This window comes from Chanos chanos, chromosome 7 (assembly GCF_902362185.1).
Source record: "Chanos chanos chromosome 7, fChaCha1.1, whole genome shotgun sequence".
NCBI classification, from domain to species: Eukaryota; Metazoa; Chordata; class Actinopteri; order Gonorynchiformes; family Chanidae; genus Chanos; species Chanos chanos.
Genome location: NC_044501.1, coordinates 33,997,007 through 34,067,846, shown reverse-complemented (window position 1 = coordinate 34,067,846; position 70,840 = coordinate 33,997,007). Strand labels below are relative to the sequence as shown.

The 70,840-nt window shown below is 44.4% G+C and overlaps 4 protein-coding genes across 7 annotated transcripts in view; 1 reads left to right on the top strand and 3 right to left on the bottom strand.

Moving 5' to 3' along the window:
• naa40 (N-alpha-acetyltransferase 40, NatD catalytic subunit) overlaps positions 1–3,688 on the bottom strand; it is a 4,441-nt gene extending 753 nt beyond the window's left edge. The window contains exons 1-6 of the mRNA XM_030780667.1: positions 3,335–3,688; positions 1,981–2,076; positions 1,467–1,519; positions 695–790; positions 394–552; positions 1–71 (exon numbers count right to left, since the gene is read on the bottom strand). The exon at positions 1–71 is cut by the window's left edge and continues 13 nt beyond it. Of these exons, the coding sequence (XP_030636527.1) occupies positions 1–71; positions 394–552; positions 695–790; positions 1,467–1,519; positions 1,981–2,076; positions 3,335–3,340 (481 nt within the window). The 5' untranslated portion in view covers positions 3,341–3,688. The remainder of the gene's footprint in view (positions 72–393; positions 553–694; positions 791–1,466; positions 1,520–1,980; positions 2,077–3,334) is intronic.
• Positions 3,689–9,245: 5,557 nt separating this feature from the next.
• Positions 9,246–15,923, top strand: rcor2 (REST corepressor 2). Its single transcript, XM_030780603.1, has 12 exons — positions 9,246–9,354; positions 9,772–9,828; positions 10,884–10,961; positions 11,176–11,228; positions 12,106–12,267; positions 12,760–12,884; positions 13,122–13,188; positions 13,824–14,099; positions 14,244–14,321; positions 14,663–14,720; positions 15,167–15,387; positions 15,567–15,923. The coding sequence occupies exons 1-12, from the start codon at positions 9,246–9,248 to the stop codon at positions 15,921–15,923; spliced, it is 1,641 nt and encodes a 546-aa protein (XP_030636463.1).
• Positions 15,924–20,722: 4,799 nt separating this feature from the next.
• On the bottom strand, positions 20,723–56,608 carry mark2b (MAP/microtubule affinity-regulating kinase 2b). Of its 4 annotated transcripts, XM_030779467.1 has the most exons (19): positions 55,558–56,608; positions 44,273–44,446; positions 43,322–43,375; positions 42,830–42,878; positions 41,090–41,155; positions 40,713–40,783; positions 40,269–40,325; positions 37,925–38,161; positions 37,383–37,502; positions 36,846–36,948; positions 36,655–36,767; positions 36,383–36,512; positions 35,770–35,894; positions 35,428–35,516; positions 32,918–33,064; positions 28,273–28,533; positions 25,722–25,748; positions 23,073–23,111; positions 20,723–21,473 (listed from the first exon to the last, which is right to left on the bottom strand). In XM_030779467.1, exons 1-19 carry the CDS (start codon positions 55,606–55,608, stop codon positions 21,008–21,010), a joined length of 2,379 nt encoding a protein of 792 aa, XP_030635327.1. In that variant the 5' UTR covers positions 55,609–56,608; the 3' UTR covers positions 20,723–21,007. The 4 variants fall into 4 exon arrangements, with proteins under 4 accessions (XP_030635327.1, XP_030635328.1, XP_030635329.1 ...); XM_030779468.1 differs by lacking the exon at positions 25,722–25,748; XM_030779469.1 differs by lacking the exon at positions 25,722–25,748 and having other exon boundaries at positions 23,073–23,108.
• Positions 56,609–57,449: 841 nt separating this feature from the next.
• krcp (kelch repeat-containing protein) lies at positions 57,450–62,131 on the bottom strand. The gene is made up of 13 exons (XM_030779218.1): positions 62,070–62,131; positions 61,423–61,578; positions 61,247–61,328; positions 61,099–61,152; positions 60,715–60,976; positions 60,410–60,541; positions 59,986–60,173; positions 59,569–59,765; positions 59,274–59,365; positions 58,769–58,823; positions 58,218–58,315; positions 57,820–57,914; positions 57,450–57,599 (listed from the first exon to the last, which is right to left on the bottom strand). The coding sequence occupies exons 1-13, from the start codon at positions 62,129–62,131 to the stop codon at positions 57,450–57,452; spliced, it is 1,623 nt and encodes a 540-aa protein (XP_030635078.1).
• Positions 62,132–70,840: the final 8,709 nt, after the last annotated feature.

Below are 70,840 nucleotides of genomic sequence, written 5' to 3'. Positions count from 1 at the left end.
GCTGCAGGATTTGGATAAGGAATTTCCCGAGCCCTTTCCTCCGAAATTTACTCTCCAACTGGACTTCGTAACTGAGGACGCAACATAACAAAATAATACCTCCAAACACCAAACCACAAAAACCAATGTCATCTCGGTACTGGTCGTAACTCTTAAAATGACTGGGCAAATCATAAACAAAACAAAGAGCTAGCGCGTTCGCCAAGACCTGTTTCCACGTTAAGATCATACAAACTGAGGCAGCATTGCACTGCAAAGACCAGAAGATTCTAGATCTTTCTGTAACTGTGGTTCAGACAGTTCAAAATTCACTTACAGGTCAAAAGGTCAGAAGAAAGAAAAGGAAAAAAAAAAAAAAAAAAAAAAAAAAAAAGGAAAAGTTATCAAGCTCACCAGTATAAGACCTCGTCTCCGCACTCCACGTCAAATCGGAAATGACAGAACGCCACGGGGGTGGAGTCGGCGTCCCGGGCCACGAGGTACCACGCCCTCTCGTCCTGCATCTCCTCCTTTTTCTCCCTGTCCTTCCAGCCCCACTCGCTCTGTTCGTATCTACGGAGAGGAAACGCGTTGGGGGGGGTGGGGGGTGGGGGCGTCCGTGAATATGAGCCGCGTGCTCAGGACAACAGTTTGAGTCACTATTTGCACCCTTGTATTTTTTTTTTTGGGTCCACTCTGTACTTTCAATACCTACAAGGTCTGCATGTTGGTCCTGGTCAGTTCGTAAGCCCACTCCACTGTGTCCGGGCTGAGAGTAGATACCCGTTTACACTCGATTTGTAGGTTCAACCTAGAATCGGATAAAAAAAAAAAAAAAAAGAACAAGACAGGAATGGCATTCACTCCATGAAGTGCAGACAAAACGGCTTCATTTATACAGGGGTACTCAGACCGAAAATACAAAAAAAAAAAAACAAATCGACCCAACCAAAACAGTTCAGCTAAATCTCATTCAATTAAAAACAAGCCAATGATGTACATAGCTAAACAGAATCTGCAGACACACCGTCTTCATGAAACGCGGTCAGTCTGCCTTCATAGGTTCTCTGTCTCGTTTCAAAGAGGAGACAAGTCTTAAAAACTAAATATATTTTAAGCAGAACTTCTCACATACTGTAACGGTTTATTGCTTTTGTGTACATGCCTTCGTGGAACAGATTTTTAATTGGAATGACAGGGCTCACTAGCATTTGGATTCTTTGTACCAAGTCACGAGAGCTTTTGTTTACAAGGTGCGACTGAATAGGACTCTAAGCAGACTCTAAGCAGGCTTAGACTCTAAACTAGGAGGACCTCACATACTCTTGACTACGACGGCTTTACGAAAACAGCTCGACGTGTTCTTACAGGCATGAAAGAAAAGAGGAAATGACTGTTCTGATGCATCTCAAAAGAACTTTAAGTTATCTCTAAAGTGACACTGGTCCAGTTTTGCCCTTCGAGTAGAAAACAAAAACTCTTCTTACCCATTTCTGTCATATTTGGTGAACACGGGGAATGTAGACAGTGGATCGTCAAGCTGAGGAAGAACCATCAAAAGGCAAATGACATTACAATGCTTTCTCCAGGGCGTAGCACAGTACAGTATAGCATATAGTCTACTCCTACCCAGCCCAGATGGGCTAAGTTGTTGAGAACATGTGTTGAATCAGAAGTTTCTTTTTGAGGCTGATGTTTACATAAATTTGCATGTAAAGTCACACTCCATTTAAAATCCCACGAGATAGGTATTAGGAGCCCATTTGCTTACGTTCATATTCTGTCACACTGGTCTACGACGACTTCCCTCTGCAGAGAAGTCCCTTTTCTGTAGGATCCTGGAGGTTTCTACAGCTATCGTAATTGACTTGGTGTCTTGCTGAGTTGCTCCAAATGCTAGCGACACATTCAACTCCTGAGGCTAAGCTACGCAAATTTTACTCTCTGCCTCACTCTGTGAAGAGATTAGAGACAGAGAAAATCAACCATCAGCTGTCTAACCTTATTGGCTGCGTCCACCTTGGCACACACAGCATCCATGGCTGCCCTTTCCTCCAGCCTTCTCTGTTTCTTCTCCTTCGCTCTGTTTGATTTTCTCTGCAGGGAACAGAAACAGATGGTCACACATCAAGTATGACAATCTACAAAGTCAAAACGACGCTACAGTATAACTGGAGTTCAACAAGTGTTACTCTCCCGTTGCAGAAATGCACGATGAAATTTCCTGGGTTTTTTTTTTTCCTGACGTCACGCAGCTGTGTGTTTATTATTATTATTTTGATATGCTTTCATGCACTTGGAAACTTGCATGTGTGACCTCGTTTTTGTCGCCTAAAATCAATAAAGAACTGAGTGGGAACACCACCGCCACAAAGGACAGCAATGCTTAAGTGTGATACAGACGACAAAGATTAAGACTTGGTGTCAACCTTCGCGGTGTCCCTTAGAGGGTGGATGAGTCTGGGATAGAGGGCATGGTGTTATTTTAGGGTCTAAGCGGTGGACGAGATTATCGCTGAAAAATACTCTAAACACGAACAAAAACCGTTATTGTTCAACTAGCTACTCTGAAATGTTGCTCGAGGTCGCGAGCAGGAAGCACTGATACCCAAGAACTGCTGAAGCACGTGGAAGTAATGAAGGAAATAACGGGCGACTTGGTTAGCTAACTTTGGCCTCGTATAATTTACTTGAAAATAAAACAACCGTAATAGGTAACATAGGGGTTACTAACGGGGACGTTTGTGGTGTCAAATTAAACCAGATTCCCCATGCAGATGTGATCTGCTTTCTTAGTGCATAGCTGTGGCGATAAAAGAACGCATCGAAACAGACAAGTTTTGTCATTACATCTCCATCGCAGTTTGGTACCTTTGATTTAATTTCGAATGCAGCATTACTCAAGTTAACTCACAGCGTCTCCTACTGTAATGTATTCACTTAATTGTAGTGCATTAAGACTCTAAAAGAGTGAATATCTTGCCTGTTCTTTAACAGCTACGTAATATATCTATTAAAACGTGAAAAGGGTAGACTGACAAACGCCAATCACAACTAAAACTGTGTAGAAGGGGAAAAAAAATAATTGCGACTACACGCATGACTTAAGATTCGATGGGGAAAAAGCGAAATGGACGCACTCTCAAGTAAAATATGTGTTTGTTAGCAAGCTACTTAGCATACATGCTACTTTCCTCCTCTTTCACCTCCCTTCGAAATTCATGAGCTCCATCACACCGACTTACTTTGAAGGAATCATGATTTGGTGCATATGCTCTTTGTTCACACTGCTGCATGCATTCATCAGAAGTCAATGCTAGTTACATCAAACAGACGGACACACATACAGACTCACCCCCATATTTCCAGTTTTTAAACGGTCACCTTGAGGTTACTAATAGGTTAGATATCTTAGGAAGTTGGCTTGCCGGAGATGGATCTTTGATAGCCAGATAGCTAGTGAAAGGGACTTGTTGTGCACTGATTAATATGCTAGCTAGCTAACTTAGCAAACAAGCTAAGCCAGTTAGCGACCAATCTCATAAAACTATCGTCAGCTATCGTGACTGAAACTGGTCAAAACACAATAAACTGTCGAATTCAAATATCCAGTTTGCTACAGTTTAGCGCGATTAAATCGTTTTTTTTCCCGCCAGATTGGCGCCAAGCCGTAGGACGAAAATTACGTCTCTGGGCTCTGCTCCCTCTTTCCTTTCTCTCTCTCTCCCCTATCTTGTTCCTTTCCTCCCTCCCTCTCACTCACATTCAAATCTACCCTGCCTGGTTCACAACATCACGGATGGATACCGTTTCAACCGAGACTTAGGGAAATGACGACACGTACATGAGGTCAAGCAACCTGCCAGCGCTTCCTCTTATTTCAATTTTATACGATCTACAAATGCTTCAGAGAATTCCTCAAATGCATCTTGAGAATTCATTTTGACTCACTGACTGATTCAGTTAGTGACAAGTAGTCCGTCAGGTCATGGGCATTTTACGTAATAAATTCTTCTTCATTCCACACTCCACATAGTGTGTTTCGAAGTTTTCAGTGTTACATACACATTTGAGCTCAAACCGCTTTCTGCATGTTTACTATCATAATGTGAGCCACCCGAAGAACATTTTTATTAGTGGGGGTTTTATTAGTGTAAGGCACACTGGAGTTAGCAGGGGAGCAACTTTCTTAAACCTGATAACTGATGCACCACCTGAAGTACCCAAGTCATCATCCTTGGCCCTCCACATTTTTAGCTAAACCTGTCTGACAACTGCATGAATGACTCATACTTGAATGTATGCTCCGCTTTGCATATGGTTGAATCATAGAGACGTTTCCCTTTTTACACGCCATATGGATGGATTTATGCCCGTTATTTGGAATAAAGGTTGAGATGTGTCACAGATTTGTAGCAATTATCATTTGTTCAAACTACAAAGAGTTTTAATAAATTCTTAGAGGGAAATTCTTGATGACACCGAATGTGAACACTTAAACAACAGTGAGTTACCGGTGGTTACTGTCTGTTCAATGCTGGTGAAAATATTCATTGTATTAGGATGAGTTTTGAGAGTTACTGTGATTTGCCTTCCAGATGCCTCGACTGCCATTCAATCGATTAACATGCAGTGAATTCATACTCTAAGCTTTCCTCGCATTCTTCATTTTGCACCACTTGCATTGTTGGGGTTAGAATGTAATTGATATCCCTGTTCCACGCAGTCCCTTGTAGTAGAGTCTGCAAATTCCACTTGTGAGAACTAGGACGCAACGATGCACTTTACCGAACTAATACAAAAATCTTTTGGATTATTTGTGTCTGCGGATGACTGCACCAGAGTATGCGGTAAATGGATCTTTATGGACTTATACCGTTATCCTGAAACCATAGATCATGTGCTCCATACTCCATGTGCATCCTCTTTACTAGTCGTACCGCTTTTGTCCACTAGATGGAAACCGTTTCACGTGAACAAGGGCATAAACTTCTGTAAGTGAGGGACCAGCGCCATAAAATAATCATTCTGTCAGAATGTTTAACGGTTACAAGTGATGAGACTGGCGATTTTTCTTGAAATTATCTGCAATTTAATCATGGGTTAAAGTGAGGCGATATCCAGTGCTTTTGAACCTTCTTGTGCCGAGACTTAATGCTGAATTGTATCAATATAGTATGAGATACGTGCTTTGTCATTTATTTGAGCGGCCTACATACAATTTGGCCCCCAACAGCCAACCCTCTCCCTCTTCTTCCCTTGTCCGCAGATGACCCGTCAGCAAGCCCCGCCCCGAACCTTTTGTCTTCGGGTAATCTGTCTCGCGACGGGGAAAGATGGCATTTTGGGAGGAGACATGGTAGGTGGGTCATGGAGTTCACCGCTGTTTGAACACCCAGTTTCCGCTGCACTACAACTTAAACATTATTATCCTCATCCGCATGTATATCTGTGGACATAATCCACGTTTCACACACGGGTGTATAGTAACCATCGCAGTCTCACAGTTGAGGTGACGTCCATTTACTCTGAAGTCGCAGTTAATTAGTAAAAAGAAACCCCCGTATGTCGTCACTGCCCGATAAGACAAAGGAGAATGTGAGTCAATTTTTTAGCTCTCTCCAGCTCACTTCTTGTCATCCATGGCCATCTCTGTTTATGCTTGTGGATATGTATAGGTATATATGGACGGCTTTCCACTTTCTCCTACTGCTGTGAAATTAGAACGAGTCTTTCTAACGCTTCCAGGCCTGGAGTGACAGAGGCAACTCACTGGCAAAGCCATAAACATAGTCTTGACTCGACAGGGGGAGGCATGGAGGAGATTGGGAGGAGGAGAGACAGCAGAGAGAGAGAGAAAGAGGGAGGGGGAGGGGAAGAAAGAAGAACTCGTAGGTGATGGAGATGGTGGAACTCTGGGGAAGGAGAAAGAGAGAGAGACTCTCTCTCTTCCCCCCTCTCTCTCTCTCTCTCTCTCTCTCTCTCTGTCTGTCTGTCTGTCTGTCTCTCTCTCTCTCTCTCTCTCTCTGTGTGCACGCACACAAGAGAAAGAGACAGCAGCCCACAGTATGGAGAGAGGAGACAGCTGAACAAGGCAAGGCAGAGCTACAGCAGTGAGAATCAAGATGATGATACAACTGAGGGCAGGCAAGAGGTTGTCAGAGGAGCATTATGTGTTTGTGTGTGTGTGTGTGTGTGTGTCTGTGTGTGTCTGTCTGTGTGTGTGTGTTGCGGGGCTGGAGGGGGGGGGGGGGGGGGGGGGTGCTGAGGCAGGGTAGATGGAGAAAGAGAGATAGGGAAAAGATGGATGGGAGGAGTCCTATGCCACAAGTGCTGGTATGTCATGCTGAAAGTGTGCATGTTTGTCTTGGATTAAATAAGGATGCAAGGCCATGAACACAATAATAATTATTATAATAATAATAACAATGTTTAAAATGTTCACAGATCTGTCCATCATTCGGGACTTCCTGTCCTGTTTCAGATCCAAATCCAGTATATTTTTAAAAAAGAGACATCAGGTATCAGGTCACTGTGTATTTTCACACACGTATGAACATACGCTGTCACTTTGAGAGTACGAGGCTTGTACCCTATAGTTTCATAGAAATGTAGTTCTTTCAACGATTTCGTCCTCTTCCTTGGCATAAATATTATACATGAAATGTATTTTAAGCGTCGTTTAAAGTCCGTTTTATAATTATGGACATTAATTGACAATATAATAGCAAGTTCTGCCTTTTTTCCCCTTCGTACTTGCGTGTATACGAGTAAGTCTGGGCGACCTCAGCACAGTAATGCACAGCTTGCGAATCCCTCCGCGTGCACACTAGAAGGTAGCTCTACGATAACCGAGCTGATCAGGTGAAACCAGTCAAATGTTGCCTACTGAAAATCAGTGATGTTTGAGTTAGTGAAAAACAGACCGTTTATAGTCATTTGAAAGGATTTTATGATTCTTATGTTGATTTCTGGACTCCATCAGGAGAGGACCCCGTTCAGTATTGCATTTGATGTCACGATAATATATCCAATATAACAAGTAAATACACATTTTTGCCGTTATTAAAATTGTTTAAAATAGACATAAATGGATATAAGCGACATAACAATAAGCAATAAATGCCGGTATAACGGACTATTTTTTTCATATCGAAGTTAGTTGGGGAGAGGCAACCAGGCAAGCCAGGCGGAAGCTGCTAAAGCCTGCAGAGAGTAATCTGGTTCCCCCGGCACATACACATTGAGGGTCCCTATACAGGCGATACCGCTGAAAGGGAATGGGAAACGCGTGAATTGTAAGTGATACTGTAACACAGAACTTAAATGATAAGAATCACACCTTTATAGTTTTCATGTTTCGATGAGACTAACCTATCGCGTAATAAGTTCTAAGTGGAAAGAGACCTCTGACTGCAAGATAGCCAGGTGGTTGAACTGCTATCCCGACTGGCAACTATACGACGCAAATGTTCAACGCCAGCTAAACCAACAACTGGAAAAGGAGGACGCAAGCGTGGCTTAATCACAAAAGGATTCTGAATTGACTGACTACCAGCCTTGTGAAAAGTGAGACTAAAGAAAAGAAAGGTGAATAATTTCATCTTCGAAGTTCTATTTGTTTATTCGTTCGTTCATTCATTCATTCATTATGATGCTCCCGTCTAGAGCCACGCTTGTTCGAGTGTCCCCAAATTTGATAGTTTTTTTGAATGAACAAGGGAAGATATGAATACAGGTCGAAGTGATGCGAGTTCTAAGTCGAGTTGAAACGCTTAAAAAGGAGAACGATGAAACAAAGTCTGATTTTTTTTGAGTATAGTTAGGCGGTTTCAATACAAAACGGGATGGATGAAGAGTGTTGATTGATATGAGCTTAATTTAAAGGTCAATATCAAGGCAGGGTTATCGGCTTCAATACAAAGCTATCGAGTGTGACGTCGACAACGAAGTGAGAGGCTAGTAGCCTCTTCTCTCAATTGTCAATTTCACTGTTATCGTCCTTTATTTAGCTACCTACGATAACCTCGATATATATTCCGTGTAATAATGATGAATATTTATGGAAAAATAGTCAAGAGATATAACGACCGGAAATAACCTTTAGAGAAAGTTTTCCGAGATATCGAATGCGTCCCATAAAGAAGCGTTCAACTGTTTGACATGTTTTACGTTAAGATTACTTAGAATGTATGGAATAAGAAAGCCACTGAAGTCTTGAAAGTTAGTAGGCTTTTCGTAGCAGCAACACAGTTCTGATATTAGTCCCATCTTCGTTAGACAAATATCTTCCATGTGTATACATGGGCAGACTCATGACAATGGACTAACCATAGTGAAAGGGACGTTGGTTTAACTAGGGAAATTGATGAAGTATTGTTTACTTGGGTCAAAACTGTTGACTATTTTGATTAATCTTGTTTCATATAAGCTCTTATTTGTTTGCATGAAAGTAAAAGTGAGCGTTGTTTTTCATAACTATTAAAACAAGGCACCGTTACTTTGTGTGGCTGAACTGCGAACGGGAGACAAAGGCTGGTCATTGTGAAACAACGAGAGAAGACCATCACGTTAAGTAGTGATTGTCTCTGTACCAAATCAACAAAAACGCGTACAACTGAGCGACTAAGTCAGACTAGACCCACTTCGTCTTCGTAAAGATTTAGCGAACTCGGGGTCTTTTGCAGAACCAAGTGTGCTTAGCGTTGACTGAAGCGAAATGTTCATGAAGTGTGGTAGGCGCAACAGTGTGGACAATGTTACGTCGCCTATCGCTCAAACGTAGTGTAGGCAGCAAGCCGTTGATATGCTGTAACCGGCTATCACAGCACTTTAACACTAGTTGAGAGAGAGAGAAAGGGTTAAGTCTGAAAACCGGCTCACATCAACTGAACAAGTCTTCGCCTGTCTGTTTTTGTACCCCATGAAAAACAACTGTTTGCTTATTCATGTTGTACTGAAATGGCGGGTTCCTGTCATATTGACGGTAAATATTCCTTTCGTCACTTCGATATTGAGGAGCATTGGTACTTTTCTATCTAGGATTATACGTTTGCTTGTCTGTGTCCTCATTTTTTTTGGGGGGGGGTGATGGTTTGTTGTTTACCAATAAAATCTGGTGGAATAGCTGTACGCATAGAACAAGGTTTTTTTTTTTTTAATGAAGTCTGCTGTTGCTTATGTGAATTAGGGGTCTTTGAACTTTTTGGCTGGTTTGATTTTCTCCCCTGCACTCATGAATTTCTCCAATAGCTATGCCATCAGTGATGGAGCGCTCAGGGTCCGGGGTTCTCTCCAGAAGCAGGGCCAAGACTGTTACCAACGGCAACAGCCAGCACTCAGAGGAGGAGAGCAGTGATGAAGAACACACACATGGTTTGTCCTAGTCCACACACACACACACACACACACATACACACACAGAGAGCGCCCTAAAAAAATAAAAATATAGACATCGTTCAAAAGTACTTCAGGAATAGCAGACTGTTCTTCCATCCAGCCGCTGCATCATGTACATCCTCCCATTTGTGCATTTAATACACTCCTCCAGTCTCTAGACACCCACTCCTTTTGGTTTATCTGTCTGTAGTAGGATTCCCTGCACTCTCCACCGCCCACTTCTCTCCCTCTGCCCTCTGTGAAGATGTATTACCGGTCCCTGTCTCCCACTCTCCCTGACTGTTCTGCTCTCTCTCTCTCTCTCTCTCTCTCTCTCTCTCTCTCGCGCTCTCTCTCTCTCCCTCTCTCTCGCGCTCTCTCTCTCTCTCTCTCACTCTCTCTCTCCCTCCACAGAGAGTATGATCCGTGTTGGTGGAGATTACCAGGCTCAGATCCCAGAGTTCAAACCCGGTAAGGTGGTGCTTTGTGTGTGTCTGTGTGTGTGTGTGTATGAGACAATGAAACTCGGTAAGGTGGTGCTGTGTGTGTTGTTTTTGTGTGTGTGTGAGTGTGTGTGTGGGATGGTGAAACCCAGTAAGGTTGTGCTGTTTGTTGTCTGTGTGTGTGTGTGTCAGACGGTGTAACCCGGTGAGGTGGTGCGCTATGTGTGTCGTTTGTGTGTTTGTATAAGGTGGTGCTATGTGTTTGTGTGTGTGTGTAAGGTGGTGCTATGTGTGTGTGTGTGTGAGTGTAAGGTGGTGCTATGTGTGTGTGTGTTTGTGTGTGTGTGTAAGGTGGTGCTATGTGTGTGTGTGTGTGAGTGTAAGGTGGTGCTGTGTGTGTGTAAGGTGGTGCTGTGTGTGTGTAAGGTGGTGCTATGTGTGTGTGTGTGTGTGTGTGTGTGAGTGTAAGGTGGTGCTGTGTGTGTGTGTAAGGTGGTGCTATGTGTGTTTGTGTGTGTGTGTAAGGTGGTGCTATGTGTGTGTGTGTGTGTGTGTGTAAGGTGGTGCTATGTGTGTGTGTGTTTGTGTGTGTGTGTAAGGTGGTGCTATGTGTGTGTGTGTGTGAGTGTAAGGTGGTGCTGTGTGTGTGTAAGGTGGTGCTGTGTGTGTGTAAGGTGGTGCTGTGTGTGTGTGTAAGGTGGTGCTATGTGTGGTGTGTGTGTGTGTAAGGTGGTGCTATGTGTGGTGTGTGTGTGTGTGTGAGGTGGTGCTATGTGTGGTGTGTGTGTGTGTGTGTGTGTGTGAGAGAGAGAGAGAGGCGGTGAAACACACATCACAAAACTGCTTGATAGGGGGTAGAGGTGTGGGTGTGTATGTGTATGAATGAGAGAGAGAAAATTAGTTACTTGTGTGTGTTCAATGAAGATAAAAAAGGTAAAAAAATCACCAGAAACAAAAGTATGCCTGAAAGACTTGTGTTTGAGAGAGAGAGAGAGAGAGAGAGGTAGATTGTGCGGAAGGCTGAAGTGAATGGAGCAGGAGGAAAGATCTCTTGACAACAGTTTGTGTGCTCTGTTTTAACAGACAGTTTGGCCTACACTGAGAAAGACCAGCGGAGTATGCTGGTCTGGACTCCCAGCAGTCAAGTGTCTGATGCCATGTGTAAGAAACCAATCAAATCTCTCTGTTAAAATCGTTTTATTTGAAACTTCCAGAAACAGTGAATACACTCTCAGCACTGCCTGGTTGTCAACAACTGCGTCGCAAGACAATATTACTTAACCATAATCCAAATGACCTACTTCAGTTTGGTTTGATTCATTATGTTTCCCCGCCTTCTCTCTTTCCTCCTCATCTTTCTTTTCATTTCATTTAGTGGATGAATATATCCTGATGGCCAAAGAGAAGCACGGTTACAACATGGAGCAGGTGCGCACTGTCAACAAATACAGCGAATGCAGATCAAATCTGTAGCCACCACACACACTGTTTACACACCAACTGAAAGTGAAGTGAACTAATAAATAATGAAAGAAAAAAAAAAAAAAAAGACTGTAAAAATCTTCATCTTATGTGATGGGACTTGATAGGAAGTGTGTGAACTGAGCATCTAAAGTTCTTAAACCTCCCATTTGAACCAGACACGTACACTTAAGGCGCAGATGAACAGAAACCAATTGATCCTCATATACACGCCCCGATCCTGAATTTGAAACTCAGGTAGACTTAACCATCTTCGACCCTCTCTGTGAGGATTTGAACCGCACCCTCATTTACTCTGATCAAGATTCCAAACTGAGAAGCACTGACAGGCCGTGAATGGCTCTGGACATTAGTTAGCGGTCTTAGGTCGACTTTAATGAAAAAACACTCGCCGCTTTTTCTGCCACTGCAACCATGTTATCTTAAAACAGCTCTATCACTAGGGATTTTCCACATCCCACAGGTTGCGATAGCTGGGCTTCCAAGCGATAACGGGGGTTTGACGCATTCCAAAGGCCGCAATTGGTCGAGTTTCAAGATTGTAAAAAAAAAAAAAAAAAATGCTGGAAACGCTCAGAGCGTACGGGGGCCGGGGTTTTGGCCGGTTCGCGTCTTCGGCTCTTTGCTCCGCTCGTTTGAAGCCGCACGCGTTTCGACGACGGAACCTCGAGGCCCCGCCACCACGGCCGGCGGGGAAAAAAGCAGCGGAACCGCCGTCCGCAGAGACGTTTTTAGGAGAGAGCAGAATTGTGAGGGAAGAAAAGATAGGGATGACTAAAACCTGTTCTGTAAGACCTTTTTCTCTGGCTTCGTTTCCTCTCAGGCTCTTGGCATGCTACTGTGGCACAAACACGACGTGGAGAAGTCTCTCGCGGACTTGGCCAACTTCACGCCGTTCCCAGATGAATGGACAGTGGAGGACAAAGTGTTGTTTGAGCAAGCCTTCAGCTTTCATGGGAAGAGCTTCCACCGCATTCAGCAGATGGTGAGAGAAAGAGAGAGAGAGAGCGTGAGAGAGAGCGTGAGGATGGTGGTCTTACGTAATCGTCATCTGCTCCGTTCTCCGGAGCCGCTACACGCACCAGAACTGCATCTCCGCGCCCAGGCCGCGTGTCTTGCGCAGAGCCTGGCGTAAAGTTATGCGGTCTAGTACAGGTCCATATTAGCCCTCCAAAGATGTGGTCACACATAGTATCCTTATGGAGAGTCATATAGTCCAGTGTAGTGTACAGCAGTATAGAGTTAATGTGGCTGAGTAGTTTGTTCCATACAGAGACTTCTATGGTTAGTGTGTGTTTGTGTGTGTGTGTGAGAGTCATCACCTAAACAGTACAGCTATAGTGTATTGTCACTATGCTCTGAATGAGTCTATAGCACACTTATGGCTATTCAGTGCGCCTTGTGTTTGTGTGTGTGTGTGTGTGTTTTTTTTTAAGCACACTCACATCGTCTTGTGTTTTTTGACCCTGTCTCCTAGCTGCCCGATAAGCTGATTTCCAGCCTAGTGAAGTATTACTACTCCTGGAAAAAGACAAGGACTCGCACCAGCGTCATGGATCGACAGGCACGCAAACTTGTCAGCAAGAGAGAGAAAGAGGACAGGTGAGGACTTCCAGAAGCACCAGAGAGAGAGAGAGAGAGAGAGAGACGGAGGGAGAAAGAGACAGTGAGACAGGGATGGGCGAAGTACAGAAAACTATAAGGGGAAAGGGAATGAAAAAGTGTGGGTACAAGAGAGAGAATGAGATGAATGTGTGAGAAAGACTGTGAAAGAGAGCGAGAGAGACATCCTGATCTTTGTGAATATCACGTAAAGCGGTTCGTTTTCGTTTCCGTTAGTAACGACGAGATGGAGGAGGGCGATCCTGGCAGCGACAGCGACTTTGAGATCGATGCCAAGAAAGAGGTGAGTCTTGACCATTCACAGTCTTATGAAAAGATTTGTATGTATCAGCTAACGCAACTGCAGTGCCCGACGAGGGAGTGGATGAGCATATGAAATTGGTTCAATGTTTATTTTTCACTCACTCAAGCTCAGGGAATTTGATTGTTCCACACTGGAAATGTTGCCATGGTTTCTCTTAGCGTGTTTCATGGTTTCACACCTTTTTATTTCTAGAAGCAGTTGAAGCAACATCAGTTCTTTCACTCGCACTCCGTGTCCTGTTTCCTTATGAAATCAGGGAGTTTTCAGTCACAGTCTGAATTCTTGTCTGCCCACAACTAACTGTATGACCTACTCTGTATTCAGACGTTCCTTTTGACTTGATATTTGCTGAAGTGAAAATCTGAATCAAAAACTGAGCCCCAAATAATAAAGAGAAAGTTCACGTGAGCTTTTGAAAAGATTCAGTTGTGTAATCTTTCAGCATTATTTTACTTGTCGAGTGTATGGAAATAAATGTTGAGATTCTCAATGACAGGCTTTGGGAAAAGTGTGAGCGGGTCATTGGGATTAAGTTGCTATTGTGAAAACTTTGCTGTTGTATATTGTTGAAAAGTCGGTCATTTCGTTGTCAAACGTTCGTCCCGTCCCTCCAGCCGAACAAGCAGAGCTCTGGCAACGGAGGAGTAGTAGTAGGAGGAGGAGGAGGAGGAACGGGAGGCGGCAGCGAGAGGGGGCCGGGGAGGTGCGGCCCGACTCGGAAGGAGAACCAGGGAGCTCAGTATCGGCACCACCCGTTGAGGGCGCGACGCAGACCCCCGAAGGGCATGCACCTGGACCAGGACGACCTCCTCACCGTCTCTGCCACCACAGACTCGGGCACCGTGGCCAACCGCCAACTGGACACGCAGCTCGTGTCTCTCAAACGACAGGTAACACACACACACACACACACAGTGGCCTCTAGACTCTGTATACCTCATGTGCCATCATACACGTCAGTTTTGTGTTTGATGATGATTATGTTTAAACACTCCGTGTCACTTCGTACTCCCTCTCTCTGTCTCTCCCCTCAGGTTCAAAGCATCAAGCAAAACAACAGCCTTTTGAAGCAGAAACTGAGGGACGGGATTGACACTGCGAGACCCACCGAGGTATCAGGGCACATACTAACATAGAGCACAGAGAAACCGTATCACAGTATCACGCCGTCACACCCCCGCACTGACTGCAAATAAATACTGCCAAACGACTACCCCCTGCCCCCCCTGAGCAGTCGTAATGACCTTGTTTATTCTTTGTTACTGTGAATTTCAGAATGTGAAACCGTTAACTGTAGAAGACTTTTTGTCTGTGTGATTTATAAGCTCTTAAAGAAGTATTCAGACTAAACTCAGTCGTCAGGAATTTTAAGAATATTAAAAAAAAAAAAAACGTGGTGTGAGGCAGAGCATCTTGATAAATCTGTCCCCCCTGTTATTTATCACCCGCCCAGCCCACTCCTAAGATCAACTCCCGCTGGACCACAGAGGAGCAGCTCCTGGCTGTGCAGGGTGAGTCAGATTATTATCACACTTTTTGTCAAGACTGTGCTGGATTAGTGGATTAACTGTGGAATAGCGAAACACGCTTTGATGAGTTGGGAGGATTCAGTGCTAATACGCGCGTTCAGTGAGACCTAGCCGTAGCGCCCGTTGCTTCCTTACAGATGTGGCGGCATCGGGCACAGAAAGAACAGACGGTCGAGCCTACGCTGTTAATCTGAAAACCAAGCCTCTGGCTTTCACCATTATATTCATAATATGCTTTCTATTCCTTGGCAAATTCTTCAATTTTTTTTTTTTTTTTTTTTTTAAGAAAATGTAATTTTTATGTAGCGTAGTCTGAAGGATAATTGAAGCCTGCCGGTGGGATCATTTTAATTTTTTTTTTTTTGTCGCCTGCTTTTGACGGTGTGCTCTCTCTCTCTCCCCCCCTCCCTCTCTCTTTTTGCCCTCAGCTATCAGGCGCTACGGGAAGGACCTGGCGGCCATCGCTGAGGTGATTGGGAATAAGACCGTGGCTCAGGTCAGCTCCTTCTTCGTCAGCTATCGACGACGCTTCAACCTGGAGGAGGTGCTTAGGGAGTGGCAGGCCGAGCAGGAGGTGCTCCAGGGGCACGCCGGGAGCCCAGAGGGCATGAAGGAGCTAAACGGAACGGGAGGAATGGAGGAAGACGAGGTAAGGGTAGGATGAGCTAGACGGGCGGGCAAAAAAAAAAACAAAAAAAAAACGTTACAGGGTGGACTTTAATGTGTCTGGTGAGATATTTTGCAAGTAAAATTAGGGATGTGGGTTACTATACAAGCTGATATATTTATGTCTTATTCTGTGTTTTTTTTTTCCCTCTCTCTGGTCAGATGAAGACAGATGGCGTCTCTCCACCACAGTCGAGCAGTCCCCCTCCCTCATCTGGTGCCAGTACTCCCAGTAACTCCAGTTCTACTCAAACCCCTCCTCCTCTTACGCAGCCGCCCCCTTTGTTGCGTCCCGCGCCTCCCTCCGCGCCCCCTAGCCTGCTCCGCCAACCCCCTCCCCTCCAAACGCGACCGCTTCAAAACCGCACACCTCACAACCACCCTCCGCCCCCTCTCATTAGACCCGCAGTGGCGTCCTCCCTCCACCAGGGGGGGCTGAGAAACTCCCTGAGCTCTTCCACTGGGCAACTGCCTCCATCCCTGGTGGGGCTGAAGGTGGAGGCACCTCACTCGCACTAGTGAAAAAAAAAAAAAAAGGAACGGTTTGAAGGAGGGCGAGAGGTGGAGTATAAATGAAATGTTCACAGACAGGTCGAATGAGTCAGAGATTGTGACACACACACTCAGGCCAGCTGAATGAGTCAGACAGGGTGTACAGAGGAATGTTCGTTCACATGCACACACACACCGACAGACGCGTAAAGTGAGGTCATAGTCGTCTATCTAGAATGAGGAGTAACCTTGGACTCTACTCTGACAGAAAACTTCTCCTGCCTCCTTCCACACACACACACACACACACACACACACACAGACAGCCTGTAACCTCACTCCTCTCAACAGGAGAATCCTCAGATATCTACAACCGACCAAAAACAATCCAACAGCAGCAGCAACACCAACTCAACAGTTTACACCTTTTCTGGGCACACCTGGCAACATGCCTGCACTCAACTACAAATCACCACGGTAACTACAGGAAACTAGCAACAAGCTTAATCAGCTCCAGCTGTTCATGTCACCTGTCAAAGAAGAAGAAGAAGAAGAAGAAAACGACAACAGAGAAGAACTCTGTTGTCAGCAACCAAAACGTCCAAGAAAAAAAAAAAACAAAAAACAAAGCAAAAACACAAAACAAAACAAAACAAACCTCTCTATCCTCAGAGCATATATACACTGGATCGTCACTGCACTGAAACCAATGCCATGAGGACGAGACTCAAGTGGGTTTTTTTTTTTTTTTCCCTCCAACCTTTTTCTACCACCCATCTCCATGGCAACAGCGGAACATCTTGAACCGTGTTAACACAAGAGACACTGGCGCAGTGTTCCAGAGCACGCTGGATGTCAGGAAGGGGGGAAAAAAAAAAAGTCGGGAGGTGTGTGTGTTTTCACACTCCCATAGAAAGAGCCATGTACTGTTAGAAACAAACCGCGTGAAGCTTTTTCTTTTTTTTATTTGTTTGTTTGTTTTGTTTGACTAGGTTCTTAAGATATTGTTAGGTAGATAAGATGAATAGTACTAGTTAATTGAGCACTAAATGACCCCAAATACTTGACTGTTGTTGCGTCAACTCTCGTAAATATTATGCTGACTTTTAAATAAATAAAAAACAACAAAAAAAACAAAAACAAAACCAGACTGTCTTGCTCTCAACATCAAATGTGAAGCATTGAAACACTGAAAATGAAACAGCAGGTTGTATATGCCAAGCTTGTTTTCAACAGTGGTATTTTCCCAATTGTGTATATGTGAGAACTGTTTACATATGAAACTGGACTTGCTTGTGATTTTGAATTTTTTTTTTCTTAAACTTTTTTTTTTTTTTTTAGAATAAAGAGATATGACCAAAGTTATCTTAAGTCTTTCTATATATGTTATTGATACCATACGCACACACAAACACATACTCTCTCTCTTACTGCTTAGTCATGCTCAAGACACACGCCAAAAAAACTAAGTTTAAAAGCCTGTCTTTCAGCGTTGAATTAAATAACCATTTTCCTCATCATTTAAATGGCAGGGGAAGTCATTTGATGTTCTGAGTGAAGACAGACTATCTCCTGGGTCTCAGACGAAAGGAAAGAGCTTGGCTGGGCTGACCTCATTAGACTGAACAAATAGAAAAAAAAAAAAAAAAAAACACTTAACAGGATTTGGAGGAAACGTAGAGAGGTCTGCTCACTGACCGTGACGGGATCGCAAAGACGAGTGTGAGCCCGTATTCTAAACGTGCGTTTAGGTACGATTGCTCTGTGACATTTAAGAATGGCAGCTCCTTCAGAGACGTATGCCTATACAGTGACGAGTGTTAACAGACAGGCGGTAGAGGATGGATCCATAAATATTCATGTCTTATTGTGACCGGTCAACAGGCCATACACTGAGCCCCACTGTTGTAGATATTTCCCTAATTTAACTTTCTTGTACTCTTTAACTCTCTCTACTACTTTGATCATATCAAAGGACATGATAGGTATAATTTGGACAAGTCAGATTTTGACTTGAACACAAACTTTATGATGAGTGTATAGGAGAGACTGAGAAAATTGGAGTTGGTGTTGGTGTAATGAGAAGGTGACCAAAAGGTTATTATGAGTCCAGCGACAAAATTGTTTTCATACCGTCACTGAGCGTGTGCGTTCATCTTCAAAAGCCAATAATCATCATGTGTGTGTGTAATAGGAATACGTATTCTGATGCGTCGTCTCTGGAATTAACCCTTAGTTTTCCCGCTGAGCAAACATAACGAATCTGTCTGGTGCAGTCAAATAAAATTTCAATCATTCATGGCTGAGTCTCAATCCGACATTAAACAAAAGTCATTCGTGTTGCGGCAACGTTATGGGAAGCAGCTCCAAAAATGTTTTGATATCATTTGTTTTTATTACTATCATTAATCATAATCATCATCTCTCTTTGCACAAAGAAAAAAAAAAAACAGTAATTATACATTTGAAGTCTTTCAATCCCCCTCCCAACCCAGTTGCTTTCAGAGTCTGACAAAGAAATCATTGTAAATTACAGCAAAAAAAACAAAAAACAAAACGAAAAACTTAATGAAATAAAAATAAAATCAACCCTGAAGGAAAAAAAAAAAAAAATCAATAGTTATAACAATAATGCAGTTGGATCCCCAGCACCTTAGACAATGATCAGTTCAGAGGACAAACAATATGACAAATTAAAAACCACAAAAAAAAAAGAAAGATAATCATCATCATCATCATTTTTCTGAAAAGATAAAAAATATACAGATGTGCACAGGTATGTTCAAACCTTTGACTGACATGTCCACTAACCCCTCCCCCCTCCCCTAACCCCTAACCCCTCCCCCTCCCCATTTGACTCTCCTATGAGGAAGATGTGCACCCTTTCAAATGGAGGATGCGATGCATGCATGCATGTACAGTTTAGTGAAGACGTACATAACCTCTGTTCTCTCAAAGCATATTCAAACAATGTCGTCCGTCCCCCACTTTCACTCTCTCTCTCTCACACACACACACACACACACAGTCTTATATATGCACACAAACACACACATACACACACACACACACAGTCTTATATATGCACACAAACACACATCTGCTCCTGTGCCTTAATCCCTGCCAGTCTATTCCAATGCCTGATTTGTTTTGATAATATAACGCCAAAAATCGATCAACAAAGATATAAAAGAAGAAGAAGAAAAATAAAAAGATAAAAAGATATGGGGCGGGGGACTAATGAAAACCCATTAGAACTGAGCAGTAGTCAGGATATGGCATCTTGATTGGTACATTGTGGTCTTGTCCCTACTTCTCATACAATCACGATTAAGATCAAGATGTCTCTGCAGCACTACAAGCCTTTTGGTTTACAGATGCCCTACTCCAGCTCTCTTCTGACATTCACACACACACACACACACACACACACACACACACACACACAGCCCTAGAGACAGACAGACAGACAGACACACACACACACACACACACACGTGCGCGTGCCCATACATACGCATCCGCGCAAAAAACCCCAAAACAAAACAAAACAAAAAAATAAAACAAAAACAAATCAGCTAAGTTGATATCATAATGCTATACGTGAAGGTTTGGTTCCAATGCACTGCCAGGTAACTCTGGCCATCAGGCAGCTCCTGTGCTGAGGGTGGGGTAGGGTAGGGTGGGTCTCGGTTCGGGGGTGGAGGTAGGGTGGGTCTTGGTTCGGGGGGGTGGAGGGTGGAGGTGGGTCTGGGCATCTGACAGGGAGGAAGAGAGGCTTTCCACTGCCGTTCGCCAGTCATGTGAAATGTCTGAAACGTCGTGTTTCTGAAGGCCAAAGTCTTCTGCACCATCTTTTATCCAGTGACTCGTTTTCTGTTTTGTTGCTGTTGTTGTTGTTTGTTTTGTTTTTACATAACACGGATATTATGTATCAAGGTCATTCTGGAAGGTTGTCTCTCTTCCTTTGGGACGATGTAGGAGAGGGACAGGAATGGCGGGAAAAGACAAGTTGGGGGCGGGTAAAGACAAAAAAAAAGGGGGGGGGGGGGGCGAGAAAGAGTGGAAGGCATGATGGGAATTGCTCCGTCGTTGTAAGCAACATTCTCTTCACAAAGAAAAAAAAGGCGGTGGTGTGATAGAACCCCCAAGAAGAATAACAAACCATAAATCATCGATAATACCACTACACGAATGAACTACATTTCATTTTTTTTTCTTCTTCGGAGAAAGAAAGAAAGGAAAAAAAAAAACCCCCAAAAAGAACAAGGCAACAGAAAAAAATGAACTCATTCCAGTGCAGCATATCTAAACCCAGACGGTAAAGAGCTAGATCACTTTAAACAATGAGTTACAATCCGTCCATCAAGCTTGTTAGCCTTTTTATAGGCTAACGTCAAAGGAATCACCCTGTCGAAAGAAGAGGAGGAAAAGAGAGTGTGTGAGTGTGTGTGTGTGTCCGTGAGCACAGGGCCTTTAAACCCCATCCTGCTCCTCTGCCCCCTTCCCCCCACCCTGTGAATGCTGGGGAGGTTAACAAATTTTCCACACACCTCCCCAAATGTGTTGTGTGATGACGTGATGTGTTTGTTTCTGCCTAAAAGGTCCGTTTAGTGAGGTGAAGAGCGCGGTCCGAGTTCCAGAGGGTGAAAGAGTCGATCGGGCTCGGTCGACCGCTGTTCAACCGCAAGGACCAGCAACCTTATCCATCCATCCATCTATCTATCTCTCCCTCTCTCTCTCTCTCCTTTCATCCCTCTCACCACACCCCAACCCCCCCCCCCTTTTTTTTGGACTGTCTCAATAAATATGAAATTAAAGGAAAGTGATCAAGGAACCAGCAAAAACAAAAATGACTATCTATGTTTCATACTCCTCCATCAACTCCATTTCCTCAAACTCAAGTGTCCTATCTCGCTCTATTTTAACATCTCTTCCTTACCTACAATTCTTTTACACCACCAACCCCCCCGTCCCCTTTCTTCAGTGCTGGTAACCGTTTTTCATCAGTTCGGTATGAGCTCACACGTCAGTCGTCGAACCTGCTTAAGTGTGAGCTTAAAACGACTCCTCCGCTCCTCTCTCCCTCTATCCTCTCTCCTCCTTGTCACTCACAGTTTAAGCTCGTTGGCGATCTTCGAGGCGATGTTCTTGAAGGCGATGGACGTGCCGGATATCCGTTTGAAGCGCACGCCGTTGAGCGAGAGGCGGGGCAGCTTGCACACCTCCATCTCCCATTGGACGAAGTCGTCGTGGGCGGGGTTCCCGGCCATGCAGAGCAGCATGAAGCGCTCGCGAAGCTCGTACTCGCAGCTGTTGGCGTCTAGAACCTTCCGGATCTCTTTCATCATCTCGTTGGGCTCCATGGAGGAGGTGGTCTTCATGCTCCAGGTGAAGCGGAGGGAGCGCGGCTTGGACTGGTCCTTGACCGAGGACGGGGGTCCGGACGGGGGCCCGGTGCCGCTGCCCGGGGAGGAGGAGGAGAGCGAGTCCTTGTTTTCATCTCCGCCCGAGCCGCTCAGTGTTCCGCCGCCTCCGCCCTTCTCCGACTTGTCCACGGTGCTGCTCAGCATAGACCTACACAGAGACGGAGAGAGGTGATGGAGAGAGAGGGATGGGGAGAGAGAAGGACATTGAGAAAGAGCCAAGAGAGAGACAGAGAAATAAGTGGTAAAAGATGAGCGGGGGAGCAGGAGGGGACGAGAGGGGGAGAGAGAGAGAGAAAGAGAGAGAAGAACAAGAAAAACAGGAAAGGAGTTCAGACACGATAAAAGGAAGAATAAAAGAAGAAGGGGATAGATGGAGAGGGAGATCAAGATGGAGGAAAAGATTTGAGTGAGAGAGGTGAAGTTTCAGAGTGGTGAAAACAGTAGGAGAAAGAGGAAATGGATGAGGGAACAAACATGATTGGAGAAAAAGAAACGAGACATAAACAAAGGAATAAGAAAGAAAAAAAAAAATGCACAGATATGTGTGTGTGTGGGTGTGTGTTTATGTAAGACAGTGAAAGCCCTCTGCTCTTCTAAAACATTCATCTTTCTCTTTTAACGTTCCTTTCTCTGTCCTCGTCTTTCTTCCCAGTGACTCAAACAGGACACTGAACTCAGTCATACACACACACACACACACACACACACACACACACACACACACACACACACACAGGGCTGTCTGCTTTTAGCCAAAACAGGCAATGTGTGCAGGCCTGAGTCGGTGCAGCCCATCAATATTGTAAGTGAGAATATGACTGCATGAATAGAAAGTAACATGCTGCGTGCGCGTGTGCGTGTCAGCCACCGTCACAGAACACAGCAGCAGGAAGAGATCCACCAGAACTTTCTCTTTTCTTTCTCTCACTGTCTTTCCTCTCTCTCTCTCTCTCTCTCTCTCTCTCTCTGCGGTGTCAGATGGAGCCCACGCTGAGGTGGCTGTCACTGTAAAAGTCATCTGCATAAGCAGCACACGCTGTGCAGGGGACTCTGTCTAGACTACAACCTCCAGCCTCCAGCGCTGTCTCTCTGTGTGTGTGTGTGTGTGTGTGTGTGTGTGGAGCTCCCACCCTTCACATGCACCTCGTGTGTCTAACGTTACTGAGGCTGCAATTATAGCTACATCTATGTTTCCCATGAGCGGAAATATGAGCGGGAACCGCTGCCAGTGAATGGCTTTTTTTTTTTCTTTCCGCAGACGATGTTAGACTATGCATCTAAAAGGGAAGACAACACAGTGTCATCCACCTAAGTCCGAGTCCTGTTGCTAGAGCAGAAAACTTTCATCTGTGTGTATTTTTGTTTATTTATTTGTTTGTTTGTTTTTTAAATTGTGAAAGGGACAGACAGAAAGCAAGACATGGGATTACACAGAGACTGATCACTGATCTAAATGTCAACATTCATAAAATCAGGTAAAACAGAAGTTACAGAGCTCAAACACACACACACACAGGGTCTCAGACAGTCCAGGAGAGTAGGAGACACACACACACACACGCACACACTCTATACTTTGTCCGCTACTTCATTATTCCCAATTGGTTACAGCTACATTTGCTGTCGATCAATTAGCCTCTAGATTTGACCCCATCCTCCAGCCAATCACGGCTTCTTTCCTTCTACTGATCAGGTCTGATTAGCGAGATATTTTGGTCGACTCTGAGACGTTCGTGTTTTTTCTCACCTGCTGCCCTCCTCACGACCCTCTCCCTCATACGGGCTCCTCGAAAAAAATGGTGAATACAGTTTAGTGTTTGGGCCTGAAAAAATCATACTAGTCTACTTCCACCGAGAGCAGGGAAAAGAGTTCTAGCACCGACACTGGACGCTCCGCCCTCCACATTCACTTATCCCGTTCCATAACAAAAACAATGGTTTACTCATCCACTCAGACTGTCGGTGTGTGTGTGTGTGTGTGTGTGTCTACTTCACTCTAACTTCACTGGCTAATTCCAGTGGCGAGGATTCAATGTTGCACACAGTGAATTGTTTAGTGCTTCAAAGGCCAGAGTTTCTGTCAGTGTAGACAGTCCTGGTCCACTGAAGACCTTAACGAACGATGAGATGAGATAAAAGTATGGAATAAAGATGTTGGGTGCAATGTGTATGTATAGATATTAAATGAATAGACTGGATACTGCAGCTTGCCTATAGAACACTGTGCAGGACTGGAATACTACGGAACAGAATGGAATGGAACGGAATATGTGATGAAACAGAGCTCTGTCTTATGGAATGTTATGGAACGACATGGAATGGGAGGGCAGGGACTATCCGGGGCGCCTGAAAGGGTTTCAAATGAAAATAGAGGCCATCACCACGTATACTACAGCTGCCCAACACAGTTCTCCACCTACAGCCAGTCTACCTTTCACCAAGCAACCAGGCATAACCCCTCAAACAATAAGCATACAAACACACATTGGCTGAGAGACAGACAGACAGGCAGACAGATATAAACAGGCAGTCATGACACGACCAGCTAATGGCTGTTCAACTGCCATAACTGTCAGGCTGGGCGAATGCCACAAAAAGACACAGACAGCGTCAGACAAAGCAGACAGGATCAGTTACATACAGTCTGAGACATTGTTAATCAAGAGGTTTTCACATGATAGTGTATTTTAGTTATTTTGTTATTAGAGGTTAAATGAATGTAAGACAAGGCTACAGTTGCAACCTTAAGGACATTCAAGGAAAACCAGAAAAAAAAATCCTTGGTACCTCCTGCAAAAGAAAGATTGTTATAGTACACAACAGAATTCAAGAATGCTTTCATTTCACCAAAGTACTTCATTTTCTTTTTTCTGTCTCTCTCCCTCTCTGCCATTGGACTGGCTCTCTGGTTCTTTATCAAAGCAACACTGAGACATTTGACACTATTTCACCCTGCACTACAGTAACAATTCAGCTCCACCCTTGAGTCCAACAGAGTCACCATCACAGTCTCACAGTGTGAATTTGAGGCACTGAATAGGTAAGTGATGAGGATGACAAGTAGAGCGCCATCTAAAAACACTGTGACCACCAGAGGGCTCTGAATCCTAACGTACCCTAATCTCAACACAACTGCGCCCCCTGCTGGCCATTCCTAACACATGTATATGCACACACATCACATCATACAACTTTCAAATATGTATGTACTGTCTGGATTGACTTTTCAATTTGAGATGAAGACATGGTCTTAAGACATTCGTAATACCCAAGAGTTTAAAAGACAAAAGAAGACCCCCCTCCAGTCTTGCCAAGTGACCCATGTGTCTATTTGAATCAGTCATGAACTCTGCTGCACCAGAGTGCAGACAGGCAGAGAGAGAGAGACAGACAGACAGACAGACAGACAGGGAGAGAGAGAGAGAGAGAGAGAGGTGTAATCCAAAGCCAGCCAGTTACAGCTGTTGATGCCATCCTTGTTAAAAGAGTGAGAGCGAGAAAGAGAGAAAGAAAAGGGTGCACCTCCTGAAAGAGTGCAACACGAGATTAAAACAAGTCTTCCCCTGTCACTCGTGTCCATCATCCACTCCCTCTGTCAGGGCTTCCCGCCCAAAGACCTACTCAAATCGCCTTCATTTTGAAGCGAAACTCAAGGAGAACCCCCCCCCTCCCCTCGAGTTGAGGCGGTATACCAGGGAGCAGGTGTGTCTGCTATGAAGTTAGGGCGGAAATTTTTGGTTCTTGTTGGGGTTTTTTTTTGTTGTTGTTGTTGTTGTTGTTGCTGTTTGGTTTTTTTTTTTTAAGAGAGAAAAAGCTTTCACTTCCGTTTTAGGTTTTGAAACTGTCGTAACTGACCCAACATGTTTTGCTATGACATCACATTCTCTTTAAAAGATAATCTTAATTCTATGCTCCTATTTCACAAGAGGTAATCTGAGCTTGCCTGGACTGGACTCACACACACACAGGTATCTGGGACGCACGGGTGAAGTCAGCAGGTAATCTGATGGAGATGGGGATAAGGTGATGGACAGGAGGGAGGGGGGGGGAGAGAGATGGATTGGATGGGATGTTACTGTGCTGGTATTAGGGATTCGGTGGAGCCAGAGTTATGGGGTGAGGAAATGGGGCGTTAGTAACTGGCCATTACACAACACACAAAAACCAAAGACAAAACAAAAAAAAAAACAAAAAAAAAAAAAGAAAAGAAAGAAAAAAAAAGGGCCAACCACAGAGAACAGAGGGACGAGGCAAAAAGAGAAAATCAAAAAAATAAAAAAAGGTTCAACAAAACACCCAAAAAAACTGGAAAAGGGTTTACCAAAGAAAGAAAGAAACAAACAAACAAAAAAAAAAACTTAAGGCTTAAGGGAGAATTATGGTTGTGGTTGCCTACCTTCTGGGGAACCTGAACGACAGATTTCTACAAAAAAAACAAAAAAAAAAACGAAAAAAAAAGAAAGAAAAAATGAAAAGAAAAAAAGAAAGAAAAAAGAAGAGAAACAATAAAAAGAAAAAAGGAAAGAAAAAAATATATGTGTAAATATGACTCGGTTCAACAGTTGCAAAGTCACTTCTCCCTGCAAGCAAACGTGGGTGCAACATTCGTTCAACGCTACAGTAACGTTAAGGTGGCTTTACAGGGATCCATTTTAGAGGTTGTCTCTGGTGGAGCTAGCGATTCATATAAAGTCATTAGTATCGAATGGGTCATGCAAATTAAATAGAATTAAGACATCTCAAAACCACACAGTTAATGTGAAATAATCATTTTAAGCAAAATCTGTGAGAAAATCTATTACGCTGTTGATGTAACAGCTACAAATTGTGATAATATAGTCCAGTACTTTAGTAACAGGAATATGGAATGACAAGAAAGAAATGAACTGGTTTGTAAACCCTGAAAGACGAATGAGACATGACACCAATAACTGACAATTGAACATTTTTTATACACACAAACACAGAAATACAGACATTAGCACAGCATAAAACAAATAGCAAACACACTTAGCATCAGCAGAATCTGAAATGCACACAAGATCTATAATTTTAGTAAACAAGGTCTCTCTCTCTCTTACACACACACACACACACGTCAGGTCTTCCTGTGAATGACACCACTGCAGGTGGCAGCTCAGCCTCTCTCAATGCACTGACTTGTGTGAAAAACCCTGCAGTGTAGCAGAGAGGGAAGAGAGTGTCTGTTCATCTATATATATGTGTGTGTGTGTGTGTGAGTGTGTGTGTGTGAGAGAGAGAGAGAGAGAGAGAGAGTGTGGGGATATATCGGGTTAAAAAAAGAAAAAAAAAAAGAAAAGCGTGTGCCAACAGGAGGTGGGAGAAACGTCACTCTCAGGCTCCAGAACGGTTATGGAGGTCAGGCAACGTGATACGCCATTAAGCGTTAGCCTCTTCCAAACATTGTGGAAACGTTGCTAAAGCGTTGCGGGAACGCTGCTGTAAGGTAACCCCGGGGTTGGCGTGTGAGGCTCACTTCCTTTGAGGCAGGATGGCGGCACCAGTGAGGGCATGCCAAGGTGTCCCCGCCACAAGTATTTATAGAGCCTTAGAAAGCCATACCTCTGCTGTCGCCATGGTTACTGTCGCCATGGAGGTGCTGTAGCTAAAGGTGGTGAGGCTTTGGGAGTGTACTGGAACTAAGCGGTTGAGCTGACAAAACAGAAAAAATGGAGGTGTGTGTGTGTGTATGTGTTGTGGAATCTGTTTCCGCAAGTATTTCCAGAAAGAATGCCTTTCATGGGTACTCTCTTCTTTTGTTTTGCTGTGTGAATGTGTGAGTGTGAGTGAGATCTCATGGAGAAAAGTGAAGGTGTGGAGAACTCAGGAGTGTGCGTGCGTGTGTGTGAGTGTACATGTGTGGATGTGTGAGTTCACAAGGAAAATTGTTAAGGTGTGGAGAACTGAGGGGAGAGAGAGAGAGTGTGTGTGTGTGCATGTGTGTGTGTGTGCACGCATCAGGACAAATGTAAAGCTGTGGAGAAGAGGACGAGAGAGAGAGAGAGAGAGAGAGTGAGAGTGTGTGTGTGCGTGCGTGTGTGTGTGCGCTGTCATGGAGGACTGTAAAGGTGTGGAGAAAGGAGGAGAGGATGAGATTGTCTGACACTACGTGACCAGAGCATGTGTTGCCAGGCACATAATGAGGACTGGCCACCATCTTGTGTGTGATCACTGCCTGGGATGCGAGGGTAGGCTGTACGTGTGTGTGTGTGTGTGTGTGTGTGTGTGTGTGTACAAATAAGGGAGTTCCACATATAGAAACACACTCGGTTTAAGGCATCTTTACTGTGTGCAAACAAAACAGAGTAAGAATATTCCTCCACCTGAGTGCAGTGTGACGGCAGAGATGCCCTTAAAAGCCCTACACAAAATGAACATGAACATACACATACACACACACACACACACACATACACACACACACACACACACACACACACACACACACACACACACACACACACAGGCACAGCTGAAACCTAAACCTGCTAAAACTCCTCTTCAGCAGCGGAGCAGGAGGCAGAGGTGTGAGAATGTGTCGGGTTCGCTGGTGTATCCGACTTCCCTTTTTAAATCATTTAACGAGTTTCTATCTCGCTCTTCCTTTAAAACACCATCCCTCCATCCATCTGTCCCTCTCGCTCTATTCCTCTCTCTCTCTCTCTGTTACCCACATGATACCAGCAGTTCCATCATCCCATCAACCTTTCCTTTCCATCCACCACCGAGAGGAGCTTCAGCAAACGCTCTGACGACGACGGCTCCACCACCAAGCCTCTCTTACCTTCACTACAAACTCCACCTGCCCACCACCGTCCCTCAACCCAACCCCATCCAATCACCACATCCATCCATCCGTCCATCCATCTGTCCATCCATCCATCCATCCATCCATCCATCCATTTCTGTCTCTCTCGCTCTCTTACCTGCGAACAAACTTGGAGGTGAACTTGCTGAAGATGCCGGAGGCGGCGGGTCGTCTCTGTTGGCTGTTGCCGTGGGAGAGGGAGGGCGAGGCAGGGGGGCACTGATAGGGCGAGCCCTGCTGGTCCCGTGCCCCCCTCTGCTGGCCCAGGTGGAAGGTGTTGCGGGTGGCCACCCCCCGCGGGAAGTTGGTGCGGTCCGTCCCCCCGACGCTGATGTTGTGGGCTGAGGGGGAGGCGCCGGGAGCCCTCTGTGTGGGGGCGCTGTGAGATTGAGGGTTTTTCCAAACCAACCCAAAACAAAACAACAAAAAAAAAAAAAGAAATGAAAGAGAGGGAGGGAGGGAGGGAGGGAAGAACATCAAGTTAAACCTGTTCTGGCCAGAAATGGAAAGAAATCAAAACAAAGGCGAAATGAAAGCCAACAGATTCAACTCGGGCCTGATTTACGACGAGAGGGCCTGCAGAAACGACGAAGCTGAACTGTGGGTCTCGACCCGTTTACAGGGTCACGGTTCAAAAAGGTCAGGTCAAAAAACTACAGCTCCGTTCAGTTAAACTGACATGTATTTGACCGTTAACAAAGGCTGAGTACGATAGCATCTAGCACCGGCCTGACTCTGGCTGTTGTGTCATCTCTACTGATGAAACATGTTGCCTGCAGATAAGGAAGAGCAGGGGTGATTATATCTGCAAACCAATCCATACTGTCCATAATCCTCTTACGCTTAGAGACAGTTATCTTGTCATGTCTTAACCGAGGATTAAGACACAGGTTTTGATTATCATTATTGGAGAACCTCGAGGATCAAAAATATACTTAAGACCCACCCTGCTTATATGCGTACGTGTACGTGTGTGTACGTGTGTGTGCGTGTGTTTTCAATAAAAACAGTGCGTCTACTCGGTACAGCTGTCCTTCTCGTACACCTCTCGTGTAAATCTCGCCCGGTTGTGGCTTTCATGCCCAAACACATCAAAATACCCAGCGTGGCACAACCACCCCCCCCCACCCCCGGGTCAGAGTCAGATGCCAATCAAGCACGGGCAGCGCCAGGAAGCAGCTACGAACGCCAAGACGACGGGCGCGGGGTTTGGGAGCTGGACGAGCTAAACATTAGGATGAGTCATTTCCACGAAACTCATCCACTCATCGCTCAACACATACGCACGACATCTGAAATTCAGTGCGCTTGAACACGGACGCGCCGAACGGCAGGGAGCTAATGCGAAGGAAACGGTTAGGAACTGTTGCCTCTAAGCGAATCAAATCCAGATAACGGGGCCTTACACGAACATAATTTTGCAGTTAAAAATCGGCCCTTCGAAACCGAGCTCTCCAAACAGAGACGTCGCAGGGAACCGAGCGAATCTGCTCGACTAAAATAGGTCGGATTAGACAAGTCATAGGGCTCTGACTCTGTCCAGGGTTATACTTCCACACGCCAGCATTTCCAAAATCAACATGTCATTTTCCTGGCACAGACTGTAATTACACCTTTCTTTCTGTAGACTAGTTTTTTACGGCCGTCTCTACATCCCTGGTCAGATTTTTTCTTTACGTATCACATTTCAATGGTACTTACCTTTCACTGAAACAAAAAGAAAGCTCATCTCTAACACGCATCAGCAGTAAATTAACTGTGTTGTAGGAAGATGATAAATAACATGGCAGATACATGGGACATGACATGATTCATTCCTATAGGAAGAGAAAGGTCATGGGTGTGGTCTTCAAAACCTATCTGCATTGTGACTGGCTAAGACAAACACACGTCACTGGCGTCAAGGTCGCGGTGAGCGGTACTGTGCTCCTAGAGTTAGAACAAGTGCACATACAGGAGAGACAAAGGAGAATCTGTAACTGGTTGGGGGGAAGAAAAAGAAAAAAAAAATCCAACACTGATAGGCTTACAGCTTGCAGCTTGCCTACAAACACACATCTATGTTTGGCTTATCTGTGGTTGCCACAGCAACAGCAATGGACCTTGACTACACACAACACTCACAAGTTACACGGCAACCACGTTCCAAATCACGGCACATACACAGATGTGTCGATATGTACCATATTACTTATTTCACAAAATTTCAAAAGTAATATGAATACACACACGCACACGCACACACACCTTTGGTAGTATGTACATTAGAGTAGCCATGCACGTTCTCTCAATCGATAGTCAGCTATCCGTGAAAATGTCGCAGACACAAGAATATGCGCACATGTGAAAGCATAACTCATAAAGCATGCTTCTCTCACATTTCTGTGTCAGTGTCTAGCAGACATTTTCACAGGAGGGGTAGGGTCGCAGCCTCCGTTTTTGTTGGGTAAAAGAGAGAACTCAGTCACACTAAGCACTAAGACAACATCTAATTAGAAATCCATATATACCCCTACGGTATATATAGGACTTTGGAAGGGTATACGTGTGCACACTATAAAGGAGAGAGGTAGCAGACAGCGAGTTAGGATCTTCTAAGAAGAGAAAGAAGGAAAATCGATGCGTTTTTGGGCAGCAGTACCTTCTCTCAATGGTCCCCAACCACGTTCGAAACAGGCCAAGCTGACTGCATGCAACAGATCAGGCCTTTAAACCACCGTTCAGTTTGAGCAGCGTAAAAGGGATTAGCTAACCTTACTCATGCATCACACAGCACCTCAGTCCTCTATTCAAAACACAGCAATGTTTTAAAAAAAAACAAACAAACAAACAAAAAAAAAGAGCTTGAGCTTGAGTGTGAGAAAGGCGCAAAGCGTTTTTTTTTGCTTCAAGGCTTTGAAGGGGAATCCCAGTAGTGTGCTTGGCTGATGTGTGCTTTTGTTACATGAAGATGTGTGCTTTTGTTACATGAAGATGTGTGCTTTTGTTACGTGAAGATGTGTGCTTTTGTTACGTGAAGATGTGTACTTTTGTTACGTGAAGATGTGCGCTTTTGTTAGGTGAAGATGTGCGCTTTTGTTAGGTGAAGATGTGTGCTTTTGTTAGGTGAAGATGTGTGCTTTTGTTACGTGAAGATGTGTGCTTTTGTTACGTGAAGATGTGTGCTTTTGTTACGTGAAGATGTGTGCTTTTGTTACGTGAAGATGTGTGCTTTTGTTACGTGAAGATGTGTGCTTTTGTTACGTGAAGATGTGTACTTTTGTTACATGAAGATGTGTGCTTTTGTTACATGAAGATGTGTACTTTTGTTACGTGAAGATGTGTACTTTTGTTACGTGAAGATGTGCACTTTTGTTACGTGAAGATGTGTGCTTTTGTTAGGTGAAGATGTGTGCTTTTGTTAGGCGAAGATGTGTGCTTTTGTTACGTGAAGATGTGTACTTTTGTTACATGAAGATGTGTGCTGTCATGGTCGTCCCAACAGTTGGCGACCGGTGTCGTTCTGTTGACACGGTCAGGTTCTCATGCTTGTGTGTGTGAGTTTAGCTGTTTTTAGTTGGGTTGTGACACGTCTTCCTGAGAGCGGCGGTCTCTCGGTTAGGCAACCGGGTCTAAGGAGCTAAGCCATGTGGTCATTTTATTTGCTGGTTGTGTAACCGTGCTGTTATTTGCCTTGTTTGGTTAAGCAAAGGCAGGTACGTGGTCATGGAGCTCTCGGGCAGGTGTGTGTGTGTGTGTGTGTGAACGAGTGCATGGCCGGCTCTCCGTCAGGCTGTGGCGTTAAGCAGAGTTTATGCCTTTCTCTCTTTGCCAGATGGCTGGATGAAGATGGACGCATGAGTCTCTCTTTGTTGGGTTATTGCGAAATTAGGAATGTGGTTAATCTGGCAGTTAAACTGTGTTGTGTGTGTGTGTGTGTGTGTTTATTAAAACAGGGTTGTCTGGCTGTTAGGCAAGTGTGTGGTGATTAACACAGGCCTGTGTGTGGCCCGTAGGCAGCTGTGTGTGTGCGTGTGTGACCGGGCTGTGTGAAGCTCTCTGGTAGTGAAACACTAGGGGTCTACACATGACGTGACTGGGTGTCATTCTGAGTTAAGGAGCTGGAGCTGGGGGAACCAAATTTTAAGGGTGGGGGGGGTGTGGTGTCAGGCAACTCGGGGGGGGGGGGGGGGGGGGGGGGCATGTCGACGAGGGGAAGCCCCGACCGTCAAAACCGACTGACTGTCTCTCTCCCTTACTTCCAGAAACGAATTCTCATAATCCTTCTTAGTCTCTCGAGCTACCTGTCGGTCTTAATTTCGTTTCAATAAAAACAAGAAAAGAAAAAGAAAAGACGAAAAAAACCATCACTTCCCCCGTAACTACGGTATTCCTTCTCTCTGTCTGCTTCCTGTTGAATGTTTATGAAACCTACCATGTCCGCATTAAAGCAACGACCAAAACAGCCCTAAGCAGCCCTACAACAGTTTGCTGGGCTTAAGATTTACCATGATTCATAACAATAACTGTAAAAGGTAAACAAACAAACAAAAAAAAAAAGCTTTTTTTTTTTTTTTTTTGGGTGGGGTGGGAGATAACCCCTCCGCATTTGCTCAACACCATGATGTCATGCATCGCATCCTTCCAGGAAACGTAAATCACTCTCTCCTGGCGACACACCGCTAAAGCTTATCCCGCGGCCCGTATTTCTTTGTGTCTTTATCTGTGTTTCTGTCTCTCTCTCTCTCTCTGCGGCGGAGCCCCAGGTGTGGGGCTTGACTTGCCTGGGCCGGTGTGCGTGCAGGTCGGTGGGACAGGGGTGAGCGGAGGTGGACAGGGACTTGTGATGGCGGGAACGGGAGGAATAGGAGGATGAGGAGAGCACAGCGGCCGCGGAGGCAGTGGAGGCGCGGGAACCCGGAGTGCTCAGGCTGAAGAAGGGGAGAGAGAGAGAGAGAGAGAAGGGAGAGCGCCCCCTCCCCCGAACCCGCGCGCACACACATGCACACGCGCACGCATACACACGGTCGTGTGTGCATGTGTGTAGGCAGGGAGCAAGGAAAGGGAGAGCAACTCATTAGAAGCCACACTTAGCACACTTTGTTGAGGGAGGGAGGGAGGGAGAGGTGGGGGAAGGGAAAGAAAGAGAGAGGAGAAAGGGTGTAGAGAGAGAGAGAGAGTGAGCGTTGTTTACATGGCACACACAAAGGAGCATGCGCCTGAGCAATGAGTATATACACAGAGAGAGACAGGGGAGAGTGGTACGACAGTCAGAGAGAGAGAGAGAGAGAGAGAGAGAGAGAGAGAGAGACAGAGACAGAGACAAAGAGAGAGAGAGTACTGACTACAGAGAAAAGCACAAAGGAAAGACACAACCATACTTGCAAGGAAAACACACACACAAGTACACACATATACACAAACACGCACACACACACACACACACACACACACACAGAGCAGTGTGTGTAGGGATTAGTTGGGTTTGCGGTGGAGAAATAACAGACTATCACCTTCCTGAGAGGCAGTGAGAGAGTAAGCCTATTAGAGGCAGACTGCAGAAAACCTTAGAGCAGAGTCAATGGTGCCTTTTCTCCTCCAACACAAGCCAAACTAATCCTGTTAAAGCAGCACACACACACTCACTCACTAACACACACACAGAGACAGACTGACGACAATGAGACAAACAAAACAAAAGAATATTCAAAACAGAGAGTGGAGACAGAGAGAGAGAGAGAGAGAAGCCAAAGAGGGACAGTGACACAGTCAGAAAGAGAGAGAGAGAGAGAGAGGGAAGAAGAGAGAAAAGCCAAAGAGGGACAGTGACACAGTCAGAAAGAGAGAGAGAGAAAGAGAGGGAGGGAGTGAGGGAGGGAGGAAGAGAGAGAGGGAGGGAGAGAGAGAAGGATAAGGAGGAAAGGGTAGGCTGGGATAGGGAAACCAAACCAAATACAAAGCATTCTACAAATTCAGTCAAGCTCATGAGGAAAAAAAAAACAAAACAAAAACACACACACACGAAAACAAATGAAGAACTCTACTCAAGAGTGCAGCACCTACAAGGAGCATTAAAAGGTTATCACACTGTATGCATTACACACACTACACACACACATATACACATGAGCATCACTACAGTGAAAACACAAGGCTTTGTGACACACAATATGACCAGAGGGCAGAAGCACCTGCGTGACTAGGAGTTTGACACACAGTACATTCTCCACAGAGGAACCAGTGCTTCCTCAACTGAAAAAAGAATGGGAAACAAACTACGAATAGTTCATTACGGTCAAACGCATCCTCTCTGACGTCTGCCCACAATCAGTTAGGTCCATAAAGGTCCGTCTGTGACGAGGATGCGATTCTATTCCTGTCTGTTGTGAGGGTCTGATTAGACGGCACCATACCTCCAAACTGCACGAGGAGGCACTTTCAAATTAAATAAAGCCAGAATCATATTTCAGGATTTTAAAAACTGTTGGGTTTTAAAGACGCCGGGTTCCAGCGCGCAGAATGTACTGTGTTTCTTCACTCTGTAAGCTTATTATATAAACAGCATAAGGAAAACGAATGTCACGACCGCACGACCCGCCGTGGCGCGGAGCACGCGGGCGTGTACGCGCGTCCTACAAAATGTGTGTGTGTGTGTGTGTGTGTGAGAGAGTGGTCAGGGAGATGGGATGGGATGGACGAATACACGTCAAAAAACCGGAGAGGTAACGAGGGATGGCGGGTGCTGAGGGGGAGAGCGGCAGGATGGACGGCTTGTGGATGAGAGGACAGACCGGGGGGGAGAAAGCAGCGAGTGTGAGAGGAGGCAGGGGAGAGAAAAACGGATGGGAAGCCGGGCTGAGGGGCCAACTGGAACTGCGTGCGTGCGTGTGTGTGTGTGTGTGTGTGTGTTTGTGTCCTGCTTTGTAATCCTGGATGAGGGATAATGTTTTGCCAGGGAGTTGTTCTTTTGGCTGCGAGAGGTGGGCAAGAGACAGTTTGGGCTAAAATGCTTTTGGACGTCAGACCTAGAGTAAGTCAGGTTAGACATCAGTGGGCATACAAATGACTGACTGTTTTCGGTGTTGCTGTGAGTAAGATATTGATTAATGAGGCTTTAGTTGGGACACAATCCTACAGTGTGTGTGTGGTCTAAAAATACCAGCGGCGTTGTGTGTCTGGGTCTCTGTAAACCACAAACGTGTGGGTATGTGTAAACTTTGAATACGGTCTTAACGCAACGTAATGTATCTCTGTGTGTGTGTGTGTGTGTGTGTGTGTGCGCGCGTGTGTGTACCTGTCTTTGCCGTTCTGTACTCCCAGCGTGGATCTCTCAGTGACGGGGGAGTTTCTACTGCGCCCGGTGCCAGTGGACAAGATACTGTTCTGTAGATCAGACACACACACACACACACAGCATTAGCACAGCTGAAGTGACAGTCGTTTGCGGGGCTCTCGTTAGCATTAGCGTGTCTACCCCTACAGGGCCTGTCTTTGCTCACTACCTTAACTGTGAATGGGCCCTGTTTACAGGAGGCCTGAAAACTGCTTTCATCACTCTTTTGGGAGGTGAATCTCTCACACACACACACACACACACGCTGGGGGGGGGGGGGGGGGGGGGGGGGGCTTTGCTTACAGTGGAAGGCGTGGAGCTCTTTTTGCGGTCCCCAGTAACGATGGGACTGGGTGGGACTTTGGCGGAGCTGCTGGAACCCTTCCTCCCAGCATCCTCTGTGGCCTGTTTGTTGTCTCCTTGAGGTCCTTTGTTTAAGTATGAACCAAACAAAGTGAGAGCGAGAGAAAGAGCAAGAGAGAGAGCGAGAGAGAGAGCGAGAGAGAGAGCGAGAGAGAGAGCGAGAGAGAGAGAGAGAGGAGGAAGAAGAGACAGAGAGAGAGAGAGAGAGAGAGAAGAGGAAGAAGAAGAGAGAGACAGAGAGAGAGAAGAAGAAGAAGAAGAAGAAGAAGAAGAAGAACAAGAAGAAGAAGGAGAGAGAGAGAAGAAGAAGAAGAAGAAGAGAGAAAGAGAGAGAGACAGAGAGAGAGAGAGAAGAAGAAGAAGAAGAAGAAGAGAGAGACAGAGAGAGAGAGAAGAAGAAGAAGAGGAAGAGAGAGAGAGAGAGAGAGAGAGAGAGAGAAGAAGAGAGAGACAGACAGAGAGAGAGAATTCAGATTTAGTTGGTCTGATGCAGAGCGACGTAAGGGAGAGGAATGAAGAGCAGGTCAAAGGTCAAACCCGTCTCATGACTCACTTTGATCCGTTGGTCTCCGAGGCCTCTGATTGGATGACACACTACGCTGTACCTTGTGAGGGGGTGAGGGGGCATTGCTGTTTGTGAGGTCGGGGCGTGGTTTCAGCTGCACGTTGACTCCCTCGTCCAGCTGAACGTCAAACACATCAGACGATCCATCAACACCAAGTCACGTCGTGTGTGTTTATGCACATCTGTGGTAGACTGCATGTGCTGTGTGTGGTTTGCAGTATTATTGGCCAGCACAGTTCCTAAAATGCGTGTGTGTGTACCTCTGAGTTTCTATAGTCCAACAGCAGGTAGGTTGCCATGACGTCATTGTATTTTTGGTTCACCAGTGAGTCCTGGATCTCTTCTTGAGAATAGCCCATTTGAAGCATGATATCTGAGCAGACACAAGGACAGCGTTAGAGAGGACGCACACACACACACACCGTGCAGAGATTCTCTGTCAGACACACACCTGTTCTCTTAGGGTCCTTGTAGTCAGGCTCAGGTTCAATGTAGGGTTTCAGCTCGTCATCCTCATGTCCGACATTCATCCAGCGATCCTTCATTATCTGCTGCTGAGAGCAAGAGCAGAGAAAGAGAGAGAGAGAGAGAGAGAGAGAGAGGAGGGAGGGAGAGGTAGTAGGAGGACAGAAAGATGAAGCAGAGCACGGTACAAAAAAGGGAAGAAAAAAAAAAAAAAAGAGTAAAAAAACAAACAAACAAACAACCAAAAACAAAACAAACAAAACCAAAAGGAGACAGCACATAAAGCACAGCAGTGGACAGAGGGAAATCTCAACAGAAACACGGCGGGAAAATCCCGACAAATCAGCTGCTTTTCAGGGGCTGAGACGAGACGCTTTCAGAGTGCAGGACCGGTCTGTTGTCAGGGACTTTCCATTCTTCTTCATTTACTAATGCTCTCGATGCCATTAGGTAGTGCAGTGGAGATAATGAACGCCATTAGGTAGTGCAGTGGAGATGCTGCAGCAGGTCAGGCTAAACTCACCTCCAGACTGCCTCTCTTAGTGGGGTTGAGGATGAGGAACTTCTTCAACAGATTCTCACAGTCTGTAGACATGTAAAAGGGAATTCTGTACTTCCCCCTCAATACCCGCTCACGCAACTCCTAAGAGACAGAGCGGGGAGAGAGAGAGTGAGAATAAGAGAGGGGGGGGAGAGAGAGAGAGAGAGAGAGAGGGAGAATAAGAGAGAGGGAGCGAAAAGGTGGCAGAGGTAGTGAAATACAAAATGAGTGAGAGAGACAGAGTTGGAAAGAGGGAAAGAACAGACAGAGGGGGAAAGGAGGTGGCAGACAAAAAAGAAAAAACAAAACAATCAATAAATAAATACAAACAAACAAACAAACAAATTTAAAAAAAAAAGGAGTCACGAGTACGAAAGAGACAACAGGCTGTTTAAAAAAAAAACCCAAGCGACGGAACGACCTTCACAGGTACACGTGAACAACGTAACGCCACTGCTGAGTCTGCCCCACACTTTTCTGTTCTCTATCTCCCCCCCCCGTCCTTTCCTCTACACCTCCGTCACCTTCAGGTTCTGTCCGTCGAAGGGCAGGGAGCCGCTGACCAGCGTGTAGAGGATCACGCCCAGACTCCAGACGTCCACCTCCGGCCCGTCGTACTTCTTGCCCTGGAAGAGCTCGGGGGCCGCGTACGGAGGGCTGCCGCAAAACGTGTCCAACTTGTTCCCCACCGTAAACTCGTTACTGAAGCCAAAGTCTGCGATTTTAATGTTCATATCAGCGTCCAGCAAGAGGTTCTCAGCCTAGAGATAAACAGAGGAAGGGGGGGGGGGATTATTACAGTATCTGAGGAAGAGAGTTTTTGAGTGGAAGAGCTTGAGAGTGGCAGACAGTGGGGTGAGAATGAGATACGTAAAAAGACAACAACAACAACAACAACAACAAAAACAAAAACGCGTTCCGCAGCTTTGTCTCTCTTTCATTTTCACTTTTCTTCCGCACCTTTCTTCCTCTTCCCGTTTCCAAGTGCTCTGCTCTGTCTTTCATATCTGTGCTGTCTGTTTTTCCCACTGTTTCTCTCACTCTATCCTTCTCGTCCCTTCCAGGTGTTTTTCATAACTTAATGAGTTCTTTCCTCTGCCTCATCTCCTTCTTTTCTTTTCTTTCTTTTTTTTTTTGAACTGCGCCGTGTTGATGCATCAGCACCCTCATCTCTGCCAGTAAAATGTTTATCCACCAACTTCGCCGAGCTGGAAGGCCGCGTTGCCAGGCAACAGATGCTGGGCGCTAACTCCTCGGTGAGCGCGGAGTTAAATATTACCCTGCGACACGGCTGAACTTTCACAACATTCAGCTGACAGCTGCTAACACCGATCATGCCGAACCACCAAGCAGAAGAGAGAGAGAGAGAGAGAGAGAGTGTGAAAGAGAGAGAGAGAGAGAGAGAGAGAGAGAGCAAGCCAGCCATCTGCCAGGATATATTGACAGTAACCAATCAAATTACAGACGATGCCATGCTTTTTTTTTTTTTTTTAGCTTTTCCACTAGTAGACCAAACACCTTCAATATGAGCGACAGGCAGCCCTGCATATGAACCTGGTAATAGTCGTTTATGCTGTTAAAAAAAACAAAAAAAAAAACGAAGGAAGTGCAGCTTAGTTGGTGGCGCGAGTGAGAGGGAGTGCGTAGGCTGGAACGGTGACATCATTCCCTGAAAATAAAAGAGTTGTTGTAAACTGAGCCAGTGTCGGCAGTCTTTAGCTTAACGCGCTAGCACTTGTTCTGATTTGTCCACGCAGTGTCGTGCTGTACTGGCTCGCCGGATTTCGGTCGGGTCGTGCCCGTGTACGTGACGCGCACCTCTGTCAGAGGCGCGCTAAAGCTTACGAACCGTATTGAGAGTGACGGCTAAAGTTGCTGTAATCTTATCATTATTCTTAATCCTATATTTTAGTGGCAGTCTGGTAACCATTATCTGCCTCTTCAGGATCACAGACGTGTGGCAGCTGAAATGGTTTGTGTGTGTGTGTGTTCTAAAGGAGATTCTGTCACATTCAGGATCCTATGCTGTTCTGTGTGTGCATGCCTGTGATCTGAAAGGCCATAACCTACAGGCGGTTTTAACAGTCTGGGCAAAAAGAGAGAGAGAGAGAGAGAGAGAGAGAGAGCTTTGTGGTAATCTACTCTTGACCAGAGTTACAGAACTGAAAGAACCAGACTGTGTGTGTGTGTGTGTGTGTGTGTGTGTGTGTGTGTGTGTGTGTGTGTGTGCATGTGTGTGAGAGAAAGAGAGAGAGAGCGAGCGAGAGAGAGAGAGAGAGAGAGAGAGCGTGAGTCTGCGTGGGGATAAACTTTAATCTAATGCCTTCTAACACCAGGTTTCTCGAGATGAATGGAGGGGGAGTAATAAGCAACCAAGGCAAAGTGACTGTGATTAACGTGAAAGTTCAAAGTTCAGACTGACAGGTCTTTGGACCAATGAGGCATGGAAATGGAGGCACGTGTGCAGCGCATTGTCATGGAAACGGGGTGGGGCGAGTATGTTATTGTAGGACTGTAAAACCGAGAACAGTTGATAAGGGTATGTTTCAGCGCTCTGTAGGGGCAATACAGTTAAACCAGAGGCGAACTTCTCTTTCTGCCAAATAAGGTAATCCCGATGTACAACTAAAGAGTCACATAGTCAAGTATGTGTGTGTGTGTTGGAGGAAGATCTTAACGTGTAATCAGAGGATTTCCTGATTCATTTAGGTGATTGTAATGCTTTCACACACAAATGCACTGAAGAGTTTAAGTCCAGATCTGGGTCTGGAGGAGCTTGTAATGTGTGTGTCACATGTGCGTGAATTTCCTGAAGTCAGAACACATGTGGCCAACACACAGGATTCAGGCAAAAGATTTTATCCTCACCTTTAGGTCCCTGTGGACAATGCACTTCTGATGGCAGTACTGCACAGCAGAGACAATCTACAGAGAGAGAAAGAGAGAGAAGGAGAGAGAGAAAGAGAGGGAGAGAGAAAGAGAGAGAGAGAGAGAGGTTACTGAACTACAGAGCCAGGGTAGTGGATGGACGTGAAGTTATCTAGGTCGCACGAAGGACCTGAACTAATCTAATGGACACATTAAGTAATTAAGCTGTCATCCACGCATATGTACACAACAGAACTAATGAGTGTGTGTGTTATGTCTCTCTCACAATTCCCTCAGAGACAGGAAGATACAGTCACACACAGGCAGGCACGCGCACACACACATACACACACACACACATAGAGACATACTCACACATACTCTCACTCACACACACACATACACATACAGACATACTCTCACACACACACACCCCTCCCCTACCTGTCTGAATTTGGCACGGGCTTCCTTCTCTTTCATCCTCCCGTGAGCGACGAGGTAATCAAACACTTCTCCTAGGAGAGAAAAGAAAGAGAGAGAGAGAGCGAGAGCGAGAGAGAGAGAGAGAGAGAGAGAGAGCAGATATTGGAAGACAAGAGGGAGGAGGAAGGACAGGCATGAGAAATAAAGAGGGGGGGGGGGTGAAGAAGAAAGGAAAGGAAGTGGTAGAAGAGAGAGGAGGGATGCATCAGAGAGCATGAGATTATCTGTGCAGGGTGTTTAAAGTGCTCTGAAAAAAAAAAAAAAAAAAAGAGAGAGAGAGATCCTGTGTTTTTGATAAGATCTCAGACGACAGGGCTCAGCTCCCTCTGCCCACTAACCTCCGCTGGCGTACTCCATAACCAAATACAACGTCTTCTCCGTCTCGATCACCTCAAATAACTTCACTGCAGAGAGAGAGAGAGAGAGTTAGTTAGGAAAGACAAAAAATACCATGAGTCAAAACTGATCAACATCATCAGTCAAAACAAACAAAACGTTCTTGGAAGGGAGGGTATACACACACACACACACACACACACAGGTCAAAAGAGGAACAGGCGACTACCCCCCACCTCAGCCCTGACCCCCAATCACAATCCACTCTCAATGGGAGAGAAAAAAAAACAAAACGAAATTCCAGTCGTCCGATGGAAGCCCTACTCAGAAATATGGATGTATTACAGGCTGTCGGGAGGAGCCTGAGGTGAGCTAATCCTTTTCCATGTAAAGCGCATTAGGGTTCGGAATAAATCACATCCATCTCACCTGTTTGCCTCTGTCTACACAAAGCAAGTACAAACACAGCACGAGTCTTAATGCAACTGTGGACAAAACGTCAACACTTCATCAGTAATACCTTCCTAAAGGGATTCCAAACTGAAGCACTATAACCTAAACATACGTTTCTCCATAACAAAACTGTCAGCTCAAGCTATGCACGAGGTAAATCAAAAGAAAAAAAAAAACCCTTATGACTTCACTGAGGTTTAAATGAGAATATAAATGGTTAGAGCGCCGTACAGGTGGTTTGATTATTGGTTGAGGATTTCCGTATGGTCAGAAGTGGGGTAATAAGGTCTGTTGGCCTGGCCTCTTGATCAGGCGGCAAACAGTGGATCACTAAAGAGGGTGAGAGTACACAGCACTCTCTCTGTCTCTCTCTCTCTCTTCTTCTCTCTGTCTCTCTCTTTCTTCCTCTCTCTCTCTCTGTTTCAAGTCTAGGTTCTGTCTGGTGTTTATTAGAGAAAGGCTGAAAAGAGAAGCACATTGGCCTTTCATTCCTTTCTTTCCGAATGCTCAAAGCGCGTTGGGGCTTTCGTTTCATACTTAAGCTTTGAAATTTATGAGGAAGAGACGCTGTGCTAATGAGGAATCGTCTTTACCGAGGCCACTGAGGGTGCACACACACACACACGCAGAGAGAGAGACACACACACACACACACACACACACACAGAGACACACACACAGAGACACACACACACACACAGAGACACACACACACACACACACAGAGACACACAGAGACACACACACACACACACACAGAGACACACAGAGACACACAGAGACACACACACACAGAGACACACACACACAGAGACACACACACACACACACACACACAGAGACACACACACACACACACACACACAGAGACACACACACACACACACACACACAGAGACAGACACACACACACACACACACAGAGACAGACACACACACACACACACACACACACACACACACACACACACACACAGAGACACACAGACACACTAATAGTTTTTTACTGGCACACACTCCAAGGCCAGTGAAGGTGTGCACAAATACACTACTAAAGACACCTACAGTGTCTATCATGTCCACACACACACACACGGATTTACCAACAGTGTCTAACGCTAACCGTGACACATACAGGATTAACCACAGATTGAGCGTCACTGCAGATGCGAAACCGGTCAAATGAACCGACTGAAGCTCCAGTCGACTCAGAAAAAAACCTCACTCGCTTCACCCACACTCATCTACTCCAGACCCGTTCGCTCGTGTTTCTCAAAAGACTCACTCACCTATGTTTGGGTGATTCAAAAGCTTCATGATTCTCACTTCCCGGAAGAGCTGAAACAGGTGAGGGAGAAAAAGAACGGAGGGAAGAGTTAAAAAACAAACAAACAAACAAACAAAAAAGGTAGAAAGAAGACAGCAAGAACTAGCAAACAGAAGTCTATTTTGTAGTCAGTGGTGGCTGAATGACAAGTCTCAGTAACTCATGTTTGATGCGCTGTCACAGTACAAGGGAACAGTAAGTCTTAATCACGGCGGTTTTGCAGTGTAAAACGAGTTCATCTTTACGTGACGGATTTGAGAGACAGCACGGGAGAAAAGTGGACCCACCCAGGCTCTCACAGCCCAAATCAGTCATCTATGCTTCCTGTGATTACAACTCTTCTCCTCCAGAGATACACAGAGGAACTGTCTGAGCAGACAGAGGGAGGGAGGTGGGGAGGGGGAGAGAAAGAAAGGGGGCTGGTAGACTGTGCCGAACACATTTGCAGACTTACTTTTTGAAGACTGGAAGAGTTCAGCTGCGTCTTGTCTATGATCTTCACCGCTACCTGAAAACCCAAAGAGAAAAGGGTTCTGAGCACAGCTGAAGTAGCACACACACACACACACACACACACACACACTCAAACCCACACATACACACACACACTGTCTCTTACAGAGCCTTACACATCATGCATATCAACACAGCAATGGCCTAGATCTTTAATGCTGGCAATGCATCTCAATATGAAAAGCCATGACTCATACATTTCTGATTTGGGGCCATATCCTACACTCACTGCATGTGGGTTTTGTGTTATGGTAACTTGGAAGGCAGATTGGGGGACTTATGTAATGAGAACTAGAATCGTGTTGCAGTAATCAAACCTCACTTGGCAGATGTACCGCGAGAATTTAAAAAAAAAAGAATTTTGTATTCGGACAACGTGCTCCGCTTGTCCTCTAGGCGAGAAGGAGACTCAGTTAGGGTGCGATTGTTTCTGTCTCGTTCCTTTTTTTAGGGACTCGCGACTCTCACTCCCTCTCTCTGTTGTTCTCTCCCCTACACTCCTCTTTCTCACTCTCTCTCCTCCTCTCTCTCTCTGGGGGGGGGTTCACAAGGAGTGTTATGAGGTTGTCAGGTGGTGTGCGGTCACACGCTGACAGAGCCTACAGTCCACACACTCACACACACACACACACACACACCACAAAACAGCATATGGGACTCGGGGGCCCAACTGGACAAACAAAGCAAGTGACAAAACAACAGTCTCAGATAACTCCGCTAACCGTTGCCGTGGCGATGCCGCGAAACGACAGCAAACGGACATTTATCAACTTTTTAACGAAACCTGTGAGTGTTTGGGGTACGGTATCTGTGGAATGCGAGCCCAGACTGACAGAACAGCTGGAGAGATGGAGGGATGGATGGATAGAGCGCTAGCCAGGGATTGGGTTACCTCTTTGCCCGTTAGGACGTGTCGGGCCAGTTTGACCTTGGCGAAGTTGCCCTTTCCGATGGTCTTCAGTAGTCGGTAGTTGCCGATGTGAGGGGTCTCGTCTGCCGTCGTGGCGACCGAGTTCCGGCACCGCGGCATGTTGGGGCGGCCACCCGCTTTGGAGTCGGAGTGGGGCTGTGCACGGGGAGAGGAGAGAGACAGAACGAGAGAAAGGAAAAAAAAAAAAAACAAAACAAAAACAAACATTACTCCCCAGTTCACATTTATACATATTTTAGAGGAGACAGTGAAAGGGTGACTTCAGTGGCCATGGTCACACACCCCCCCTCCCCCCTTTCCACAGCAGTGTGTTTATAGTCATGTTTATACAGGCATGTGTTACTGAGGGTGTGTGTGTGTGACACTTCTCATCAGGGATCACAGAGGAGGGCAGGCTCCAGAGAGATGAGACCTGATTCACAACACACACACACACACAGAGATAGAGAGAAAGGAAGACAGAGAGAGAGAGAGAGAGAGAGAGAGAGAGAGAAATACTGACAGAGAAGCGGCATCTTTTACTATCCTGTAAGCTATGTCCTGTGCTTCACACTTCAGTTGAAATATAATGGTTTTTGTGTGTATCACCAAAAAGAAAAAAAGAGAGAGAGAGAGAGAGAGAGAGAGAGAAAAACAGAGAACTGACAGCAGATCAGAGGGGAAGAAAAGAGAAAAGAGGTGTGCAGAGAGAAAAAAGGAAACAGAAAGAGAACGAATCATTCTAACAGAAAAGCACAGCGTTGAACACCACAAAAAAGGGTAATCTCATAAGCGAGCATTTGGTTCAGAGATGTTTTTTAACTCCTAAAACCTCCCCTAATCTCACAGAATCAGCTCCAAATCCAATTCCAAACTGAACTAAAATCCCAATCCATCCAATTTAGCACATTACAAGGCCACAGAAACACACAGATTAGATTAATGCTGGCCCATCTGGTGCACAACCTGAAACAAACATAACACATACATACACAGGCTTGCAACTGGACGGATACACAGAAAGGCTGAACACTACACAAACACACAAGTGCTCATGTGGGCTCTTGTGATCTCATAATCTCCACACTACAGATGTGTTTAAATTAAGAAACTCACTCAGCGTAATCTCCTGCTCTCTGTGATGGACATGCCCTCACTCAAAGATTAACACACACACACACACACAAACACACACACAAACATAAACAGGGCGTAACAGATGCTATTACACAGTGGTTTTGTTCTTTCTTCATACCACACACTAAACCAGACACAGAGGTTTGGTAAGGATGATATTTGGCAACTATATGACACTCCAGGTCTTCAGGGCAAATCTCTTACTGTGTGTGTGTGTGTGTGTGTGTGTGTTTGAGGTTGTGTCTCTCCAACAGCTGACCGCATACCAAAACACTGTAGTTGGACGGCTACATCTTCAAAGCCTAACTTGATCAGAGTTCAAAGGAGTGCACTTAAGCTTGACGTCATTGTCTAAAATGGTGCATGCAGAAAGATGCATAAAAAAAAAACCCTAACATTCACACACACACACACAGTCACGCATGCACAATGTTCCTTATACCCTTAAAAAAAAAAAAATCACACACACACACACACATCATTGTTTATTTTTTTAAACTAGCTGCACATGATGTCTGATCAGGTCGCTGCTGCGGTATGAGTGAACAGTTAACCCTCAGCGTGAGAAACACAAGCCACAAACACACATGCCCACACATGTGTCTGAATGAAAGACTGTCTGTGTGTGTGTGTGTGTGTGTGTGTGTGTATGGTTCACAGGTACAGTGAGCCAAGACAGACAGCAAAGGTCAGAGCATGGAAAGAGAGAGGTAGAGATTGACAGAGTGCTGACAGGCAAACAGAGGCAAGAACTTCTGGCATTAGAGGGTATCACACACACACACACACACACACACACACTGTCACACACACTCTCATTCTCTCTCTCTCTCTCTCTCTCATGATTCCGAGGTCCAAAATCCTGACACTTGGGCATAAACACCAAAGAGTGCTGACACCTTGTAAGTCTGAGAGTGTGTGTGTGTGTGTTGTGTGTCCGGGTGTTGAATATGCCCATGTCATTTTACACTGCTGATATAAACATAAACCAGGCTGGTGTGGGTGGAAGTTACATCATCGCCTTGCGCATGCGCACCCGCGCACACACACACACACACACACACACGTATGTAAAAAAAGAACTGTATCCAACACTTAACAACCCAGCTGACTGTGTGGTGCACATCTAAAAGAAATCTTTACCTTCTTAACCCGCTTCAGAGGCACACATACAGATAACAAACCTTCTTTCATTCTTTTTCTCTCTCTTTCATTTCGCTCTCCCCTTTCCTCACACACACACACGCACGCACACGCACACACACACACACACACAGAAACACACACACACACCCACACACAGACACAAAAGCAAACAGGCTCTTCCCGCCCCCCTGGCTACACGCTGTTTCTTTCTCTTTCTCTTTCTCTCTCTCTTTAAACCTCCTTCCTTCCTCTCATCTCTCCATCTCTCTGTCTTCAACAAACATCTCTTTCTAAACCTCCTCCATCCATTTTTCCCTCCCTTGTGAGAAATCATTTCCTTTCTTTATCGCTGAAATGCGGTACAATAGCGCGTACGATTCTCTGCTTATGTCCACTTTAACAGTCTTCCACATGATCCCCAACAGTCTGTGGTCATAAAAAAAAAAAGTCAAGCTGACAGCTCCTTCCCTGGCTATTTTCCCCTGTCTACTTCTCCTCCTCCACTGGACACCAGCCTGAATCCTCTACACGCTGATTTGTCTGTCTGGTGTTTGGTAACAATTGGGAGGTTTGGAGAGTGGCTAAAGAGGAGCTGAATGGGTTGATTTTAAGGGGCGGGGGAGGGGGGTTGAGATGGTTTGGCTACTGGAACAGTGACTGCAGTGCTGTGCTGTGCTGTGCTAAGCTCCTCTTGAGCTAATCCTTCAGAAACATAGCATGGCAGGGCTGGGCTAGGCTAGGCCTGTTCTGACTTGGCTCTCATTAGATGTGACCTTCCCCGCCGTTTCTCAACACACACTTCCCATACAAAAAAAAAAAAGTCTGCTGTGTGTGTGTGTGTGTGTGTTGGAAACAGTTGGAGCACAAAACTTGACTTCAGTCTAACGGCTGAAACGTAGACATAACGCAGGGGACGCTGTGTCGTTCCTTTAGGGAAAAAAAAAACAACAAAAAAAAAACAGACGCTGGGTCGTGATTGCCGCGTTGCCATGGCGACCAGTCGTATGCTGTGAGCGGCCCTCACGCTATCTCGCACCTCTCTTTTCTTCTCCTTACAATATCGCTCTTGTTCTTCCTCTCTCCTTCTCCCCTTGTTTTAAAATGAAGCCCTCTCGTTCTCCTCCTCCCGTCTCCCGAAAACACAACGCACCTGAACGCTCGATGTTCTCTTCCTCAAAGCGTCGAAATTACCCACGAGCATGCACGTTCACACAGACACAAGGAAGCAGTCACAGGCAGCGAGAGTCACGATGAAGGAGCACTAAAAATACCTCACCACCTACACGCAAACACACACTCCCACTCTCTCGCTTGTTCTCTCCCGTCTCTCTCTCATACACATTAACAGTTTATGAAAAAAAGAGTCCTATTCCGACACAAACCTCGATGCATTTTCATAAAATATCCAAACAAATCCACAGCAGCATAGACAAAGACAGGCCGGCATGCCCTCACACACCCACATGGCCTGTCTAAGTTTTGTAAATCTGGACAAGAAGTGCCCTGTGCTCTGATACACACACGCACGCACACAGTGCCCTGTGCTCTGATACACACACGCACGCACACAGTGCCCTGTGCTCTGATACACACACGCACGCACACAGTGCCCTGTGCTCTGACACACACACACGTGCGCGCGCGTGCGCGCGCGTGGACACACACACACGCACACACACAAACACCCACACAGTGCCCTATGCTCTGACACTGACACAAGCACACACACAGTGCACTGTGCTCAGACATGCGTGTGCACGCGCACACAAACACACACACAAAGTGCCCTGTGCTCTGACACACACACGCAAACACACACAGTGCCTCGAGCTCTGACACCAGGCTGCTACGCTGAGTCGCAGTTTAATACCAACACTAGCATGTATGCATAAGCTCACAGAGCATGGGCAAGAGAGAGAGAGACACATGGAGAGGAAGAAAGAAGGAAATGAAAGAAAAAGAAAAACAAAGAAAGAAAGAAAGAAAGAAAGAAAAATGAAAAGACAGACAGACAAACAGAAAGAAAGGTTGTGTCAGTGAGTGCTACTGAACACTGCCTGTCCCGCAACCACAGTTTGGAACCCAAGAGAGAGGAGTATAAACAGCATGATAAACTGAGGGAAGGATGGATGAATGAACAGAGTAAGGGGGAAGAGAGAGAGAGAGAGAGAGAGATAAAGGAGCCTGTAGGTAAAGCATCAGGGTATAAATATCACACTGCGTCTATTTCAAACTGAGCACGGCGACAGCAAGGACACAAATAGAGAGCAGCTGGACACGCTCTCTCTCTCTCTCTCTCCTCATTCCCTTCTCCTTTTCCCTCTCTTCTTCTAACCCCCCCCCCGTCCGCTTCTCTTCCTGTGTCAGAAAACTGTCAACAGCTTACAAATAAACTAAGTATGCACAGCCTCTGTGACAAGCAAAGCCTTAGGGAGCAAGTATGAGTGACAAACAGCATGAGAGAACTCAACATCCCACACACACACACCAACATACAGTGGACATGTATGTTTGCACATTTAAAACATCTCAGGAGGGCGCCCTTCAGCACACAATAACTCTGTGTGCATGTGTGTGTGTGTGTGTTTTTGTGTCAACACCTTCCTGTGACCGTTTTTTTCCAACACAGAAAGAGAGCGAGACAAGACAGTAATGTGACAGAGAGGTAGAGACAGAGAGAGGGAGACAACCACAGGTAGAGACAGAGAGTGAGAGACAACCACAGGGCCAGATTAAGCTAAAGTTGAAATTAATAAGAAAAGTATCTGAGACAAAGATTTCAAGAACTGATAACAGGAGCATCAACATGATCTGCCAGACTGTCTTCTAACCCCAACCACATTTTCTCATTCTCTCTCTCTCACACACACACACACGGGCTATTTTAACTGCAGCCTTTGTGAGAATTCGTTAAGAGAGACCGACTAGGGGAAAGAGAAAACGTAAAGTGTCAAAGCAAAAAAAAAAAAAAAAAAAAACTAAAGGCAGCCTCACGCCCCCCCCCCCCCCCCCCCCCCCCCCCGAGAAAAAAAAAACAAAAAACAAAAGTCAGAGAGATAAAATTCCAATTTAAGACAAACTGACCATTGAACGATTGGTCAAAACAGGCAGCGCTGACTCACCTCTCTCACAAACGCCAGAGTACACACACAAAAACACACCTGAATGACGTAAGATACACAAGAACAGAGAGAAGGCCATGCCACTCCCTCCAGTCATCTTCTAATCTAGCTCAACCGGAAAGGCCTGTTTAAACACACACACACACACACACTTCTCAGCACAGTGCCTTGTGTGGGACTTTGGCTGGCTTGGTGGGGTTAGAGCTGTTGTACAGTGAAGCAGTGAAAAAATGCGAAGCACTGTGTAATTATGAACCCTGTTAAACTAGCTGAAGGTCAGAGAAAAACTGAGAGAGAGAGAGAGAATCCGCAGTTACCCATGATCCCGTTCTGCTCTCAAACACGAATGCATTAGGGAGGGAGAGGTCTGATCAGTGGAGAAGTCAAAGCTCTTTATGGTGGCAGCTCTCAAGGGGCACAGGCCTGGTCAAACGTATTCTCCTACGCCCCTTGTTTAATAGTTGCTTTTTTTTTTTTTTTATTAGATGAAAGCTACCCTTGGCTTTATTGGCAGGTTTTACTGAATGCTGCTGTAAGTATAAACTAGCCGCGCTGAAAAGGATAGAGTTCCAAAATTGGAGGGTGACAGTTGGCTCCCCCACTGCCAATTACAGGAGGATGTTCAGTCCCTGTTATTCATCTGAAAGAGAGATGACTCCGAGCTTTGGTTGGATTCCTTGACCCTGCCCCACCCAAGCCAACCAAACCGAACCAAACCCATCCCATCCCAGCGCAGCCATAGCCAATGTGGCGGTGTTTCTTTGTGTGTGCGTGTGGTTGCTCTCGCTACTGACTTTAGCCAGTGTGTGTGTGACTGTTTGTGCTTGTGTGTCCCTGAGTCCTCTGATCTGCATGTGAAACGAAAAAAGGAAGGGAGAGAGAGAGAGAGATTTTTTATTATTATTATAAGTATTTTTGGTGGCAGATTTTTGTGTGTGCGTTTATCGCTGGAATCCCTGGTGAATTGGAGAGGGGGGAGGGAGGGAGAGAGAGAGAGAGAAAACAGCCCCATCTTCTTAGTTTGCTAGCAGTGAACATCATTTTGAGGGAGTATGTGCGAGAGAGAGAGAGAGAGAGAGAGAGACTGGAAAAAGAACAGAGTGATTGTGGGCTGTTTGCTAGTGCTGGCATTCACACTAATCCTGCTTAGCATATTGGCTTAAAGCGCGGGTCTTTTGGGGGGGGGGGGGGGGGGGGGGGACAAAAAAAATCATATTTATCCACTGTTCCACTTACCTCTACATCTGTCTGGTGTCCAAATTAGACCACTTACGACTGTAGCCACATAACACAAAACAAATTCCGTTGTAAGGTCTAAGGCTACACCCAAACGAATGGAAAAATAAGATAGGATCCAAGCCAAAAAAAGGTCATCAATTTCCAGCTGTTAGGAAAATGATGTTCTGTGTACACAAGCGTTCAGTCATTGGGGGGGGGGGGGGGGGGGGGCGCAAGGCGGATCATACGACAACATGTAAGTCCCTCCAATCTCTTCCTAGACTGATGGACTTGACGGACTGGTTCTGATAGCAGATTAATCATTGATTTCATATTGGACTTTTAACAGCGAAAGTCCTCTGACGAGGTAAAGGTGAGGTCTAAGGCCGCTAGGTGCTAAAGCTCTCAGGTGAAGCTGCAACATTCGCACCGTGCTGAAACAGCCCACGCACACGCACGCACACACACACACACACACACACGCGTAACCATGCACATGCCCTGGCGTGGTGGTGTGTGTAGACACACAGATTTAGGCTGTGAAAATCCTCGTTTGCGGAGCAGACGCTCTATGCTTTCCCACCGACAATACTGGGAGCCCATACATCAAAGGCGCACAGATGTTAGAGAGCGAGTATAAAATTTGTGTTGTTCAGAGACTAAGAATCACATGAACTGTAACAGGCAGGCTGGCAGGCAGGCAGGTAGGCAGGCAGACACACACACACACACACACACAGGAAGAAAGAGCTTTATGGTTTTATGACCCTTGGACTCATCTGATCACTTAGTGTTCTTCTTGTCAGCGTTTGCCTTTATTTATATAACAGGGGAGAGGGTGAGCAAATCGGAAACCAACCGAGCCTCAAAAACGGAGGGATTTTTGCTTCTTCTCCAGCATCTGCATGAGCTCTACACGGGGCCAAATGTGTGTTAATATCCAAACCGTACCACAGCCAATCCTGGCAAACAGGAAGCTCTTTAAAAAAAAAAAAAAAATTACAATACAGCAAAAGGCTCCAAGTACATTGTGACAACAGAGGCGCAAAACAAACGCACGTGCTTCCATGTGTTGGTAATTCAGGGAATTAAAAAAAAATAATAATAAAATACTTCACATGTAGCCAGCGTGTGAGGTAAGCTGCAGTCCACTTTAAGCCTGTGTGCATGTGTGAGCTCTTTCCATATGTGTGTGTGTGTGAGAGAGAGAGAGAAAGAGAGAGAGAGAGAGAGTGTGTCAGACTGTACGGGTGAGAGATTAATCAATGTAGGGAAGGCAGCTCTGACTAGCCTTTGCACCGTTATAACCCAGAGGTGTTTTTTCCTCCCCCCCTTCCACCACTGAGATAATCTGTCCTAGCTTATCGTGACGAATCCTCAATTCATTTTCATCTCGCTAGAGCAAAACAGCACCTGCACGGACTAGCACTAGACAGATTAGCGTCCTGAGCTAGCATTACAGATCAGGACCGATCAGAGACACTGACGGATAATCTGCCTTGTGTGTCCACAACTGAATGAGTCACACAAAGATCCACTTAAAAACCTTCCACCGTCTAGCTTGGTTCAAAACTTACCTTCATCTGTATGCGTCCCTGCCTGTACAGGTCGTGAATGGATGCTTACATCGAGAGCATAAAGTAATTTATATGTGCTCTTGGCACCTTATATGGGAAGCCACTGAATCAGTATTCTCATTCCCAGGCGCTGTGCTACACATGTAGTGACGTCTGTGTGCTAAGCTGTCACAGAAAGGGGCTGGAAGAGAGAGAGAGAGAGAGAGAGAGAGAGAGAGAGACGGGATCCTGTCGGAGCTGGGAGATTTTTTTCGGGGGGAATAGAACAGAGCGGCCGAGCGACGTTCGGTTTCGTTTGAACCTCTCGACTAGCCGCAGCCCCCCCCCCCCATGAACGGCTCTGTTCTCCGACCGGTCACCTCTTAACGTCGCGTCTTTCTATTTAGACTCAGTTGCTCGTTCTCAGTTGCGAGAGCAAACGTTATTAGAAGTGAGAGCAACGACAAAACAGAGCTTTTCTGATGACATAATTAAGACTGATACATGTGTATATTTTTGCCATGCTAAAATACTGCCTTTTTAAGTGTACGGTTCAAGTTAATGACAAGCTACATCTATGTGCTTAGAGAAGTACGGATGGGAAAATAGCTCACAAGTATGTGACTTGGTTGCTCAGTTCCCCCCGGGGGGCCAGCGGTTCTTTAGGTAATAAGCCAGTGTGACTGTGATAAAAGCCAAGATGATGCTCTTCTGTCTAACAGGGCTCTTAAAAATCAGCTCCAGTCATTCACTGTCAAAGAGTCAATTGCTTTTGGAGCAGCTTTGTTTCCATTCGCCTCAGTGGGGAACAGTTAGAGGAAACCAGCACAACAGCAATTAAGAATCTAAAGGGTGAAACAGCTGCAGATGATCAGCACCGCTGAACATCAATTTAAATTAAAAAAACAAAAAACAAAAACAAAACATCATAACGCCGGATTATCACACACATATCGAGGTACTGCCCCCTTGGGAGACTGTAGTGACAGTCTAAATCGTGTGAGTGAGCGAAACAAATCAAGGGCGAAGGGTGAAGACTTGGGAACAGGTGATAAGGTCTCTCCCTGACTCTAAATCGGTGTCTGTGGGTAAAGGGAAACTGTCCTGTGTAACATTAGCTCGCGGTTTCGGGTCTCGTCGTCAGTGTGAAGACACACTGTAAGGTGGCAAAGGACATGGAAACCTGGTGTCAACACTTAGTGGAGCAGAGTGTGTTTTCACACACGCACATCACAACATGACCAAACGGCCCAAGTCTTTGGATGCTTGGTTAGGCTAGCCGTAAACTTTACAGAGAGGGACAGCTCCTGAAAGCCTTGAACAACAGTCTTATAAACACACTTCCTTGACTTAAAATACATTCATAACAAACACAATCATTCTGTGTCCTGACCACAGTGGTTTAGTGTGCTTCACGGTACACAACAGTTACTTAATCCCAATCACAGATTTACAACAAACCAGCTCAACTACCCCAAACCTCATCAACGTACACTTTTCAAAAGTCACCAGAGAGGGAGAATGAGACCAGTTTTCAAGTAGATGTAGAAATTTTGTTTGAAATGCACGCATCTTGAATCCTGCCTTTTATGCAGACCGTATAATACTCCAAAGATGAGCGTCATAAGAAAATATTTTATGACAAAATAAACAAACAATTCTGTACTGTCCCTTCCCATTATGTTTACTAGAGCTCACCCACTTCATAACAGTTTAATAAACACCAATGACTTCTCTCTTCATTACTCTCTACTGCAGTTCTGATCATTCTGAAGGACAAAACAGCAAATCATTGGAAGAACTCTCTGAACTTTCGTTTAATATCAGGAAAGAAAAAAAAAAGAGCGTGGACAGGAAGGTGACAGAAAAGAGAAGGCTTATTTTTCACTACATCACCAAAGTGCACGCGCACTCAGGTAGGACTTGACAAGACAGCTGCCGCATTTATCCAACTCTGCGTTAGTCATCACTGCATCAGCAATTGGTGGACACACAATCTCTTTCCTTCTTCCTCTGCAGTTCAAATTCCATCCAGGAAACGCTGAGTAACCTTTCGGGTTGGAAATGCAGGTATATGACCGAAGATTAAACAGTGGATGAAAAAAAAGTAACCATACACACCCTCACAACAGCTTAATTTTCACCTCTGTATCTCTTCCACCAAATTACCCTGTCTTTGATCTTCGAATAATAATGAGGTGGGAATCTCAAGCCTGCTCGCTGTTGGCATGAGGCTTCCCACGACACTACAGAAAAATGATACACGCACATAGAGAGAAGGCGCTGACCCATCTTGTGCCTTGAATTTCTTGCCAAGCCGCTCATTAAACTCCTTGTAAATTAGCAGGCTAGCCGTTTAACATGTGGCCATCCTTATGCGAAGACACCTGCCACTGCTGAAGCCATCACGTTTTGCATTTACCAGCGCTAACATGATTCGTTCTTCCACACTGTACAAAATGAGCAATGTGGTGTAGAGATCGACCAAAAAGGGCACAGACACTCGTTCTGTACAAATACAGAATTTCAGTTCAGACTCTCTTAAGACCTCTCATGACGTAAATCCATTTGTTAAATTGTGGTGCGCATTTCCGAGTTAGCTGATAAGACATAACGACTACCTCTAACGCAGATTCAAAAGCGAAGGTGCGAAATTGACCAAGTGCATTGACGCTGAGCTTGAACAAACAGGGCACGAGCAAAGCTTTCAACGAAACGCGTGTTTGACGTTCTAAAAACACTTATTTTTTCCTGAAAATGAATTTTTGCTAGGTGCCATTTTTAGAAAGTCAGACATGAGTGCGTCCGTGACAGACAAATATTACAAGCTAATTTCTGTGGTTTCTGCGTGGGTAAAAGTGAACCGCTAACCAGCTAGGTTAGGCCCTCAAAGTACCAAGCAGATTAGATACCCAAGTTAACTCTGCTAATAGGCAGCTAAACTTTGCCGTGGAAAAGGCACCCAGTGACAAATCCAACTAGTACCACTCCACAAACATCTTCAGTTGACTACAAACAATGCTGACACAGTTTTGTATATTAACGGTTACATTTACTTTCTAATAACAGAATATGTGGTTAGGCTTACCTGGCCTGATGAATTTTCGATGACAGCCAATAATGGTGGCCGGCTTGACATTTTGAGTCAGGGATATTCGAAAATTGGGGCCGGGGATAACAAAAAAAGTCTTTTAGAGTTGGGCACACATTTAGTGATAGTAGATAACACTATCCTGAGATCCTCGTTTCACGTAAAAAGAGTAAAATAAGGTCCAAATTAGCAAGCTAGCTGATAGCTAGCCACACAGACAGTGATCAACAAGTTGAATCCCACATTAGTTAGCTTGCTAGCAAGAGGTACGTGTCCATTTCAAATAGGTAAAGACGGTGTGAAGTTTCAAACCGCCAATTCCGATTAAATTCGTTGCCCAGTCGATTTTTTTCGTTTCAGTTGGCCTGTAGGTTTAATCAAATAAACTAGCAGCCAATCCACGTATTCGAACTAACTTATACAAGCTGGTCAATGGTGTATGTGTGGTCTAGTTGAAAAACAGATTAGACGACATGGTCTTCCAGGGGACACCAACGTGTCAAAACTATCAAATACTTTCTTGATAAAAACAAACACCAACGTAGTCAATGCTGACGTATATTCAGACAGCTTTTGAGGATTTCTTCCTTGAAAAGCACTGGCTGGGAAAAAATCAAACCCGATGATTCAAATCTTCAGGCCGATTAGAATCGGGTGTAATTTGACCGACCTTCGCTGCGGAAAAAATAAGAGGCAGTGCCAACAATAAAAGAAAAAAACCAAAACGCCTCCTTCAGTGTACCGAAACTAAGAAAGGTCGTACAAGAGGGATGGGACACAGCAAAAACAAGTCATGATAACTATTGTGGTCGGGTGTGGAATTGAGACTGCTAATCCAGGCAGTCGATGACTAGCTAGCGTTAGCTCGTGAGCTAGCCAACCTAGCAAATGAGCAATACCTTAACTGACAAAAATTCAAAGAAATCCAACTCCTCCACATTCCCCTTTTACGTGATTCGAAGATGGTCGTTGATATGTAAGAGGACAAATGTTGTTTGTTTAAAGGCAAGGTTTCCAAAACATCCAAAGAAGCCGTCAAGTTGTAAAATCCATTATTGGCAACGTTAAGTGGCTTGCTTTCTTCCTTACTGGGTGAGAACGACAGGGTCAGTGTAAGGGAATCGTTCAGGCAGCAGCGCAGCTTGTGTGTGCAGAAGCGCGGGGGGAGATACCGGAACAAGCGCGAGGTAACATGGCCGATCCTAGGCACAGCTGGGATGGGAGGGGCGACGCAAGCAGAGGCATAGACGGATCGGCTAACTTCGGCATCATTCGCAATGTGCGACTGACTGCAGACCACGATTTTCATAAACACTTTCCCCCCACGTTCCTCTGTGCTGCAGTACAACTACAGGCTATGGACTGAAGACGTAGGCTGACATCAAGCGGTCACAACCGCAAAAAAAAAAAAGAAAAAAAATCGTATTGTTTACAAACCAATCGTTTTTCTAGTGCCTCGATAAGGTAGCGGGTCTCATGAAAATGTGTAAAGTATGGGACGCAATTAAATGTAAGTGCTCTCCAGGGAATAAGTATAAAGTGTAATTTCGACAAGTGTACTGAATAAATATTTACAGAAATATAGCAATACATGGGCTCATCAAGCGCTACTATATAGAACCTTCTGGACTCAGTCCATCAGTTCACTACAGGTGCAGTGTGCAAAAAAAAAAGAATTACAAATAATACAAATAATTGAGAACATGAGATACAAAGTTTTAATGTACAATCACATGTTTATTTAAAAATTTAAACTTAAAGTTCCAAATATGGACATCTTAACAGGCATGTTAAGGGTTGCTATTCACACAAATAAAAAACTGTAAACAAATCAAAAGAAAGCTAAAACAGGACTTGTGCTCCTCTCTCTCTCTCATTAAAACAGCCACCTAAGGCAAATCTTCATCCACAAGTTCCTCCAGGTGCATAGTGATGAGGTCTGAAAAGAACTTTCCTTCGTTATCTCCTCCTCCAAAAATCAGTAAGGTCTGATGGGCTGAATCTGTGTCCTCTCCACGCTCTGCTTCATCCATAAAACCCTTAAAAAAAAAAACCAAACAAACAAAAACTAAATCTTAACTTTCCTGTAACTCCACGTGCTTCCAAAGCAAAGGTTACAACGACGACAGGAAGACAAAAAAAAAACGTAGTCACATCAAATTAAAGCTCCTGAAATCCTGTCTTGAAATGCTGTCTTAAAAAAAAATAAAAAATACTTGTGTTTAATGCTTCACAGCGTATGAAACATGAATCCTGTACCTTCAGGTGCGCTGTTGCCATGGCGATTATGGAATGTCCAGCTCGGGGTACAGAGGTAAGCTGCGGGTGAACAACAGATGTCCAGCAGCTTGTGTCTAAAAAAAACATCACATATATTAACATAACACAACTTCTTATGAAATAATGTTTATGAGCTTTTAAAAATAGGATAAAAAGGACAATTTCCTGCCACGTTCAAAACCAAAACAGTGTTTCAACAGAGAACAATACAGTTCCTATTTTACATGCAGTGTGGAAGGCCTAGTCCTAAACACAGGTCAATAACAGGAAATGGTCTCTCTATACCTCGGCTACATTTATCACTTAAGTATGGCTGCAGCAGGCCGTGAGACACATGCAAAGACACTGTCGGAGAGGGCGGGAGCATTTTCTCTCACCTGTGTGGAAGATGAAGGTGTCACTCAGGGCGTTGTTTCCGTCATACCCTCCATGGACCAAGAAGCGCGAGTCCGAGAGAACAGCACAGCCATGCCAACTGTAACAAAGGCCAAAGGTCAGAGGTCAAAGCAATTTTTTTTTGTGCCTTCATAATCATCTAAAGGCAAGACCCACAGGTTTATAGAAGGTTTTTTTTTGTTTTGTTTTTCGTGTTATAAACTAAATAATTGAACTGCTCAAGATTTTATTAAAAAAAAAAAAAAGAGAGAGAAATAAAAAAAACAAAAAAAAAACAAACACACACACACACACACACACACAATAAACCAGAACAGCTATTTCAATCCACAATTTAAGATTCAATGTGCAAAGACTAATAAACAAGAAAAAAAACAAAACAAAACTAAATAATATCAACGGTGATGCACAATTATGCACGACAGGTTCGCTCGGCTCACAAGAGTATCCAGCAATTTCTAGAATAAAGGGAAAATCTCCTGTAGGAACGAGGGACCGATGCCAGATGGCCGTTTCGTTGCGATGAGACTACCTTCTCGGCGAGGGTGCCGCTCCACTCGTCTTCACAGCTGAAAACTCCATCAGTCCTGAGACAGGATGTTGCATAATCAGATATCTCACAGAAATACGAGTGCTAAAAAGGAGGCCGATTCTCTCTGCATTCCATGGTAAACAGTGAGGATAAACAGACAGAGCCCTGGGAGAATTGACTTAACTATACATGTGTTCACAACAAATAAACAGCACTGCATGAGAAATGGAGAGTTTCCTGAGATGGGTACAGTATTTCACGGAGTTTCATAAGACAGCAGATGAATGCGTGGATAATGATTAAAATACAGCATAATCGTACGAACTTCTAAACAACGCTCCCTAGAACTGAAACGGTAGATTATATAACACGAGCTCTCCAGTGGGCCTTCCCGTCATTCAAAGTAAATATCTATTACGGTTCAGGATCATTAACATTACACAGTTAGAACCAACAGTGGAGATTGGCTGGTAAACAGGTGGTGGTAAACAGCAGTGTGTCTCACCCAGGTCCAAGGTATACATATCATTGAAGCACACAGGAGTGTCCCAACCCCCGAAAACAAAGATTTTCCCCTGGATAACGCAAGCAGAATGCCTGGGACAAACAAGGAGAGAACAAAAGAACAGCATAAATATTCTAGCGTTTTGTGTGTGTGTGTGTGGTGTGTATGCGCGTCAAGGCTACACAAAGTAATGATTTACAGTTCTCTAATTTCTCCATTTGTGCAGTCTCCAGTTCCACACGCGAATATATCAGTGAAACTGTATGTCTGTCAAACAGGTCCGCTCTGCTTTTACCCAGAACGTGGTGCAGGTCGGTCGCCGTTGACGATGGGCTGATACCAAATGGCCATGTCGGGGTTGAAGATGTAGATGGAGTCACTGCATCCATCAGGTTCGGGGTGGGGGCGAGGGAACACCCCTCCAAACACAAAGAGCTCCCCCCTGAAAAGACTGCAGCTGTGATAGGCCAAAGGAGGAACTTTACCCTGTGCCTGGAATGAGATCACATCCTTTGTATAAACAAAACCGGTACTATTAATAATCATCTTATCACTGCCTTAAAGCTGAGATGTTTCCAAATTTGGGACCAACTGACCTTTCAGAAATCAACATTTGCTCGCTAACAGAAAAAATAAACAAGAGACAGCTACTCAAATTGAATTTATTCTGTACCGTCTTCAACGATCAGAAACCATAATCTCTTCTGCTCACCTCTACCATGGTCCAACGCCAGCTCTGAGTGTCTAAGATGTGGACGTCGTTGAACCACTTCTTGTGTTTGGAGCCACCAAACACAAAGATCCGTTTTGAGTCCGGGTCATAAGCGGCGGTATGACCAATGCGAGCCTCGGGAGTGGGTCCCTCCGCGAGAGTTTCTGCCGGAACCCAAGACAGGTCCTCTGGAGGGGGAAGACCAAACAGACACAACGCTATTAGTTATCAGTGTTCACAAAATGTTCTGCTTCAGTCTCTTAAAACTGAGTCGCCCTGAGCAAAACAATAACATCTGGGCGAAAGCAGAGCTGGTGGAACGCCAACCATTTCAAAACTGTAACGGTCAACTTGAAAATACAACGAAGGCACACTGGCACTTTGAGAGGCGACTGTTGCTCTCCAGTTTATTTGAGCGACTCACCAATGCAAAGCTTCCAGATGGGATCTTTACAGAACTGCATTCTGGAGCCCTGTCCTCCAATCAGAATGGCTGTTTGAGGGTCAATAAGACAGAGGGTCTGACCCCAGCGACCTGACGGACTATCCAAGGGAGCTGCGGGGAGGACACATCATAAATCATGTAATTCAAACTCAGACCGATTCTCTATTTCTCACACTCACACACACACGGAAAGATATTCACATATGCTGACAGATATGATAACACAGGCACAAAACAACATTATGCAAGAAATTAATACAGACACAGCGAGGACCGACACACACCAGCCTGAGCGGGAGTTTTAGCCTGTTTTCCCTTAGCTCTTTGGTTCTGAGGGGTACAGCCGGCGGCCTTCTCCTCTTTCGGGTGGAACAGGAGTGTCTGTCTGCCTCGGGGGTTGTTCCTGCCACGTCTGTGTGGAGTGGCTTGTTCAGAGGGTGAGCGGGCATTGGGGCACAGATTCTCTTGCCCTGTGTGCTCCTCTTCTTCCTTTCCCCTCTTCCTCTTACCCAAACCCTCTCGCACGACAGGAACTGTTACATTGCTCTACGGCATTGAATGGAATGTCCCGATTAGCCTTGAGTTAATTATACATCAAGAAATCTAGCATATATTTCTATATAAAATGGTATTAAAAAAGAGAGAGAGATTCAGTCAATTCACTTCACCTCAGGAGTGCATTCCTTTCCACACATAGCGAGTACAGGGTCACTCAGGTCGCTCTTAATCTGAAACAGAGAGGTTCTGTGCTTAAAACCAAGTTTAACACAGTTTTGTTTTACATTTCATTTTTGTTGAGTGAACTGCATGCCTCACCATGTTCTTCCCCTCAAGTTTGACTGATAAAGTTGCACCAGAAGACCAAACACCATCCTCACTATACTCCCATGACAAAGATCTACGTGGGAGAGGAGATTTAAATGCAGTGGTTATACATGCAACAACAGATCCTAAAGGTGGACACGGAGCGCAAGTCAAAGTAACAGTCTTACTTGCTGAGTGGGGTTAGCTTGCCAGTAACGACGGGCATATCTCCTGCGTCTTTAAGCTCGACTGAGACGCTGGTACGATTTCCCCATCTCCCACTGGTAAACAATACCACCTGCTGGACAAACGGAGGTACTACAATGGATGCCGATTCAGGTTCACTGGAGCTGAAAAGAGGAAATAGAGAACCGTGTTTTCCAAAACAAACATATCGCTATGTCGACCGATTTTTTCTCGACATATTTAATAATAATCATGTTTGTATGCCTCTATCTGGTAGTTCAAATCTCATCATGAAAATTTGTAGAGAGGTATCACGACTGAGTCAGTTAAATAACCCTAAAGGGAGTTCTCATCAACGGTACAAGAACCCACCAAGAAAAAAAATCAAGTTTTATCCAGACTGGCTTTTGTATTGCATGATACGTATGGTGAAAAACAAGTTTATCCACACTATTCAGACGTCTTGAAAATCTTGAAAACTGATCAGTCGTAACATTGATCCATGATCTAGAAAGCGAAATACCGCTAACAATGTGAAGTCATCTGTCAGTTCTGCAAACGATTAATGCGGGATGCAAGCATTTGCTTTTAATAAATGCACAAGAGGAAAGCTGCATAGACACAGATAACATGCCCAGTTCATATTTACCTTAAAATCTGTCGCGGTGGATCGTCTACCCCAAACACTGCATATACACTTAAATCGTCCATTTTACGATTCATTTACAAGAAGAAATTGTTGAAGTGACCCTTCAGTCAATGAAAAACCACGGCCGACGAGCTTCATGCAATATTCACCAGCTAAAACGTAAAAACTAAGCTTGTAATGTCTAACTCCCGCCAAGTTAGTACACAAATACGAAAGGCGCGCCACCTCCTATTCTTTAGGGATTGATTGGTTCCGTGTAGCAGTTGATTGTCAGTCATCCAAGCCAATGAGAACTGGAACTGAATTCGAGGGCGTTTCGTGTTGTCTACACGATAAGATCTTTATTATGATTTTGGAAATTTGTTATAAAAAAACAAAAATAAAAAAATATACATACCTCCTCACTTTTAATCATTTGTCTATAACTCTGAAATATTTACTGATAATGTCGTTCAACCAACTGGTTTGTATTAGGCCCACCACTTGTCTTGAACACCGAATGTCCTTACAAACTTCGAGTCGACACGCCCACACCCTCACGCCTCTGGAACCCCCAGCCAGACGAGGGTTGAGAAGGAAGAAAATACTGGGGAGAGCCAGGGGAATTCTTAAATGGAGAAAGATATACTGTTAGAGGCTATAAAATATAGCCTCAGAAAGTGTAGGCAGAATTTAAGGGTGGTATTATTGTGTAGCTCTGCTATTTAGATAAATGTAATAACTGACCAGTGACGTCGGTCAAGCAGGTCTCTGCCCGCAGTGTTACAGCCTGAAATTCTTAATAACCGCTGAATAGTCTTACTGAATTATTTGTCGGGCCACCAGTTTCAACAATCTGATGAAACAGGTTTGGTCACCCTAACTTAATGTTGAAGTGAAATTGAATGATGCTTGAAATGAAACTGAATGGTATATGCAAGTTTAGAACTGCATGACAAATTAAATGAACATATGTAATCTCCACACCAGTGCTGTCACCTACAGCCGGACGCACACGCACAAAATCAAATAATTTATTTTCTACTTTATTCATCTCACCTCTTACCTATTAAATACTCCTAATGTGTGCTTTTGAAGACCCTTACATATCTGATTATGAATCTCTGGAGTAAGAAATACTTTTGACATTTTTTGACAACTTTTCGAATGCATGTGTAATCGGAGAGTCATAGCCAAAAATATTTGCATGACTGTTGTTTCTGGAACCATTATCTCAGGCAAAAACAATCATTAATTTAGAGGTTTGGCTATTCACATATTTATTTACGCAATTGTATGTGTAAACACACAAGATTTTTTGACAGCAATATTTCCATACAGGAATGGACTTATCCCAAGCTCTCGCTCTAGGAATGTGTACTTTGCCCACGTTTAAATTTTATTGTGTCAGAGTCGTCCTTATGACATATATAAAACCCTGTCAAAGTACATGAAATATCCCCGTTGAAAACGAAGAATACGCATACGGGGGCATTTCATTTCCGATTGTCGATGACAAACTCTTCGGCAGTGACTGTAACCGCATATTCAATGTCGTGGGTACCGTGCACGACATTGCATGCAACTACGCCTACTGTGTACAAATTTCGAGAAAACTGGTTTTCATGGGTTGTTGTTAATTGCAGTCTTTATGTATTACGAAAGAATCCTGTGAAATCTTTCTTTGAACCTCTTGCCAGCATGGTAGAAGGTAGGGAACTTGAGGGGAGCTATTATGTTTGAAGTTCTTTGAGGATCATAGTGATGCAGGGAATGGGTTTCTGTGGCGTCTGAAAGCGTAAGCATAAAAAGAACATCATAATAGTTGCGGTGAATGAGGCAGAGAATGTTACCACCCCGCAAATATGTTAACCCAAGAGTCACTTCTTTATCAGTGAGCCATGGGCAGGCAAATACACACAGCAAAGTATTGAGGTATACCGGAGTATGTGATGACAAGGAGGTGTGGGGTGGTGGGTTCTGAGGAAGTTCCACTGAATGGGGAAAGAGGTTTGGTGACCTAAAAGCCTCAACCATCAAGCCACTCCAACAGGCAGTTTCAGTCTGACTGTTTGACATGGCTGAAGATACGTCACTGTCGGCTCCAGCGCCAGCTCAACGTCACATACAATGTTTGAGCATTTTGCATCTTCGATAGAGCGTTGTAGTTTCAAGGAATTAACGGCGTTTTCGTTACTTTCGGAGGCACGGTGAAATGACAGAACAACTTTAATACCACCCTTCTGAGTTAAATGTCCCGCCAAAAAAGCAAGCGGAGGGTATATGCCTATATCGATCTTCTCGATACAGAAATCTTCGTTGGCTCTGGGTATTACCTCACATTGTATGTGAACTCCAGCGCAAATAAAGACTTCACTCATACTCAAGGATGTGTTGTGGACAAAGAAGAAAAGTAGAAAATAGCAGGTAAGACCCCTGGATAGATTTGTGAAATTATGATGAATACCACCTGCGAAATTTATGTTGACCAACGTATAGTACTTCCTTTTTTTCACTCTGAAATATTTACGTTTCACTTTAAATAACCGGGTTAATCATTGTACAAAATGGCTTTGGCCTTTAATAACAACAGATGGTGATAAAGAAACACTGTATTGTTGAGAACTCAGTTTCACAAATTTGCTTATGTTAAACTAATTACATTACACGGTCAAGATCCTAAAAAATAAATTTAGCTCTCGGTATATAATCCAGCCTCAGCCCCTCCCAATTTTATCTAGTGAAGTGGGTGACATGCCCCTTTCACAATTCCATAATGTTACATCAGGGCCGTGCTGGGCTAGTTTGGTCGTACATTACTAAGGTTCAGTGAGTTACATTTAAAAAGGAATGTTCATAAGGGAAGTGGCAATATATTTGTTTCAACTTGCCTCTCTAACACTGGATTGGAGGTTGCTCCTTTTGGAATGCATTTAGTCTGTGATTAAAACCCTTCATTGAAACCACAACACAAAGATTATTAATGTTATTGGCCTTAACATATCTGAAGGTTAGAAATGCTAATAAGGCAATTTAAACCATTTTTAAGAATGCTTTTGGGGAGAAATAAAAGCACAAACCTAATTTTACAGAAACATTACAAATCGAACAGATATGGAAAGTGAAAGAGGAAGTGAAGGTCTGTAAGGTTCATTTAGTAATTGTTCTTGTCAAAGATGCGTATACGGACCAACCCCACGATTAATTACATGATCACTCATTTTAGTACTGATATTTTTTAACACATTCTAAACTATTTGTTATTCTTGGTTACTGAAGTTCATTTAAATGTATTCAGTCAGTTTTTGCGATGTCGGAGTTTTGATGAATTACATACTCAATTCATATTGTTGATATTGCCATATTGTGGATACCGTTTTTTTAATGGTTGTATTAAGGAGGCATTTTCTGACATGTAATCCAACTCAACAGGTTATAACTTTGTAGACGGAAAGAGAAGTTTAAGGCTAATTGGGTGCTGGTGACAGGAATCTAGCTCTTCTGTCAGCTTCCCCCATTTAAACCTCAGCCCAACAACGGCCCTGACACACTTTCGCCTGCTCTATACGGCCCCTTTTTTCTTCCCAGATTGAGAAATCTGCATTTAGAAGGCGCTTGCATCACTCTTTAATTTTTTTTTCTTCCTTAAGCTCTTCTCTTACCTTACTTCCTTCTGAGTTACATAATGTTTCTATCATTAGCTGAAGCCTCAGCTAGAAAATATTCTTCTTCTTTTTTTTTTTTTGCAGTTCTTCATAAAAGCATAAGCCAGACAATGAAACTGCGTGGGCCCCATTTTCCATCAATATGTGAACACATATACCTACACAGATTTTGTATGTGATTTTGCAGGTATGTGGTTCACTGACTGATCGAGCAAAGTTGGAACTCACCCACACACACAGACTGTGAAAAACATAGGTCTGTCATTGGCCCGTGCGCTATGGTCATCAAACTGATGACATAATTTCACTTACATTACACACAGACCTCTCTTTTTGTCTTATGTTTCAGGTAAGTCGTGAAAGGACAGTGGATGCAGTCTTGTGCTTACAAAATGGCAAGTGCAAAGCAATCTGCATGTGACTTCATCACCAACGGTACACACCTTCTCATGGGGCAACTCAAAAACTTGGACGTAGTCGTAAAGGCTCTGCGTCGTCGCGGCGTGATCAGTAAAGATGAGTCTGTCGTGAAACATCACTCTGACCAAACTGATTCAAGCGCAACCAAAATGTTGCTGGATAATATTATTGCTAAGGGCGAAGGTGCATGTTATCAGCTTTTAAAGATACTCGATGAAGAAAGATTCAAAATATTCCCTAGGCCCAACTCAGTGAAACCTGATTTACATTACTGGATCAGCTGTTTTTCATTCCAAGAGGATTCACAGATTCAGAGTAACCAAAAGACCGGTAAGTACAAAATTACCCTATTTCTAGCAGAAAAAACCCCCAAAACAAAACACTCATATTAGTAAGCAAGCCTTACGATGTTTTGGAAAATAAAAGTTGTCCTACATGGTCACATATAGCTTAATATTAACCAAATGAACTTAAACCTTTATGGTATTTTTGTCTACAGACTGAAAATACAGATTGTTGGGACTTAGTATATAGTAGGAATTACATAAATAATATGATCTGTCGAAGATCAACACTTTTTAAAAAGAAACATTCTTAGCTCTTTACTATGTGGTCTTTAGTAAGTGAGACCTGAAAAAAGTGATACCACGCCAAAGGTGGTTCATTATCAGGTACACAATGTTTAAGTTGCCACTTTTCAGATGCATGGTGACAAAACGGAATACAAATAACAGTTTGTTGATCTGGAACAAACACTGCAATTTAAATTATACACTGTAGATTGTTGTTAACTACTATGTTTTATGTGTTTGTTTGTTTTTTTCACTTGTTTTACTGTCTCAGGTCCTTGTGCAAGGTACCAAACACAACTGAGAAAGAAAGCCGAACAAATACTTAATGATAAGTGGAACAGAACTATACATTTTCTGAAAGATGAGATCAAAAGGAACTTCAGGTATATACCTGTGGTTTTAGATACAGATGACAGCACCTTCTCAAAATTAAAATCCAAGGCATACAAGAAGTCACGATCAAAGAAGCTGAAGACATACATTCCAACGGACAGGAAAAAGCTTTCTCCTGACCACTTACTTAAAAATGACGAGAAGAGCATCCTACTCGTTGGCAAACCAGGAATAGGAAAGACGACGGTGGCTCTGGAAATTCTAAGGCTCTGGTCCGAGGGAGAGGACAGTCAGGTGAACTACATGTTTTATTTCAATGAGCCATTCATGAGAACAATATCGCACTCCAGATCCCCTCAGACGTTAGAGAATCTTCTTTTTGGGATGTACCTCCAGCCAGAAGAAGGAGCTGACGAAGTACTGGAAGACATAGAGGCGAACTCGGAAAATGTTGTGATAGTGTTCGACGGCATAATGGATGTCATTGGTAATTCTGTGATCAAGCAAATTATGAAGAAAGAGCTTTTACGCGATGCAAAAATCTTCACTACTTGCAGACCGGAGGCAGAAGCATCTGGCTATCTGTCAAATTGGCCTTCCTACAGGGTGGAGGTTCAAGGGTTCAATGAAAAATCCATTCATGCATTCTTTAAATGGATGCTGGGAATGGATGATGACACCAGCATCAGTGCTTTGAGCCATCCAGAGGTCTTCAGTCTTTGCCATGTCCCCATGTATGCTTTCATAGTGACAGCCTGCATCTCATTCAGTCCTTCAGAGTCCAGCAATCAACCTTACACCATCACTGAAATGTACGTAAGGATTTTTCGATATTGTATGAAGCAACATGGAGATCAAAGCGTCGAGCATCTTGATAAATATATTCATGATAGCAAGGGGGACATCATGTTTTTGGCTGCAACATCCTATCAGGCCTTGCTGGCCAAAACAGTAAACATGGCGGGTCTGGATCACAAAGACAAGAGCGTGCAATGCGCTTTTTTAACTTCGACGACATCAAAGGATCCGACATTTGCTTCCCAAACAGTGTCGTCATTTCTTCACAACACAATGCAAGAGTTTTGGGCTGCTCTTTTTCTGCTCATGAATCCTGATAACATTACACATGTTCTGCAACAGTGTCAGACAGAAGACGGGAAATATCTCAAGTATGTCATGTCTTTCCTGTGTGGACTACTGTCTGATAAAATCGTTAAGCTGATAAAATGTCTGGTGGAAGAGAAGAAGGTAAAAGCCATAGCCGCTGAATATTTTGCGGAGATCATTCATACATTCCAACAAATTCCTGTGGAAGAGGATGATGTGGAGGCTGAAGATCTATTGTTTGTGTGCCAGTGCTTGTACGAGTATCAGTCACCTGAAGCATGTTTACTCTTCCTGAGTAAAGTTGACAATGAAATTGATTTGAGCGATGAGACTCTTGATCCTCACCAATGCTGTGCTGTGTCTTACATTATCAATCAGTCCGATAAGCAAGATGTGAATTTGGATCTGATGGACTCCAGTGTTTCTGATCCCGGGCTGAAACTGATCCTTGGGTGTTTGAGCCGTTTGAAATGTCTCAGGTATGACCTCTTTTATGAATACGTACTTCGCCTGTTCATTTACTGTTTACCTTCATTTGCTATTTTTGATGTCTCTGTGTGTTGAGTATGGGTACTTGTTAGAGTTACACTAAGAGTTAAACCGAGGGGAAAAATAAAAAGGTACGTTTATAAGGGAAAGTAAGTGATTCAAGAACGCACTAAAAATGGAGATACGTTTTGTGATGTGTTCTTTCCCAATACATATCAACCTTTTTTGTTTTGCACCTTGGTGTAACTCTGCACTGAATTTAGGAGATAACCAGCACATCTCATATCGTTTGCATTCTTGTTCTCTGATGTCTGACAGAGTGACCTCCAAGATGCGCTGTGACCTGTGGAGAGTTGCATTTCAAGCCACAGGGCCTGTGACAGATTTTGACAGTCTGCTCAGACTGCTGGGGTTTGAAATGCACCTTTTAGTTCAGGACCACGATGACCAAGATGTGCTCCGGAGAGCCGGAGACATCCTGAGCAAAAAGAGAGCAGAAAAAGTTCACTGTCATCTACATTTAAACACCAAACATTCTCCAAAGTCTCTGCAAGAGATGATTTATGTTCATTTGCCCAGCATGGCAAGTATCAGGTATGTGGGGTACTGAAAGTTTTGTCACTATGCTGCCACCTTTATCACGACAAGATTTTATTCGAGATGACAAACAAGATTTAACGGGTCTTGTTGATTTATTCTGATTTTGCTATCTCCAATATTTTTCATACTTCAAATTCCGATTCAGTTCATGTATTGCTGGTCAATCCCTAGGTTTGTTTCAACTGACAGCCAGACAAATGCACTTGTAACATTCTGGTTGGATCTCCTTCTCCAAGGGGCTGTTTATGAAAAAAAGACAGGGAAGAAGTGTTTACAACATTTGGTATCAGAGCTAACAAGGAATCAGTTACATGGTTTTGAGGAGGAGCTACAATTTTTGCGGACCCTCTACTCACATGGCAGGAGTAGGGGTTATTTTTCAGTTTTGCAATCAGTTTTTCAGACAATGACATCAAGCTGGGCGATACGTCTTTCAGACCCAAATTTGTCACTTCTGCTTGAAATACTAAAAATTTACAACATGAAGAAACCCCTTGAGCTTTGTTTGTTAGATGAAAAAATGGACCACAAGAACTTCTTCCTGCATCTGCCTTATGTGTCGCAGCTTAGGTAAGTGAGCATGTACATCAGTAATGGGTCTCACAATTTTTGGTTGAAAAAGGTTGGAATTGATCTTCATATTATCATCATTTTACTCAACATCTGAACAGTTCAGTGAAAAGGGAATGTAAAGCAAAGAGGATTAGAGGCCCTATATTTTAGAACATTTCACTTGGTGAAATGATTGTGTAATGTAAGTTCTGTGTTGCCTAAACTTTAAACTTGAACTCTTTATTGGTCTTTTGAAATAAAAAAAACTAGTCTAAAATGATCAAATCTGGTTTGGGTACAATTTTGATACTTGAATAACTTACATAAGATTTTCACCTACCACTGAAATGCAGCTACGAGATTAACAACATACTAATTAATTAAATACGATGGAATCAGTGGATAGTATTAAATAATTTACAATGAAATTTCCTTTGTGTTTCAGATTCAACAGAAGTGATCTCAAACAGGCAAATGGCTCCCACAAAGCTATAAAAATTGTGGCAGATCTTTTCACTCATGCATTCGAGAATGGAGAAGAGACCTTAAAGATTCTGTCATCTGCGTGCAGTTACTCCACTTTCCCCTTTGCTGTGGACAGTAAGGATTTACAGAGTCCTTTCTTGTTGGATCTGTTCTCTTATATAAGAGACACTGAAAAAGGAGAGTTCATTCTGCCTGCAATGCAGCCAGTTTTTCAACATGCCCCCCAAGTTTGGGTAGTGGATCTCACCAAAGGAAAGGCCTCAGCTCTCCTACGAATGTTTGAGTTCCTGTCAGAAAAAAAAACAGTTGAGCTTACTGACTGGTCATTTGATCAGCAAGAACTTAAGATATTCCTCCAGTGTCTACCCTTTGTGTCTCAGTTGAGGTGAGATATCAACTGTGACATGATCCTTGGCGGATCACTCTCAAATAGGAAACAGCTTGTGCATTTTAATTTTCAACACAAAAACATTAATTGCTGTTTTCGTCATTCTGAGTAAATCCATACCTAAGTATTTGTATCAGTATTATAAGGAAGTACATGATGCTACTGTTTATTCTATGAGGA

Coding starts and splice junctions, on each gene's coding strand:
- rcor2 (XM_030780603.1), top strand. CDS start 9,246: ATGGAGCGCTCAGGGTCCGGGGTTCTCTCCAGAAGCAGGGCCAAGACT. Junction 10,962..11,175: donor TCAAGTGTCTGATGCCATGT/GTAAGAAACCAA, acceptor CATTTCATTTAG/TGGATGAATATATCCTGATG. Junction 12,268..12,759: donor TCCACCGCATTCAGCAGATG/GTGAGAGAAAGA, acceptor CCTGTCTCCTAG/CTGCCCGATAAGCTGATTTC.
- mark2b (XM_030779467.1), bottom strand. CDS start 55,608: ATGTCAAGCCGGCCACCATTATTGGCTGTCATCGAAAATTCATCAGGC. Junction 43,376..44,272: donor ACGTCCTAACGGGCAAAGAG/GTAACCCAATCC, acceptor TTGGGTTTTCAG/GTAGCGGTGAAGATCATAGA. Junction 35,895..36,382: donor TCGGAGACCAACGGATCAAA/GTGAGTCATGAG, acceptor ACTTAAACAAAG/GACCTCAAGGAGACAACAAA.
- krcp (XM_030779218.1), bottom strand. CDS start 62,131: ATGGACGATTTAAGTGTATATGCAGTGTTTGGGGTAGACGATCCACCG. Junction 57,915..58,217: donor CACCTTCATCTTCCACACAG/GTGAGAGAAAAT, acceptor TGTTTTTTTTAG/ACACAAGCTGCTGGACATCT. Junction 57,600..57,819: donor TGGCAACAGCGCACCTGAAG/GTACAGGATTCA, acceptor TTTTTTTTTAAG/GGTTTTATGGATGAAGCAGA.